Source organism: Aegilops tauschii, chromosome 2 (assembly GCF_002575655.3).
Source record: "Aegilops tauschii subsp. strangulata cultivar AL8/78 chromosome 2, Aet v6.0, whole genome shotgun sequence".
In the NCBI taxonomy this organism is placed as follows: Eukaryota; Viridiplantae; Streptophyta; class Magnoliopsida; order Poales; family Poaceae; genus Aegilops; species Aegilops tauschii.
The window spans coordinates 592,008,204-592,080,292 of NC_053036.3; the positions used below are offsets into that span (position 1 = coordinate 592,008,204).

Sequence of the window (72,089 nt, forward strand, 5' to 3'; positions counted from 1 at the left end):
GTTGCTACGTGTCAAAACTAATCGTTTAGATATTGTGTCCGGAGGCTAAGCTCGAAATGCGATACAGCGAGAAGTGTATCTAGACAAGTGACACTCTGTCCTGACTCCTAAAGCAGGAACTTTGAGTTCCCGTGTATGCACGAGTACGCACTAGAATAAGATTAGTTAGTGCAGTGTCAAAAATGTTCGCTGAATCATTGGCCTGGTTAGAGAAAAAGATCCTTTAGTCTAAAAGCAAAAAATGACGAACTGGACGTGACAAGTCAGGTACTGTCTGCAAGGTGGCACACACGTCAAATTTTGATTCCTCCTGTTTTGGACATCTCTTGCAGTAGGTCAGGTGACATATATAAATCAGACAAAACACCAGAAGTTGTTGCACAGAAGTAGTTATTTTCCTTTTTTGAATCGCAAAAAAATCGGTTCTTTTCTATTTACTCTAAAGAATGAAAAAAAGAACCTTATTGTAGTGTGGCTGCTGGGATTCGAGCCCAGGTCTCCACGGCCACAACGTGGAATTCTCACCACTAAACTACAGCCACCTTTTTGTCTATTTAGATTTCATCCCTAAGTCCTAGTAGTAATCAATAAGGCATTTGATGTCACTCCAGTTCATCCTACTGGGCTTTTACCAAACTGTACAGGAGTGTTTTTCTATGCCACCAGGGAAAAGAAGAAGGGAATTTACAGGTGAAAATCATTTTAAGAAAACGGCTGCACACCTACCAACCACGCTAATCACCCAAGAGCGAGCATTCTGAACACACCCGCATTTATGGATATCGGAGATAAATCCAAAGATATCATGAAGTTTGTACTCCTACTACGGAGCAAAAGGATTTGATCATTTGAAACATGAAGACATGCCCCCTAAAACACCAACCAATCTAGTCTCGGGTAAGTAACTGATTCATATTGTTAGGTACTATGGTCCCTTTGTTTGTGGCATTCACTGGAAAAGCTTGCACAAGCATACAAGTCTCTCGCTCGGTAACATGCACATGATTGAGGAACTTTCTAGCGTAAACCACATGTAATGGGACAATCTAACTAGCTGGTCAAAACCTTTTCCGACCTATCAATATTGGAAAGTCAAGGTGGTGAAAATACACACCTACGTTAGTAGCCAGAGGTTGTTCTCTTCTCACTGCTCCGTAGTAATATCTTTTGCTCCATTACAAGTCATGGCCCTTTGATCGCTAGTTGTCCACCTCTCGTTGTCATCACTTGGTTGACGATACTACATAGCACTTATTCTAGTTAAATGGGTTTAGTGAACCAACCTGTGATTGGATGGTTAGGTGGACAGTGGTATTCCTAACTAACCAGGGTTCAAGTTTTAGACCTGGCATTGGTGCTCGAATTTTGCTGCATTTAGGCTTTCCGACCATGTTCGTTCGGAGGGAGGAGTCATTCCCGTCGACTACGATGCGTCTGGAGTGACTTTGTCAATCTTAAGAAGATGTGTCAGCTCAGTCTCTCGGAGGTTTTCATATGGATAGGATGTGCATACGTACGCCTATAGGGATGAGTGTATGTACGTATACGTGAGCGACTTCGACCGTACTGTGTTTAGAGAAAAAAGTTAAGTGATGTTAAGGACGCTAGGCAGTTATAGTTAGGAAGTGCAAAAGAAAAAGAGCCATCATGTGATCATCACTCCGGGCCTTAACGACCGTGCATGCACGGCAGCAGCCTATCATGGGATTGCTAAACAAGGAGAAAAAAATAGAAAGAAGAAGAAGGAAATATCGACTCGTTCAGTTTGCTTCAGTCAGTCCCTTTCAATCACCATGCAGGCATAAACTAGATATAAATCCAGCCTGGAAAGGCAAAGGTACGTGCAATTTTTCAGGTTCGTACGCCGGGTAGTAGTTGACGACTTGAGCACCATCTATCTATATCTGTAGAACCAAGCAAAGAGGCGTACCCATACGTTTACAGCAAGCACCTCCAAAGAAGAATCGGAAAAACTGACGAAACTGGCGGAGACAACGTCATGGCTCGGCACATGCACATGCAGAGCATCAGTCCTCCTGGAATTATGATTGCACGTTCCAGCTTTGACGGCCGTGCGTTTCGCCGCCGCATGCATGCGTGCACGTGGCTAGCCCGCCGGAACTCCGGGCAGGGGAGACCGGAAAAGATCTCGAAGGGCTCCTGAACCGCGGGCTGAGCTGAGCTGGTCAGTCGCTTCCTTCCGATCGGTGTGCGTCCAGCTGCACCGAAATCAAGGGGAGTCTTCTTCTCCTTCTTCTTCTTCTTCTGGCTCGATCCAAACATAGTTTATAGGCGCACCAACCAACCGGTGGAAATGATCGTCCTGGGCCGGATCAAGAATGGAATGTGGCACGGAGCTCCTCTCGCAGTACCACTGCTGTACTGAAGTGACTCCGCGAGGCACAGCCAAATCGTTCGGTCGCGTTTGGAATGGTGTCCGGCGTCTACCAACACGATCGAGTAGGTTAACACTTCAAAGTTCAAACGCACGTACGTACGTCCGTGGCCGGGAACTTGAGATGTTGTCCCGATCGACGCGTCGCGCAGGCACCAAGCTGTTGAATCAATGATCTCTTGCTGCTATTCGCATATCGTACCAAATACAGTGGCTGCGGGCTCAGTGATGCAAGTGAACTTTTCCTCTGTTGTGGCCTTGTGGTGGTAGTATCGATGACATGGAGGTGGGTACGATCCGGTGCACGATGCGAAAGCGACCGTTGGCTTGCCCCGCCGATCGTTTTCTTCGCTAATCATGTGACTTGACACGCACAAATTGCATCTCTAATCATACTGCCTAGGACAGGTCCGACCCTGACACGACCAACGCCCGTGGCCGGAGGGATCTGCCGCATCGCCCTCCGCCGCCTGAGCCTGAGCCGCTTCCCGTCGCGGCCACGGCCACGGCCCACCACCGCTAGCGGCGGCACATGGGCGGGGCTGGGGCACGACGGCGTCTCCCGCAACGGCGACGGCCTAACCACGCACGGCCGCTCGATTCGTCGACCATGTGCCGGGCACCGGGGCACGGCGTTCCGCTGCGCTTGGGCAGGCGGCCGCGCCGCGTCATACTCGTATCGAATCCTGAGGTGTCTCGCGGAACGTGGAGTGTGCGGGCGCCAGCGACAGTTTTACCGTCAACGGCGCGACTAGCGAGAGCCTCCCGCGGTGCTACCGGCGGCACGCTTGGCCGCGGCCACCGGTGGGGTTTCATGGACAGTTAACCCATATCATGGCGTTTCATGCACGTTTGGCCGGAGCCACCGTTTGTCACTGTAAGCTAGCATCAGTGGATGCGTACGTACGTGGCCACGGAAAGCTACAACTCCGGCAACGATGTACACGTATCTATCGCGCAGCGCAAACAGTGCGGATGGATGATCAGACGAGCGATCGTATTCGTATCAGGCGAGGCCAAAATCCGGGCACATGTAGGCCGAATAGCCCGCTGCCCGCCAGGCTCTGCTGCAGACAGCGCCGTGCCACATGCACCACGAGCACACAGCGCCTCGTCACCGGCCTCACCGGATAGCAAACTGCACAAGACCACTTTGAGGCTGACAACAAAGCATGGATACTACGGAAACGCTTCACACTTCCATTTTTCTCTCAGCACTGTCCCCGAGTGTCGTGGTCCAGTTTAGCTTTAGCTCACAGCTCTCATTGCATGTGAAACAGTCAGCTTGACATGGAAATGGCTTTGCCCTGGCGGCGACCCCCAGCTGTGACGGCACGGCGGTGCCTTGCTTTCCACTTTGGATATACGGACCCAATTGAGCAAGCTCACAAGGACTTTTGGGCAGCTCATTTCCCGTGAACGTGTTTGTCTTTTGATAAAACTGAACATTCTTAAGAAAAGCTTACGGTCCCTTTGCCTCCCGTCAGCGCCGTCGTCCGTCCCCATCGTCTTCGGTGGCCTTACGACCATGGCGGCGCGGTGGTTCCCGGCCCTTGCCGGCGGGAGGCCTCCGTTTTTAGATGTTTTTTCAACTTTTGTTAGGGTTTGTGTCTTGCTCAGGAAGACGACGGCGGCGGCTCCCTGAAGATGGAATAATTTTCTCCCCGCCTAGCCCCCGTTTCGGTGGTGTGCCTAGCATCGTCAGTGGGCGTGTGGAGGTGTGTCTCCGACGGAACTATCATTGCTGGATTTACTCGGATCTGATCGTACTTCGTCTACATTTATGTTTCTTCAGGTTGGATCCTTCTGATCTACTCTACTCTTCATCGGCGGCGGTTGTTGTTATGCTGCTCTGGTCCTATTGGACCTTGGCACGCCGACTTTTCGACTGTCTACTACAAGAAGTTTTGCCCGGCTCCGGCGAAGGAGGTGCGATGACGGCGACGCGCCTTCAGCTCGCTTCAGTGCTTGTAGTCATCGCTAAGTTGTCTACAGACCTGAATGTAATTTTTATTATTTCGGATGTTCGTTGTATTGACATTATTGAAGATGAATAGATTGGAAGTATTAAAAAAAAAGAGATTAGCTTCTGGGTTTGCAGAATCGGTACCTAAAAAGAACACACATGTAGTGTAGTTTCCACCATCTGTGCACGAGATTAGTCTCATTTTGCAACAGCAAACCCTACCACCTATAGCCCGAGTGAACCGTCCGCTCTTCTCCTCTCTACTCAACTCATACAACAATTTCAGACTGCAACAACCGAAAAGAACTGGATTCCAACTTGTTTTTTGGGGTATTCCTCTCGGCAGTTTCTTATAATCTGCATATGAAAAGGACTAGCGCTTTACCGGGGTTGTGGCTCGTCTCTTCATCTATATAGCGGATTTTGAGAGCTTGACTACGGCTTTTTGAACCTAACAAAATTGTTACTACTTCAAAGCTTTGGAAAATAATGCAAAATCCGTATACATGGAGAATAAATTACAACTTGTAAATGCTATACTTTTTTTTTTGAGAAAAGGAGGATGACCCCGGCCTCTGCATCTGGGAGATGCATGCTGCCATTTTATTTATTATTCTTGAGGACCTTACAAAGTAGTACAATAATATGCCTGAATCCGCCATCTTGGCAACATATGCCGCTACTCCTATCCATATGATGAAGGGGTGCAAGCTGGGCCACATACCCAGGCCTCTCACCTAAGCCTAACATCTAAAGCTGGAAGCCCCGACCGTGCCACATACCGGGACCGGGGCACAATCCAGTCCGACGCACTCACATGTGTCGTCGCCACCATCTTCCACTTGTCCATCTTCAGAGCAGATTGAGGTACCAATCTTGGCAGGTTCCTCCGCCATCGACGCCACCATGACGCCAAATGACGACCACCACCTATGCCAGTCCATCTCCAAGCCGAAGGAGCGCTACCACAAGATGAAGACCGGCGGTAGAATAGATGAAACGTTGCACACATTGCCGCCGCCAAACACCTCACACGCACCGCAAAGCGCCCACCGTGATTCCGGGAACCCGAGGCAACGCCTTCAAGAAGGAGCACGACGAGGGTACGACGCCGTCGCCCACAAGGGGAACTAGAGCTTTCACCCAAAAGAAGAGCACAATGAAAGATGGGAGCAGACCTCGACAAGGCCTCCAAGAAGGGAACCGACGCCCAGCAAAGGCGCCGCCATTGTCGTGGCCTCCGCCGACGGCCAAGGGTTTCCCCTGGTCCCGCCCCCATGCCATCCACTCGGCCAAAGCTGGCCAGAGGAGCGCACGCAGCTGAAGAAGGCGTTCGACTTCATCGAAGCAGGCACGCCGGGTGACGGGGCACCCCGACCCACTGTAGTAGACGTCCACCGAGACCTCGCCGCCCGCATGGCCGAAGTCGCAGACCACCAACACCCACGGTCGTCGCCCGCCAAAGAGGCAACGCCGTCCACACCGCCTGAGGCCGCCGCCCCGGCATCCACCCACCGCACACATCCCGTCAAAACATGGAGAACGACCCGCACCGCCGCCATCAGGGAGCACCACACCGCGAACACCCAAGCCGGGCAAGACGAGGCAAGGCCACGCTGGCCAGATCCGGTGGATCCGGCGAACCCCGGCCCACTAGCCGCCAGATCGGAGATGGCCCCGATCCCAGGGCCGAGGCGGCCGGATCTGACTGGCGGAGCCGTCCCCGGCGACCAGGCGCGGGGCGACAACGCCGGCGGCAGCCGCCGCAGAGGGCCGGCCTCGGCGGCCACCAGGGAGCAGGGGAAGCGGGCGGCGGCGCCCGATGCGGGGTGGATGGCCCTCCAGAGGTCGAGGCGGGCGCGCGGGGAAGCCCCGGCCGCCGCCTACCGCCGCGCGGGCAAGCCCGACGACGGCTGCCGGCGGCGGCGGGGGAGGAGGAGAAGGGGGCGGGGGACCGGCGGCGCCTAGGGTTTGGCCCCCGAGTCGCCCGAGAGCGGACGACGCGGGGGGACGGGGCATATGTGTATTGTATCAAAATGCTATACTTTAAAATAAATATGATTATTTGCATCATGTGAAAAAATTACAAATAAATTTTTGGCAAAAAAATCATGAAATTTGTAGCAATTTATTTGTACCCCATTTTTTGATCTTTTAGTATGTTTTTATAGAAATTTACAAGGATTATAAGCAGATTTTATCTTCTAATTAACCGCCCATCCCAAATCAGTTTCATTTCCGTCCCATAAAGGAGTACAAAGTGCGGCTTAATACCGTTTTTGTGTACAAAGTGCGGCTTTGTGCAAAATGGAGTATAATTAAGCAGAACATATATCTAGGGTTTTAAGGACTGCATGTACGTCAGGTGCCTGAAAATTTCGTCGGCATTAGTCACATTTATCTTGCTCCTCCTTAGCTTCTTCCTCCAGCAGCCACGTGCCCACCCCGCCCCAACAACACATTGCACAACGACTCACCCTGAATGTTATACACATGGACAAACAAAATTAGACATACACGAACCAACGTGTGGTTGGATGGTTGGAGCATCTCCATCCGTGCCCCCAGAGCCTTTTTTTAGCACCGGCGATCAAAAAATGTCCCAGCCGCATCCCAAGGGCTCGTTTTGCGCCGGATTTGGCTAAAATTACAACCGGCGCACGCAAGGCAAACCCAGGGAGCCGGGGGGCAGCTGGAGGCGCCGGCGCAATGTTTTAGCTGCAAAAGGCCCACTGCCAGCCTCTCTAATCTCTCTCTCCTTCCTTTTCCTGGCTAGGCCCACCACGTGCATCGATGCATGCAAAAAAGACCAAGCTCTCTCCTCTCTCCTGCACGGAGATTCCCGCATGCCCGCCGCCCCTGCTCCCCGCTCCGACGATCCTGGACGCCCTCCACCGGCGAGCCGCCCTCCACCAAGCCCCTTCCCCACCGGCAAGCCGCCCTCCACCTCCTCGACGCGCCGCTGGCCACCTCACATCCAGCGCGCGTGGCTGCCGTCTACCTCGAGCAGCGGGACCAGCACCACGGGGCGACGTTGCGGCATGAGGCGCCGCCCTCGCTGCCGCGCGCCCGAGCCTCCTCGCCGTGCGCCTCCTCCTCACACGGACTGGGCCACGATCCGCGAGTTCGCCGCAGCAACGTGGCTTTCGGTGGCCGCGACGGATCACAGACAGAACAACCGGCTGTGCGAGTTGGTTCGATCTATCGATGCATCTCGTCCTGTTCGGAGCGATGGCGCCGTGCTCTATGAGCTGCAAGAGGGGAAGACGGGGGCGCCGTGTAGAAGTGGGAGTGGGTGCCGTGCGCGCCCTCAGTGCGCGCCGAGCCACTAGGCCGAGTCATCCTCGCGTGCTCAACGTGGACATCGACGGGTCAAGCACACTGGACGTGGGTGGCGGGGAGGCGAGAGCCCAGTGACGCGGGCTGCAGCTGGACCTCCGGCGCCAGGGCGAAGCTCGCATCCACCGGCTGGCTTCTGCGCGCGGCCACGACCTGCAGAGGATAGTGGTGTATAGTGGAGGTCGAGCTTGGCATCCATGGCGATTCAGAAAGGCTGGGGCAGGAGGGGTGGCCTGGGGTCGTCGCCGGCGAGCTCGAGCTCGTGTGGCCGGCAGCGCCCACAACGTGTTTGTTGTAATGACATGCACAATAAAAGCGAAAAAAGGAAAAAAGACAACCTATTGGGGAGACGCCTTTGAAAATTCTCGTCCCCGTGCCAAATATTTCACCGAGCCAACTCCACGAGGCTGAAAAAATGCCTTCTAGGGGCGTAACGGCTGGAGATGCTCTTAGGAGGACAGTGATATCCCGAACCCACCAGGGCTCAAGTCCCGGTGCTCGCGTTTTCCTGTATTTATTTTAGGATTTCCGGCCATGCGCGTTCAGTGGGAGAAGACGTTCCTCGACTACGAGGCGCATATGGTGACTTCGACAATCTCAAGATGATATGCCGACTCAGTCTCTTGAAGGTTCTCATCGAGGCTACATGTGTATATTCATAGGGATGAGTATATGTGTTTATATACGAGCGTATATGTCTGTACTATGTTCTGAAAATAAATAGGCACATCGAACGATTGAAGCGAGAAGGACAAGATTTCCACGAGGAGGAAATATTGCCAGGCACAGCATTTCTTAGCACATGTTCCTGGTTTAGGTGCTAATCTTTTGCACATGCGTAAACCAAACATAGAAAGACATTTCATAAAGAAAAAAAATTACGAAACAACTTATGGTTGGATTGTTAGAGGAATTGTGGTATCCCAGCCCACCAGGGTTCAAGTCCTGATACTCGTATTTATTTCTGAATTTATTTCAGGATTTCCAGCGATGCGTATTCAGTGGGAGAAGGCGTTCCCATCGATGACAAGGTGCCTACGGTAACTTCATAAATTTCAAGATGATATGCCGGCTTAGTCTTTCGGAGGTGCTCATAGAGATAGGGTGTGCGTGTGTGCGTTCATAAAGATAGTGTATGCGCGTGTATATAAGAGCAACTCCAAAGGGCCGACCCATTTCGTCCGCCTGTCCGTTTGGGTCGGCGCGGACAAAAGTGGCGGCCCAACGCGCCGACCCAAACCCAAATCACGTCCGTGGCGCGTCCGCGCCGACGCATTTGCGGCCCAAATTTGCGCCCCAAATGCGTCTGCGCGGACGCCAAACGGACGCTTCGCGCGCCTTCTCGCTATCCGCCGCGTCCCCACATGGCGGCCGTCCAACTACCCGCTGCCCACGCGGTCAGCTTAATTTATGACGACGGGCCCACACGTCAGCGACGACGCTCGTCCTTTTTTAAGCCGACCGTGCGACGGGGCCGTCCTCATCCAAACTCGCCGTCCACATCTGCCGTCATTTGCTCCCTCGTCGCCGGCAAACCCTAGCCACCACAACCACAGCGAGATGGGCCTCTTCTCCGGCGCCAGCGGCAGCAAGGCCAAGGGCAAGTCCCCCGCCACCCCTTTCCCCTCAGAGTTCCTCCCACCTCCGCCGACGCCGGCGCCTCGCCGGCAGAGGCAGCGCGTGAACGTGCCAGTGCACCAGGCGGAGTGGCACTGGCAGCACCGCCAGCCTCTGCCGTATCCCGACGTGACGCTGCCGCACGACTGGCATCTGGATCCAGATAGGATCCCAGTGTCGGCGGCGCCGCGGACGGCTCGTGCTCACGCGGAGGAGGTGCGGCGCCGGCGGGCGCTGCTGACGCCGGAGCAGCGCCACGACCAGGCCTACGCAACCGACTCGCCCAACTGGGCGAGGTGGTTCGCCTTCGAGCACGAGGAGGCGAGGCGATGGGGCGTGCGCAAGGTCGACCGGAGGTCGCCGCCACTGGCGCTCGTCGTCCGCGAGAAGGACCAGGCGGCGGAGGACGCCTACCAGGCGGCCCTTGCGACCGTCTACCGGGAGAGCGAGGAGGACGAGCGGCGCAGAGCGGAGGCGGAAGAGGAGGCTCGGTACGAGGCGGCAATGGCGCAGGCCCTTGCCCTCTCTGCGGCGGGCGACGGCGTGGTGCCGCCGGTGGCCCCGCCGTCCCCATCAAGCCGGAGCCCGAGCCCGAGCCCAAGCCCATCGCGCGCTTCTCCTGGACGGGAGTGGTGCGCGAGTGGGTGTCCGCGCCGCCGGTTTGGATGGGGGCGACGCCGGCGCAGGAGCAGGCGTACCTCGAGATGTGGCGCCAGCGCCGGCTGGCAGAGGAGCGCCGTCGCGGCGAGTACGAGGAGATGCTTGAGCGCGACCTCGAGGAGGAGCAGCGCGAGGCCGAGGAGGAGGCGCGCCAGGCCGTGGCTGCACAGGCGGCCGCACACCCCCCGCCCCGACACTGCCTGCACCGGCACAGTCCGACATGACGGCGCTTTGGAACACGGCGTTCGCCTGGGCCGGGCCGGCGCCGATGCTCATCGACCTCACGGACCACGAGGACGACGACGATGACGCCTAGGGCAGCGCGCCGCCTCGTAGTTTAGGCTGTTTTTTAGTTTTTTTTAAATGCAAATGTGGACGCGTGGACTCTCGCCGGCCTTCGTGGCAAGCTTTAATGTTTAATTAATGTTCTCTTTTTTTAATATGCATGCGTTCATTTTTTTCGCCGTCAAAATGGGTTCAGGCCAGCGTTGGGCGCACGCGCCGACCCAAATGCCGAAGCGGGCATCCGTGTCCGTCTGGCTGACGCAAACGGATAAAAAGTGGACGAAATCGCCTTCCGTTTGGATCGGCCCGTTGGAGTTGCTCTAAGCGCTTGCGTTTGTACCGTGTTAAAAAATTAAGAAAAGAAATTAAACCCGAGGAACATCGGCCATCTGGACGAAACCAAGCATCGGCCTATATAAACTCCACGCCGCGCTCCCCTGGAAAAGCAGAGCATTCTCACGCCAACTCCGTCCGTCCGCGCCATCATCAACCCACCAAAAGCAGAACACCCCTCAGGCAGCGGAAAGGGAGCGATGGCCAAATGCGGCAAGATCCAGGGCATCGTCCGCCTCCAGCAGACGCTGAGGCGTTGGCGGTCCCGGGCCGCGGCGGCGCCGACGGCTCCGGTGCCGTCGGGGCACGTGGCGGTGTGCGTGGGTGGCGAGTCGCGGCGGTTCTTGGTGCGCGCGGCGCACCTCAACCACCCCGTGTTCCGGGAGCTGCTCCGGCAGTCGGAGGAGGAGTACGGCTTCCCGTCCACCCCCGGCCCCGTCGCGCTCCCCTGCTGCGACGAGGACCGCTTCCTGGACGTCCTCCGCCGCGTGTCCTCCGAGGACCGCCGCGGCCGCTCGGTCTGCTGCCGCGTGCCGGTCGTCACCAGCCGCGACGTCGCGGCGCGACCGCTGCTGCAGGGGATGGCGGTGGACAAGCTCGTGTGGTGACCACTCGAGAACATCTCGCGTGCCTGGCGCGGCCGAGAAGACCGACTGGTCGATCCCGCGTACACAACAAGCAATGACACAATCGGCGCCCCACACCAGTGAACGGGCGAGGGCGCCGCGCGTGTGCAAGTGAGGTTGCGTGGCGTCTGCGCCACCGCCTTGCGGGCGGCCCTGGCAACGGAGCGAGCAGCTGCCGCCGCGGATTCGGCGCCGAAGGGAAGCGTGCGTGCGCGCCGCGCGGCGGAAGATGTCGCAGGCAATGGCTGCATGGTCCTTCCGCCATGCACCGCCCAAGACCCCAAGTGCTATCGTGGAACCCGTGGGACCCATGTCTATTTGCTTTTTGAACAAAACGACCCCGGATCATTAGCACTGCGAGTAATGGCAGTGCGTTGATGTGGCCTGGTCGCTATGGAAGCAAAGAAACGCGAGGGTATTCAACCGGATAAATCAACAAAAATCGGTCGATGAGCGACACAAACACATCATGGACGAGATCAAAGAATGGAAGGAGGCCGGATTAGGTGCTGGATGTTTAGGTAGTTTTCTGAGAGAGTAGGCTTTGCTTCATAGGTGTGTAGGCGGTTTTTTCTTCTTTTGTGTGATGTTCGCATCACTCGCAACTTCTTATAAATATTTCTGCCTTCTATAAAAATATGATACGCCATTGGCGTATTTTTGAAAAAAAATGGCAGTGCGAATATATTTCAGACTTCATCACTCTTCTACTAATTGATCGAAGAAGGCGACAATTTTTTGGGACTCTTTTCTCTGAAAGTAGTTTACTCTTCTGTGCAACTCCTTGCCGAGCCATAACAGTAAATTAATAAAGATTGATTGACTCGTCGTTTGTGATTCATTCCTGCGTTCATCATGTTGATATCTCGCAACTTGTCTTGGCCGTTCACCAATAGCCTTTTTTGCGAGACTTGATCGTTTTTTTTATCAGTGACTTGATCATTTTTTTATATAAGAGAGCTCTCTTCCCGATTTCTATTATTAGAAAACCACCTGCCATCTCCGAAAATTAATCATCAGCTTTAGCTTTGTAAGATAGAGACGTTGGTTTCGTTAATGAAATCAGAAGTCGTGTTCCCGCTTTAAAAAACCTTGCATTATTACTTGCAGTGCCATTCAAAAGCTTGTACCGATATTGTGTAAGGTGAGCAATACATGCAAATACTGAATTCACTACATTATCAAAACCTTGAAGATACGCAAACCAGGTGATTATGTTCCTTGTTGTCCTAAACTTCGCGTGGACGCGTGCATTTTTATAGATTTATTTCAGGATTTAACAACTTTTTTTCATGGGAAGCGCATTGTCTCCTTCGGCCGGCACAATCTCTCGGAGTGGCTCATATTGATAGATTGTGCATCTGAGTCTTTGTGTTGTGTTTTTAAGAAAGAAAAAACATTCAAAAAATACACTAGTGCGGTACACCAATAACTGCATTAAGTATGACAAATCCTTAATTCAAAACACTTGCTATCTGGTAGCTGCTCTTTTGGTGCATTACAGTCGACTTGCTTTTTCAAAACTCTTGACCTCAGCAAAGCGTACGTGTCATGGCGTGGGGCCATCGCACATGCGTGAATCTCCTCGGCGGGGGCGATGATGGTGGCGTCCCTTGGACTCATCGACTGTTCCAACCCAACTTCTACTCGCAGTGCATGTGCGCAAACAATACGTCTGAGAGGGAGAAGGAGAAGCCCGTCTTAATCCTAGATCGCGTACGTATAGTGTAGTACAGTATACCGGTAGTATACTGCATGTACATTCGTATGCACGCATCGGGCATCGGTCCTTCCCGGTGCCTAGTTGTTGTACTAGCCGTGACTGTCAAGGACAAGCACTGCTGTACTGCTCCTTGCTCCTTCTCATGACTGGCGCCGCCCGTGCACGTCACCATGCCCATCTTCTTCCTCAGGATTCAGTGACGGAGCCTCTTGGAGGCCAAAGGGGGTCACGAAACCACACCCCCCCCCCCCTTCCAAAAGTACAACTGTAAAATTACTAGGTATACTAATCATTATGCCTAGCTTGCCAGAACATAACCACCAAAATACAAGAGGAAAAGAGAAGGATATAGGAAGCAACGCTTAGAGCAACTCCAGTCGCGCCTCCAGAAAGGCCTCCCCAGGCGATTTTTTTCGCGCCGGCGCCGAAAAAACGGCCCAGTCGCGCCCCCAGGAGCCCGATTTTCGCCGCCCTGGGCCGAAATCAGCGCCGGTGGACCCAGGCTGAACCCGGCGCGCTGGGGGCGCCGGGGCAAGCGGTTTTGGCGCGAAAGTGCCGCGGGCCAGCCGCGTCAGCGACACCGCGCCTCGTCTTCCCCCAACGCCTCGGTTTCCCGCGGGGAATCAATGGCAAGGCTGCTGTCGGTCAGCCTTGCCATTGATTCCTCACGGGCGGCGCGTCACGGGACGGCGCGCCGACGCCTCCCCTCCCTCGCACGCGTATACACGGGCGCGGCGCGGCTATATAAGCCGGTGGCCTCGCTCGCCTCTGGCCACACCAGCCCCGCCCTAGCCGCCGAGTTCTACCTCTCCCGAGCGCCGCCGCCGAGCCCTCCCTCTCCCGAGCGCCGCCGCCGAGCCCTCCCTCTCCCTCTCCCGTGAGCCGCCGCCGAGCCCTCCCTCTCCCTTCCCCTCTCCCGATGGCCGAGCGTTTCCCCGGAGACGAGGCGGCGGCCAACGGCTTCGGCCGCCGCACGCTCCGCGAACAGGAGTCGTGAGGCGAACATCCCGGCGCCGCCGGACATGCGCGTCGGGCCGACGGGGTGGAGGCTCAGCAACGGGGGAGTGCCCATTCCCCCGTTGCCCGGCGCCGTGGCGCGCCCCTCCTACTTCGCCGACGAGGTGAAGGTCGTGCGCGCCTCCCTCACCGACGCCCAACTGGCCCTCCCCCAGTACGCCATCGACAACCATGCGGCTTGGGCGGCGTACTTCGAACGCCGTCAGCAGCAGCGGCTGTTGTCCACCAACGGTGCGCCGGTGGTCGGCGGCCTGAAGAACAGCGAGGGGCGCCACCGGTGGTGGGGCGTCCCCGGCCGCACACTCGAGGGCGTGCTGACGCACCTCGAGGGCGGCAACAACCCGCCGTTGGCGTATCCCCCGGCGAGGGCGGCCGCCCCGGCGCACCGCCGACGCGACGGGCAATGGGTGCCAAGGAGGTTCGGCTCCTCCTCTTCTTCCTCCTCGCGCTCTTCCTCCCACTCCTCCGGCTCTCCGGCGCTGCTCGGCGTCAAGGCCGAGCCCGCGGCGGAGACGCCGCTCGGCCGGCGCACTCGCAGCGCCGGCATCGTCATCAACGAGGGCGGTTGGCGCGCCTCCTCGTCGGCTCCTCCTCCGCGCTTCGTCAAGCCAAAGACGGAGTCGGGGCTCGCGCCGGTGAAGACGTGGAGCTCGACGACGACGCGGCCCTGGAATGGGCACGCCAGGACTCCCTGAAGATGGCGAGGGAGCGCCAGTGCGCCGCCCTGCAGCGCTTCGCGCAGCACCGCCGGGGCCGCGACGAAGGAGGAGTCGTCGTAATCGACGACGCGCCGCCGCCACCACCAGTCCGCCATGGCGACGCCGGGGAAGGGTCCAGCAGGGGCGCCCGCGTCAAGGAGGAGAAGGCCGACGATGACGACGGCGGTGAGGATGGCGGCGACGACGGCGACTACTTGGCGTTCAGCTAGTTTCTTTTTTAGATTAGTTATATATTTGCTATGTAATGAAAATCCGCAAACATGTCTAATATATGCCCAAGTTTGCCGAAATTTAGTCAAGTTTAGCCGAACTTCGTCAAACTTTGCCGAAATTTGCTATATATTTTTCTTTTTTGAACGCGCCGGTGGTGGCCCTGAGGCCGGCGGCTGGGGACCAACTCGCCTCTAGGCCGATTTTTTGCGCCGGCTCATCCCAGGCGGCGATTTTAGGCGTCGTCTGGGGGGCCAACGGCTGGAGATGCTCTTAGCAGCACGATAGACGGAGATAGGAGCTGTGCATAGCGAGGCAGGAGTTGCGCGCGCCAAGCCGCAGCGGCAGCCACTGACGGCAGCAGCACACATCATCATTACTGCTACTGCGGGAGCCACTAACGGTAGCTCCATTGGTCTAAATAATCAAATCATACTAGTCATACTGTTTTTTTTTTAACAAGAACAGCCAGTTCCTAGTGCTCTAGCGTTGGTGGAATTGGTAGTTTATGTTGTGAATCACATAATTTTTCGTGCATATTTCATTTTTAGTTTGAAATTGGCCCCCTTGGTTGCTTGTCACGCTCCGCCACTCAGGATTAGATTGCCCAAGTTTCTAGCTCGATCGGTACGTCTATGTATGTACGTACACAGGTCATCTGAAAATGAGAGCGCTACAGTATCAACTGCCTTGCTTGTACTAACCGTGAGTCCGTGACAATCAAGTACAAGTACTGCTTTCTGTCTTCTGATGATTGGCGCGTCACTCAACAAACCCATGTTTTTCGGACTACACTGCCCAAGCTCTTAGCTGCTCGAACGTTGCAACGTGCATGCTACCCAGCTCATCTGAAAGTGAAGGTGATACAGTATCATCAAACATCAACTTTTCAAAGTCGTATGCAAATCTTTATCACTATTTTTGCGGTGAAAGTCGTATTCAAATGTAGCTGTACTATATGGTTGTGTTGCAGAGTCAGCCACATGCCACACCACGACAAGCATGGGCATGCGTGTATTGCATGGAGTCATCATTTGCACTTACTCACACGGGCCACCCAATACGTGTCGTAAGCTGATTGTTTAATTATGTAAACAAATGACGATGATCTCAACTGCCTAGTTGCCGTGCCTACTTGACACGTAAAGCATCTAGGGGTAGCACGATAAGCTCCAGTTTTGCTGCCGTATGGAACCTTAGCTTATTATGGGCTTGATTATAAGCCTACATACATGCATCAAATCAAATCAAATTATGTAAATCTCCTTGCCACATTAGCTGTTGCTCCGTTCCCACAGAAACTAATGCTGATGTCGGAGAACAGGACCTCTCTATCGTGTGACGGCTCATTAAAAAGTAACAAAGGGCAGGAGAAAATAAATCAAAAAATTCCAAAAAAAAAGTGATGCAAGATACTCAAATGTGTGATGTCCGTGTAAAATTTCGTGGACTTTGGACATTTGAGGAGCTCGTGGAAAAAAAGTTGGGTACACAAGAAACATTTGAAAATAACATTGTTCACGCATGATGTTTTTGCCAAGCGCTTCTAGAATGTCCAAACTTTATCAAATTTCGCATGCACGTGCACATCTTTCTTGCAAAAGAAATTCGGATTTTTTTGGAAAGAATTTTTTTAGTGCTTTTACTACTCACCGGGTTCAGGTGAGCCCAGGCACCGAAGTGAATACCCGAGGAGAATATGGATATGTGCGCACGCTTAAATCATTATGAAATAGCTGTCAAACAAGAAGCTAGTTAATGACTTTCATCATCCTGAAAAATTGTACCTTCTCGCAAATCATGCATTGTCCAACCATGCCCAACAATGGTTGTTCAGAACAAAATGGTTGAACAACTGAGAACTGAGCAATGGATGCCAACCACTGGTAAAACCATTTGCTGAAATGAGTCGAGTAGTTCATGACCGTCGAGTGGAAAATTAACATGATGGAGATGAATTGTTTCTTTTCCAGCGATTTGAAGGAAGGGTGAAGGCTATGTGCCTGTAGTAGAGTGGAGCGACGCGATGGCGCATTGGACAAGCTGGAGCATAACCCTTTGCTTAGAGGTGGATGCGACCACAATTTGTTACGTAATGGAAGAGAATATCTCCTCCGGCCTTCACAACCAAAGATCATGCACACAACCAATAGGCGACATCAACAAGTAGTATGATGGATTAGGGCTTATGGCCAAAATTTTGAGGTTGAGTCACATAGACCAAGGTGCCATATAATAGTGGTCATCTTGAATATCAACATTGTCTTTGAAATGTAACTTCGACCGGTAATTTACATTGGAATATGTTTATAAAATCTATCTTAGAGGACTTTAGAGCATCTCCAAAGCAGACCCACAAATCGAACGTAAACGTCCGGACAGACGTTGTCTAGACTGAATTTGCTATCCAACGTCGTCCCGCATGAGTCAGCAAACTAGTCTGCTTGTCTGTTTTCCCGCAGATCGGAAGCAACTGGGGAGGGGGGGGGGGGGGTCTTTGTGGGAGTCCGGACCGTCGCCTCGTAACACCCCCGCCCCACCCCCAAAACCTCGCCTGGACCCCGCGTCTCCACCTTTTCCTCTTTCTCTGCATCCTTTTCCTCCCTCGTCGATGCCGCCGCTCTACCATCTCGGCAGCCCGCCAAGCCGTTCCCAAACCTCTCCGCGACCTCCAACATTGCACCCGGTCACCACGCCATTTGTCTGACGCAAGAGGGTGGCCAAGTTTGCTCAGATCTCTTGATTGCATTCACTGGAGATGGAAGAACTGCCCAAAACCTGTACAAGGGCAATATCAGGGCTATGTTAAGAATCCCACTAGTACTATTCTTGAAGCAGTTGCATCACAAGATCTCTGGATTTAGCAGGCTTTCCTTGGCACGCCCGGGTCTCAAAATGATATCTGCTGCAACGGTCTCCATTGTTTGCTAGTTGACTGAAGGAAATACTCCTTGCAACTATAATGTCAATGGGCATCAGTACAACATGAGATACTATCTGGTCGATGGTATCTATCCTACGTGGGCTACCTTCGTCAAAACTATCTCTGAGTCAGCTCATCAGAAAAAAATATCGGTTTGTCAAAAAAGGAGCTAGAAACGACGTGGACAAGGCATTTGGAGTGCTCCATGCCTATTTTGCAGTTGATCATGACCTGCTAAACAATAAAACTTGAAGACCTTGTGGGAGCTGATGACATGTGGTGTGATCATGCACAACATGATAGTAGAGGATGCGGATGGAAATATTGCCGAAGGTCTGAAATTTGAGAAATGGGTGATCCTATCCAACTCCCACATCAGAATCCAGCCATGTTTGATGAGTTTGTTTAAATGCATCAACAAAATAGATATTGAGCAGCTCAAGGAATATTTGATTGAGCATCTGTGCGCGGCTACAAGGGACGACTAGAACATATGTGTGACTTGCATTCAAGTTTGAACTATTTTATTTGAAACTTAGTTGAATTGTAATATTTAAACTAGAACTACTGTTGTATTTGAATATTTTGAATGATCGATGTTTGATATGCTATTATTTTAAACTCGTGGAGTTAAAAAAAGGACGATAGTTTTAAGGGACATGATTGGGTGGACGGCTCCCGCATTACTGTTCGCAGACTGATTCGGACCGGTTCGTGGACAATACTGTGTGTACTTCCGGCGGTCGGCGTTGAAGATGCCCTTAGCACACAAATATATAGTACATTTAAGTATCCAAAAAATTATATTGAACCTTTATCAATGATCTAGCAGTAATGTATACAAATTTTATGCCCAATCTCTTCTTAATTAACAAATCAAATGATACGCTTATGCCTCATCTGCAGACAAAAACTTACAAACAGAAAAACTTACAGAAATTCCTAACATGTTGCTGAAATTTGTATTTTCTTAAGAAAAGACAAATTTTGCTATGATTATCTGACCAGCCACATCGCAACTGAACAAGTTAAAGAGTTAGCAGATTATGTTAGTGGCAAGCTGGCATTACGAAAGGACGGGCTTTCTTTGGCATTGCCCAGGTCTCACAATGATATTTGCTGCAACGGTCTCCATTGTTGTTGTGTTGACTGAAGGAAAAACTCCTCCTTGCAACTATAATGTCAATGGGCATCAGTACAACATGCGATACTATATGGTTGATGGTATATATCCCCCCGTAGGCTACCTTCGTCAAAACTAAACCCAGGCAAACGTCGGGCCGGGCTTGCAAAAGCCTGACCTTCATTTCTCAAGCCCTAAGCCCAAAATACTCTTATTCAAGCCCAAGCCTGGCCCAAAATCAAGCCCAAAGTCCGAAAGCCCGGCCCAAAGCCCGAAAGCCCGACCCGAAATGCAAAAAAGAGAAGCCCGAGCCAGGCCCGAACTATCTTCCGGGCAGCAAAACAGGCCCAAGCCCGACCGAAGTGTCAAGCCTGGCCCGGCCCGACCCGGGTTTTTCAGGCCGGGTTGTCCATGCCTGGGTTTAGTCAAAACTATCTCTGAGTCAACTGGTGAGAAAAAAATCTCGGTTTGTCAAAATGGAGCTAGAAAAGATGTGGAGAGGGCATTTGGAGTGCTTCAGGCCTATTTTGCAGTTGTTCATGACTTGCAAAACAATGAGATCCGGAGACCTTGTGGGAGACGATGACATGTGACGTGATCATGCACAACATGATAGTAGAGGATGAGGGTGAAAATATTGCCGGAGGTCTGAAATTTGAGACATGGGTGATCCTATCCAACTCCCACATCAGAATCCAGCCACGTTTGATGAGTTTGTTTAAATGCATCAACAAAATCGATATTGAGCAACTCATGAGCAGCTCAAAGAAGATTTGATTGAGCATCTATGGGCGGTTAAAAGGGAAAACTAGAACATATGTGCGACTTGAATTCAAATTTGAACTATTTTATTTTAAACTTAATTTAATTGTAATATTTAAATTAGAACTACTGTTGTACTTGAATATTTTGAATGATCGATGATTTGATATCTATTATTTGGAACTCGTGGAGTTGGAAAAAAGATGAAGGAAGTTTTAAGGGACACGGTTGGATGGACGTCTCTTGCACCACTGTTCGCGAATTAATCCGGACCAGTCCGCGGATAATACTGTGTCTGCTTCCGGCGGTCGGCGTTGAAGATGCCCTAGCACACAAATATACACATAGTACATTTAAGTATCAAAACAATTATGCTAAACCTTTATTAATGATTTAGCAGAAATGTATACAAAGTTTTATGCCAGTCTCTTCTTAATTAACAAATCAAATGATACGCTTATGCCTCGTCTGCAGACGAAAACTTACAGTCGGAAAAACTTACAAAAATTTCTAGCATGTTGCTGAAATTTGTATTTTCTTAAGAAAGGATAAATTTTGGTATGATTATCTGACCAGCCCCATCGCAACAGAACAAGTTAATGAGTTAGCAGATGAAACATATATTAGCGGCAATCTGGCATTACGAAAGGACGGGGCTCGTACTACGTTACCACGTGTCAAAACTAATCGATTATTAGATATCGTGGATGCTAATCTTGAAATGTGATAGACCGAGAGGTGCATCAAGACAAATGACACTCTGTCCTAACTCCTAAAGCAGGAACTCTGTCTAGCGCAATGTACGGCGCACAGAAATTCAAAAGTAATGTTCAGATATACCTTTTCAATCGGCGAAGTTGTACTTATTTGTTTCTTTATCTGTTCCTTTATTTATTTTCCCAGCTTCGCTGGCGCAAACAGAGAAAAATGGCATCATACCCACTTTTTGTTGCGCGCACTCCCGATTCTTTCTCCCTTCTTTTTTATTCTTTTGGCGCTTTTGTGTCAGATCCATGGACAATATTATCAGAAAATGGAGTTTGGAAGCACATTCTAACTACAGGTACTGTACTGTATAAACCAGATATGTGTACTAGTAAAAGATTTTGTGCTTGCGCGATATACTATCTCCTTTTGTTTGATCTGTAGCCTGGCATGTTCGCTGAATCACTGGCCTGATCAGAGAGAGAAAAAAGATCCTTGAGACAAGAGGCGAAAAAAGAACCGGACATGACAAGTATACTGATGCGTTGTCTGCTATGTGGATGTGGCACACACATCAAATTTTGATTCTCTCTCTTTTGAACAAATCTCATGCAAACTGGACAATAAAAATAGCAATGTGGCTGCTGGGATTCAAGCCCAGGTCTCCACGGCCACAACGTGGAATTCTCACCACTAAACTACAGCCACTTTCTTGTCCTTTTATAAAATTTTAGTTTAATAATAATAAAGTATTTGATGTCAACTCCCTTCGCCGGTTTTTTTTCCTTATGGACAATAAAACCTCAGTATTTTTTGCTTGGGTGTATCTAGTTCTCAGTCGATTAAGACTTAACCAAGTCTGGGTCAAGTGATATAGGAGTAGTACATAAGAAAAAAAATGAAAAAAATGAAAAAAAATTGTTTGTACGAATCTCCATGTAAGATCAAGGGAATATAGTGTTGACTGACACATAACAAAGTCTGAGTCGACTGCGACTTAGCAAAACTGTTATTGCTTAGCCAATGGTGTTACATCATTTTTTAGAGGAAAGACATACGCCCGACTTTATAAATAAAGCCATAAGGCAGATAGCAACAGCATCACCGAAAAGTATCAAACACACCCAAGCCCCAACGCTGGGCAAGACGACGAAGGATAAAGTCAGGTACATGGCTCCCACGCCAGTACACCACACGCAGGCCGGAAGAGAAAGAACCAACTAAAGCTAAAGCATCAGGCCCAAAAGAAGCAATCAAGCATCCTGCTCTTGTCTGCATAACTGAGACGCCGTCGTCCGGATTTTGTAGATCAGCATAGAGAGCGCCTCTTGGTCGTTGACCTTAGTCAATGATTTCCATTGCTGCAGGAAGGCACACGATTTAAATAAGCAGTCAGCCGGTTAGCCGGAAACACGTGCTCGATAGTAAATTTGTTCCTAGTAGTCCATAGAGACCAACATAAAGCCCCCAAGCCCACCCAAAAGATGCGCCTAGATACACCGGAGAGGTTGGAAGCCAAGCTGCGCAACTCGGCAAAGGAGGCAGGGGCCCAAGACACATGAAGCCAGTCCCGCACACAACTCCAAATAAGCTTAGCCAGGTGACTGTGAAAAAAGATATGATCCGAGTCTTCCACATCACCGCAAAGAGCACAGAACTGGGAGCCCGGCCCATTTCTCTTACGAATCTGATCAGCCGAGGGCAACCGGCCTCGAAAGGCTTGCCACAAGAAAATTTTAATCTTAGGGGGAATACGGGCCTTCCAAACTTGGGAAAAACGATTGGCAGGCGTGCCACCAACGAGCTTAGAATAAAGAGACTTGACAGAAAAACGCCCAGAGGCAGAAAGCGGCCAAAGCACCGAATCCCTGACCGTCGAGAGCGTAGGGAAGAGGGCAGTAAGACGTTGCCAATCTTCAAACTCTACAGGCGTCAGAGAACGGCGAAAGTCCAGGTTCCACCCCTGGGATGCAAGCTTCGCAATAGAAATATTAGGGTCAGAGCAATAAGAGAAAAGGGTAGGGAAGGTCACCGAGAGAGGTGAATCTCCACACCACCAATCAAGCCAAAACCGAATCGAGGAACCGTCCCCAACAACAAACTTAACGAAAGATTGAAAAACAGGTCTAACTTTGACCAGAGACTTCCAAAACTGAGAGCCACCACGTGGCAGAGCAAACATCGGGCTCGAGGACGGGAAATATTTAGCCTTAAGGATCGACAGCCAAAGGGGTTGATCCTCAGCGCTCATAATCTTCCACCACCATTTAATCATCAAGCATTGATTCATGATGTTATTAAGAATTCCTAACCCCCCAAGGTTTTTGGGCCTGCACATCAATTTCCATTTGACGAAGCGATATTTGCGACGATTGTCCGCAGCATTCCAGTAAAACGCCCCACGGTGTTTGTCAAAACCAGCATGAATCCCAGCCGACAAGAGAAAGAAGCCCATAAGGAACATGGGGAGGGAGGAGAGGCAAGCATTAATTAGAGCCACTTTACCAGCATTCGTATTATATCTACCCCGCCAGGGAAGGACCCTGTTTCCCACCTTTGTGACTACCGGGGCAAAATCTTTGGCATGGAGCACATCCGGGGAAATAGGCAAACCCAAGTACTTGAACGGATAGGAGCCCAGCTTACAGTTAAGAAGGTGGGTCACTCGCGCGACTTCTGATTCGTCCACACCAGTCACAACTACTTCGCTCTTGGCAAAGTTAATCTTAAGCCCCGACATAGCCTCGGAGCATAGTAAAATAAATTTGAGGTGGGCAAGGTAGGCCTCATTCAACTCGACCAGAATAATAGTGTCGTCCGCATATTGGAGATGGGTGAGACCATGGGGAATGAGATTAGAACACACCGGAGTAATGTGCCCACTAGTGGCTGCCCTAGAGAGTAGGCGAGATAAAGCATCTGCAACAAAATTGAATAAAATGGGAGAGGCAGGATCGCCTTGCCTCAGGCCCCTACCGTTGGCAAAGAATTTGCTAACCTGACCATTAACATTGATGGCAGTGTGGCCTCCCGAGACCAACTGCAGAATCCTATGGACGAGGGGCTCCTCGAACCCTTTGGCCAATAAAACTCTACGGAGAAAATGCCAACTCACCGAGTCATAGGCCTTCTCAAAGTCTAATTTTAGAATCACCGCTTTCGACTTGCGAATCTTAAGGTCATGAACGATTTCATGCAAACAGAGAACCCCGTCCTGAATGAAACGACCCTTAATGAAAGCCGGCTGAAAAGGGCTAATGGTACGGTGGGCAATGGGGGAGAGACGAGTGGCTAACTCTTTAGCCGGAAACTTGGCGAAGTTATTAATAAGGGCAATCGGCCTAAATTGCGAGATCAAATCCGCGTCCTTGACTTTAGGAATAAGGGTAATGACAACGTAATTAAGGCGAGAGATGTCCACTGTACCCAACCAGAACCCTTGGATGATCGTACAAATGAGAGGCCGCAACTGCGGCCAGAATTTTTTGAAGAAGGGGATCGAAAAACCATCAGGGCTGGAAGCAGCATTCGGGTTAGCCGAGCTAATCGCCTGCCAAATCTCTTCATCAGATAAGGGGACCATCAGGCCCAAATTTTCGCCCGGAGAGATCTTAGACCCCTCATCCCAGAAGTCAGGGCAAAGGCCAAGCCCAGGGTCCGGCTTAGAGCCGAGTAGATTGGAATATAAGCTAACAATGTGATTCATAATGAGGGATTGGTCAGAAATTCTAACGCCGTCAATCAACATAGTGTCAATGAAACATCTGCGGCGTCTGCCATTCGCGATCGCAAAGAAGTAAGCTGTCATAGCATCCCCTTTCAAGGTCCAGTTAAGGGCACCTCGTTGGCGCCAGTAAATTTCTGACTGTTGGTGTAGCAACACCAAAGCGTCTTCCAGGGAGTAGCGAGTAGCCCACTGAGAGGCGGAGAGCCCAGATGTGTCAGCAGATTGGTCCAAATCCCGGATTTGAGATTCGAGGGATTCCTTGTCTCTACGCAACTCGGCCGCCCTATTCCAAGACCACCCCCTTAAGAATTTACGCAACTCATAAGACACCTTGTGCCAATCATCCATGGGACCAAAGGAGCGATGAGGATAAGAAAGAAGATTAGTAATCTTAGAAACCATCATGTCACAAAAGCCCTCAACAACAAGCCAAGAAGCATCAAACTGGAAACGGGAGGGAGAAACAAGAGAAAGGATACCAGCATCCAGGATCAAGGGAACATGATCAGAGCCCACCGCAGGCCTAGCCTTAAGCAGCGCGCGGGGAAACAGCGAGTCCCACTGAACAGAAACAAAAACCCTGTCCAGCACCGACCGGACAGGCGAGGATTGATGGTTAGACCAGGTGAAACGCAACCCCAACCCTAGGGAGCTCACGCAGCGCGCAGTTACTAATGAAACCATTAAAAGCATTGGCAAGAGGCCAGGAGAAATTAGGATTATTCTTGTCGGCCGGAGAACGTAACAAATTGAAATCACCCCCAATTAGAAGAGGAATATTACATGCTTCAATCTTAATCGATAGTTCGTCCAAAAAGAGAGGAGCAAGCGTGTGATCCGCAGGGCCATATACCACCATAAATTCCCACAAAGTGTTCAGCTGACGATGATGAACCACACAACTAGCCCAAAAGATGCCATGATCAAAAGCAATGAAATCAAGAACGTCCCGCTTGGACCCAATCAAGATTCCCCCGGAATGACCCGAGGTGGGGAGAAAGTGCCAATCAAACCTATCCATCCCAGCTATCGCAGAGAGTTCAGAAGGGGAAAATGATTCCTTAAACGTTTCGACCAGCCCTAAAATGTCAATATGTTCACCACAAACCAAGTCATGAATCTGGTCACGGCGCCCCCTAGCACCGAAACCACGAATATTCCAGAATAAAGCTCTCATTTGAAGGAAAGGTTTTTAATACGGAGACTCGATCTGCACGGAGCCCCACAAGGCTTAGATCGCTTGGGACGCCCAACCTTAGCAAGGGCCGGGGGGGGCAGACGACTGGCCACAGCCATTTGTCGCCTCCAACCCCCCGGCTTGGCCCTGAGCACCAGCAGGACCAGCACCTTTCGCGGCCTCAACGGCCTTAGCAATGGCAGCCTGGGTTGCCTCATTGGCCCTAATGACAGAAAGAAGGTGAGAGGGGGAGCCCATCCCCGGTATAGCAGCCACCCCAATATCAGACATGATATGCAACAAATGATCATCTGACAGAGCTGGTAAAACAAGGCGAACAGGAGAGGCAGGAAGAGATGGTTGGGCAGACGAACCTGAAGGAGGGAGATCCCTGGCCGCGGCACGCCGTTCCGCCCGCACCGCCACCGAAACGCCAGGATCGCGCACACGCCGGCCCTTCCGCGCCGTGGACGCCGGAGAATGTAGCACAGGGGAGCACCGGATCGGCGACGCCGGCCCTGGGCCAGACCCCGAGGCGGAGCCCAGATCCTTGTCCAGATGACGAGCCAGACCCGCCGCCGAAAGCTTGGAAGTGGAGGAGGCCCGACTCTTAGCCGAGAATTTCCGGACCGAAGACTTCTTCTTCTTTTTAGATGAGGGCTCGGTGGAGCGCAAGGGGGAAGCGGGAAGATCCTCGATCCCAGAGAAGGAAGTAGACTGCGGGCGAGTAGTCACATTGGAGCAAACACCAGAGAAGGGGGTTCCCTTACCAACACCAGCGTCACGAGAAGCCAAGTCCTTCTTCTGAGGATTAGGAGCAGGGGCATTATCCTTGAGCAGCTCGCGTTCATCCGGATCCAACTTATCCCATTCAGATTGTGTAAAACGCGGATCAGTACCTCCACTTGGGTTATGCCCCCCAGCCGAACCATCCCCCTGCGTGTCATCTTGGTCCGAAGGCTTGCAAGGAGGAGGCGGAGGTGGAGGTGGAGCACGGGGTTCAGCACCCTCCACCCGAACCCGAAGTCGCACACCCTCAGGAGAAGGGAAGACATCCACGGAACCATGAACGCAGACGGGGTCGATGCACCAAACATTGAGACGAACCGGGCCAACCTTGCCCAGGGATTCCGAATCCACTTCCACGGGCTTGCCAATGAGCTTACCAAATGCCATCATGAACTCCACAGATCGAAGCCCAACTGGCACGTCGTCAACTAGCACCCAGATCTTGCTAAGCGGGCCCACCGCCTTGGCACCACAAGTAGCCGCTTTGACAGATACCACAAGCTGGTTGAGGGGGAGGGTAAAACTGGTGCACGAGGAGATCATCCGTAGACAGTCCTTGGAGGGGAAAACCACTGCGAATTCATACTCTGAAAGCTGGCGCACCTGCCAATCCCAGCCACCATCGTCCCATATTTTCAAACCATCCAGGAGGGTCTGCGGAGAGATCAGCTGACCGCACACCGTGATGATGGCCGCGTTAGAGAGGGACGACGCAGCCATCACCACAGGAACATCAGCATCCAGAGCGAAGAAAGAACATCCAGGAATACCCACGCCAAACTGAATGAAAGAGGGGTTCTTGGTACGGTTACGGCAGTCGACAGTAAGATGGCCATCAGAGCGACAGATGAGGCAGAAGGGTGGGTTAGTGCATCTAGATTGGAAGTGGTTCGGGCAGTGGCAAGCAAAGCAAGTCAGGGTCGGTGAAGGGCCCGAGGAAGCAGGGTGCTGGCGAGGAGGGGGAGGCGGCGGCAGGATGCCATCGCCACGGACCGCAGAAGGGGCACCCGAAGCAGAGGGAGGGGGCGGCGATCCCCGGCCCGCGAGGAGGAAGAGCCAGGTCCGAAGCGCGGCCCCGAGCGAGAGGCAGCGCCTGCCGCAAACGAGCGAGGAGGAGGCCGGGGCGGAGGGACCGGGCCCCTGGCCGGAGCGGGGCGCGGCGCCGACGAGGAGGAACCACCGCCAGCCGAAGCAGCAGCGGCCTCCCACGGATCCAGCCCAGAACTAGGGACCGCCGCCCCAGATCTGGCCACGGAGCGCTCCGGCCCCGCCTCCCAATCCTCCCGCTCACACGGCAGCACGCGCACCGCCCGCTCAGATTCGAGCTTGGAACGCAGCTCCGCCTCATAGGCCAGATCGACACCATCGCCCGGCGAAGCTTCACGGGCCCGCTTGCTACCCGAAAGGGCCTCGGAGGAGGAACCCCGAGACTTGTCCATGGCGGTCACCTCAGCGAAGGAGAGGAGTAGAGGGGGTGGGGAGGGAGCGGATCTGGAAAACTGGCGGATAGGGCGACGCAACCTGCGGATATTGGCGGCGGAAGCAGGAAACCCTAGGAGGGGGGGGGAAGCGCCGCGACGCACCCATAAATAGCCACAACAGGCCAGGCCAGAGAGGGCCGAATGGGCCGGAACGGGACCGCAGGCCCGGGAAGGGGGCGGACGCAGAGCAGTGGCCACAACCAGCTGCCCCGGGCCCACAGACGATAGGGGGGAAGACTCGAGGGACGACAGAGCCGGGGGCCCGGGCGGCCCAACCCGAATCGAACCAGGCGCCGCCAGGCCCACGAGCTCACCAAGGCCCATCTCGACCACAGAGCAGACCGGATCTAGGGTTTGTCCACCACCCGCCCCCGCACAAACCGGCGCGACCGCCGCCGCCGCCACCGGCCCAGGCCGGAGAGGAGGAGGACGAACAGGACTAGCGACCGGAGATGCCACATCACCCAAATCCACCAACACAGCGGTCGGGGAAGGACCGAGGAGACCACACTCAGGGGAAGGAGCCGGGTCCCGGCCCGCACGCCGCCATTGCCGGCCAACGCACCACCACCACGACGACCCAGAGGGAAACGACACCGGCCGGCCCCGGCCACTCGGAGCAAATTTCCGGGCGCGGCCAGGCGCCGGCACGGGCGGCACCACCGAAACCACCGCCGACGAAGCACACTCCTCCGAATCAGAATCCGACTCCACCGAGTCGCCCAGCGCCCAGAAACGCGAACCGGGGAAGGACGCCGCCGAAGAGGACCAGGGAGAGCCATCCCGACCCACGGAGAACGGGGGGGACGGCGGGAGGGAAGGGGAGGCGGGGGGGGGGGGGGGGGGGGTGGAGCCATGGGCCACGGCGAGGACAGGGGAGGAGGAGGGGAGCGGGGCGCGGGGGGACGAAGGTGGAGAAGGGAGAGGAGCCATCCTAGGCCCGTGTTACATCATTTATAACAAAGGCAAAAGAAAAGAGGGTGGATTACCATCCCAACTAAGATCAGAATGAGCCCGTTGATGAGCGACCCCATTGGCTTCCCTCGGACAGTGTGCAAAAGAAATGCCATCCATCAACTAGGCATTTGCAAAAACTTCCGAAAGAATAGCAGCATGTGGACCATAGATCTCTATCTCACCATTGCATGCATTCACCAATCACCAGCTCCAAAGAGTCCAATTAAAAAAGAATTCAAATGTGTGCATCCAAGCCTGAGCGCCAAATCAACCCCTTGCAATAACGCAAGAGCTTCAGTTGAGTAGACGTTAAGAACAGCCTCATGATAGCTTGCTTTTACCAAACTGTTGTACGTGCAATTTTCTAGGTCGGTACTCTAGTTTGGAACGCCGTATAGTAGTTGAGGACTTGAGCACCATCTATCCAAAACAAGGAGGTGCACCCATACGTTTACAGAAAGTACGTCCAAAGAGAAACCAAAAAATCTGAACACAAACGTCATCGGTCGGCACATGCAGATCAGTACTCCTCCTGGAATTATGATTGCACGTTCCAAGTTTGACCGCCGTGCGCCGCCGCATGCACACCGGCATACGCATGTGCTCGCCCGCCGGAACTCCGGGGAGGAGAGACCGGAAAGAAGTGAAGGACTCCGGAACCGTGGGCTGAGCTGGTCAGTGGTCAGGGAGGGAACAGTCGAGTCCCGTGCATGGGAGAGCCGTTGATTTAATTTGGAGATCCGATGCCATGCAATGCATTGATTGTTTGATACGGCTGGTAGTTGGTTACGTCTTTCTCTAACCACATGAAAGCACACTGTTCTGGTTAGACTCCACCATCCCATGCTTTTGCATTTTATTTTCAAGTTAAAATCTATTTTATCTTTTAAACCAAAGTACAATTTATGACCCGTTTGCATATTTGTGTTTATGACAACGAGAACTTTAATATGAGACCAATTTTTAATATATTCAACAATTTTAAAATTGAAGCTCTGAAACATGGTAAACAGTGTTAAATTAATAAGAATTAGTTTGATACACATTGGTACACAACGTAAAATTATGATACGAAACATGGCGAGCCATAGTGAAACAGTAATACATTTTTAAGAAATAGAATGAAATATTTTTTATTATTTCACATGTAATTAAAAAATTATGAAACAAGTTTGAGGATGGTTATTTAGTTGTTTAAAAGTTAATTTCTAAAAATATATTCAATATTAGTCTTGTTTTAAAAATCTTGTAAGGAAAAAATACAATTGTGCAAACAGAACGTAAATCAAAATTTTACTTCAACATACATAAGGTGTCTATTTATTTGAATGAAACTGAGTGGGTAGACAAAACACTGAGAATGTTAGTAGGCCCACACAGTAATAAAAGAGGAGATGGATGCATGCATGGGAGGTCCCGTGCATGGTAGAAAATCCTCTCACAGGGACAGTCGCTTTCTTCCAATCGGTGTGCTTCTAGCTGCATGCATGCATGCATGCAGGATCCACGTCACTGAAATAAAAGATGAGGGGAACTCGCTGCAACTTGACACGCCTCTCGCCTTCTTCTTCTTCTAGTACGGGGTAGCATTGTTTATCGCCCTACCAGATCATGGAAATGATCTTCCCGGGGCCCTAAAAGGGAATGTGGTAGACGCACAGCCAGATCGTTGGGTCGTTCGAATTTGAAACGGTGCGTGGCGTGTGGCAACTCGAGAGAGCTTAGGCTGTTCGCGCGGTGACACTGGAACCAACGGGAACTTTTGTTCTACGTACGTACTCACAGTGATGTGGACTAGACAAGCACAAGTTGCATCTCTAATGAATCATGAGACTAGCTAGTAATCATGTTACTACTCTATGTTACTACCTCTATAGTGGGGAGTAACATATGTGTGATAACATGCAACACTTCATTTATTAGGTTATAGACTCATATTGCCTTAATTTTTTAGAGAAAATGCCACAGTCCGACTTTATAAATAAAGCCATCAGGCAGAGTCAACACAGACCAAACGGACCAGCACATAGAACAAGCAGAGTATCAACCCAAATAACACAAGAGGATAGTCTAAGTACATGGCTCCCAGGCCAGTACACGGCACGTAGGCCGGAGGTAGAAAAGCTGACGGAGGCGAGGCCACATGCCTCTCTTTCTTCATTGTGTGATGTTACTCATACTATTAGTAACTAGCTATGTTACAACATGCCTCTTTTTTTTCATTTATTGCTTACCACATCGTCTATTTTATTTAGATATGTGTGATATTACTAGCTAGCAAGCCGATCGAGTCTGACCCTGACACGGCCGAAGCCCGTGGCCGTCCGCCTCCCCGAGACGCTTCGCGTCGCGCCCACCACGGCTGGCGGCGGCACATGGGTGGGGCTGGGGCACGACGGCGGCCTCCCGCAACGGCGACGGCTTAACCACGGACGCCCGCTCGATTCGTCGACCATGTGCCGGGCGCCGGGGCACGGCGTTCGGTGGCACCTGGGCAGGCGCCGCGTCATATTCGTATCGAATCTTGTGGTGCCCCGCGGATCGCGGAGTGTGCGGTCGGTCGGTGCGGGCGCCGGCGACCGTTTTACCGGCAACGACGACGCGACGAGGCGAGAGGGCCTTCTTTACGGTCCTCGGTGGTGGTGCTCCCGGCGGCACGTTTGGCCATCGTAAAGACTCCGCTCTTGAGTTTCGTGGGCACACGGCTGTACTGGGTTGGAAAATCAGCCGCAGCTAGCAGTAGGAAGTGTCACTGCAAGCTCGCCCGAGTGGACGCGTACGTACGTGGCCATGATGATGACGGAAAGCTACAACTCCGGCAAGGATATACCGTACACGTATAGCCCCGCCCTGCTGCAGACAGCGCCGGGTCATATGCACGAGCACACAAGGGCCTCGTCACTGGCCTCACCGGATAACAAACTACAAAAAAAGGTTGCTTCCTCCTTCCATTTTCTCAGCACTGTGTCAGCGTGTCGTGGTCAAGTCGACCTTTACCTCGCACCGCTCCTTCCATGTGCAGTTAAACAGTCAGCTTGACATGGAAATGACTTCGCCCCGGCGGCGACCCCAGCTGTGTGGCGGCACGGCGGTGCCTTGCTTTCCACATTGGAAATACCCAATTCAGAAAGCTCGCAAAGGCCTTTGGGCCGCTTATTTTTCTGCTTCCAGGTCAGCTTCTTGGTTTGGAGAAGCAGTAGCTAGAAGAACACAAGTGCGGAGTGTGGCTTGGCTCACAACTTCAACTCAACCTCAGTGTATGTTTTTCGACAGAAGATGAATTTTATTGGCTCCGAAGGAAGCATTACGTGAACACAAACACAACAAGTATACACCGTTTTGTATTTTTTGTGTTTTCCCCTATTTGTGCATGAAATTACTCCCATTTTGCAACTGCAGACCCTACACCCTAGCCCGAGTGAACAGTCCGCCCGTCTCTCTCTAGTCAACTCAAGTCACAGTCTCAGACCGCAATAACGGAAAAGAACTGAATTCCAACTCTTCTTTTTTTGTGGGACTGGATTCCAACTCCATAGAGATTCTGCACATAGTTGATTCTCTAGGCAGTTTCTCATAATCTGCATATGAAAAGAACTGACCTCTACTGCGGTTGTGGCTCATTTCTTCATCCTATAGCGGTTTTTGAGACTTCACTGCACCGTTTTGCATGAATCTAGCAACTCGTTAGTACTTGAAAGCTTTGGAAAACAGCATAAAATCCATAAACACGGACAATAAATACAACTTGCATTGCAATACTTTTAAATAAATATGATTATTTGCATCCTGTGAAAACAATTACAAATAAATTTATGCGAAAAAATCATGTAATTCGTAGAAATTCATTTTGTACCTCATTTCTCTCGAATCTTTAGTATCTCATGGGCTATGAGCGAATTATTATTTTTCTTCTAATTGTCCTCCCATCCCAAATCAATTTCCTCTGTCCCAAAAAAAGGGACTAGTGTCCTTTTTGTGGCGATCATTTTAGTACCGCTCGGTGTGTACAAAATGTGGTTCAATGCAAAGTATAAGCAGACATATATCTAGGGTTTTAAGCATTTGCAGAGCGACTCATGGCACATGTTATACACACGCACAAAATAAAAATAGACATAGTAGGAGTACCTAATAGTAACATTTGTTTTGATTCTAAAAAAAAGGAGTACCTAACAAATGAACCAAAAGGACAATGATCTCCACGAGGAGGAAATGTTACCTGGCACAGCATTACTTAGCACATGTTCTTGGTTTAGATGCTAATCTTTTTTTTGATTAAAGCAAAGCTTTATTACGCAGATACTTTGGGCAAACATAGCAAGAAATTTTCATCACAAAGAAAATAAACGTGCAGCCGAGGAGTAATGTCACATCGGCCAACTGGACGAAGCCAGCACCTACCAACCGCCTATAAAAACTCCACGCCGCGCTCCCCTCGGAAAGCAGAGCATTCCCACGCCATCATCGCACCAAAAGCAGAACATCCTCAGCCGGCGAGAGCGATGGCCAAATGCGGCAAGATCCAGAGCATCGTCCGCCTCCAGCGGACGCTGCGGCGGTGGCGGTCCCGGGCCGCGGCGGCGCCGGTGCCGTCGGGGCACGTGGCGGTGTGCGTGGGCGGCGAGTCGCGGCGGTTCATGGTGCGCGCGGCGCACCTCAACCACCCCGTGTTCCGGGAGCTGCTCCGGCAGTCGGAGGAGGAGTACGGCTTCCCGTCCACCCCCGGCCCCGTGGCGCTCCCCTGCTGCGATGAGGACCGCTTCCTGGACGTCCTCCGCCGCGTGTCCTCCGAGGACCGCCGAGGCCGCTCGGTCTGCTGCCGCGTGCCGGTCGTCACCAGCCGCGACGTCGCGGCCCGGCCGTTGCTGCAGGGGATGGCAGTGGAGAAGCTCGTGTGGTGACCGCTCGATCGAGGCCGCAAAACTAGCCCTGGCGCACTGGCGCTTTTGTTCCGGCGGAGGCGGCTGTTGTGTTGCACGCCGAAAAGATGGGAGCATCTCGCGTGCCTGCCGCTGCCGAGAAGACCGACTGGTCGATCCCGCGTACACAACAAGCGATGGCACATCTGTGCTCCCATGCCCCGGCGTTAGGAAGGGGTTCGGAGCCGCCGCGTACACAAAAAGCAACCGTGGAGGGGCGAGGGCGCCGCCGCGGATTCGGCGCCGAAGGGGTTCAGGAGCGGCCTCCGCAGAGGCGGGCGTGCGCGCCGCGCGGAAGATGTGGCCGCCAGGGACTGCATGTGCTTTTGTGGACCCCGTGGGACCCACCTCTATTTGCTTTTTGAACAAACGATCCCGGGTGCAAGTAACACGAATGGCACTGCGAATATATTTCAGACTTCATCACTCTACTAATTGATCGAACAAAGCGACAATTTTTTGGGATTGTTTTCTCTGTAACTAGCCTACTCGTCTGTGCAACTCCTTGCCGAGGCACACGAGTAAATTAATAAAGATTGATTGATTGTTCTTGTTGTAGTATTTTTTTTCGAGAATACGTGTATCATTGCATTGATAGAAGAAGTTAGAATGAGTACAACAGGTGGTACAACACATGACACGGATGCGAGGGGCGTGAACATGGAGAGGCATAAGATGCTCGACCCAATCAAAGAAGAACACAACTAAACTCACCGACCAGAGAAGCAATCCAACCAACAACTAGATGAACAAAAGCTCCGAATCTAGCACCGAGGACGCCGCGAGCAAGCAAGACAACGCCTTCAAGAAGGAGAACGACACTGAGATGTCATCGTCACGCGATCCTGAAATTCGAACCTAGGGTTTCTCCTGATGCTCGAAGAGCGGCATAGAAAAACGGCCATGGCAGCTGTTGGGGAGCGTAGTAATTTCAAAAAAGAAAATCCTACGCACACGCAAGAACATGGTGATGCATAGCAACGAGAGGGGAGAGTGTGTCCACGTACCCTCGTAGACCGAAAGCGGAAGCGTTAGCACAACGCGGTTGATGTAGTCGTACGTCTTCACGATCCGACCGATCAAGTACCGAACGTTCGGCACCTCCGAGTTCTGCACACGTTCAGCTCGATGACGTCCCTCGAACTCCGATCCAGCCGAGCTTTGAGGGAGAGTTCCGTCAGCACGACGGCGTGGTGACGATGATGATGTTCTACCGACGCAGGGCTTCGCCTAAGCACCGCTACAATATTATCGAGGTGGACTATGGTGGAGGGGGGCACCACACACGGCTAAGAGATCAATGATCAATTGTTGTCTTCAAGGGGTCCCCCCCTCCCCGTATATAAAGGAGTGGAGGAGGGGGAGGGCCGGCCCTCTCTATGCGCGCCCTAGGAGGAGTCCTACTCCCACCGGGAGTAGGATTCCCCCCTTCCAAGTAGTAGGAGTAGGAGTCAAGGAAAGGGGAGAGAGAAGAGAAGGAAGGAGGGGGCGCAGCCCCTCCACCTAGTCCAATTCGGACTAGGCCTTGGGGGGGGGGGGGGCGCAGCCTCTCCTCCTCTCTTTCCCCTAAAGCCCAATAAGGCCCATATACTCCCCGGCGAATTCCCGTAACTCTCCGGTACTCCAAAAATACCCGAATCACTCAGAACCTTTCCGATGTCCGAATATAGTCGTCCAATATATCGATCTTTACGTCTCGACCATTTCGAGACTCCTCGTCATGTCCCCGGTCTCATCCGGGACTCCGAACTACCTTCGGTACATCAAAACACATAAACTCGTAATATAACCGTCATCGAACTTTAAGCGTGCGGACCCTACGGGTTCGAGAACTATGTAGACATGACCGAGACACGTCTCCGGTCAATAACCAATAGCGGAATCTGGATGCTCATATTGGCTCCCACATATTCTACGAAGATCTTTATCGGTCAAACCGTATAACAACATACGTTGTTTCCTTTGTCATCGGTATGTTACTTGCCCGAGATTCGATCGTCGGTATCTCAATACCTAGTCCAATCTCGTTACCGGCAAGTCTCTTTACTCGTTCCGTAATACATCATCCCGCAACTAACTCATTAGTTGCAATGCTTGCAAGGCTTAAGTGATGTGCATTACCGAGTGGGCCTAGAGATACCTCTCCGACAATCGGAGTGACAAATCCTAATCTCGAAATATGCCAACCCAACAAGTACCTTCGGAGACACCTGTAGAGCACCTTTATAATCACCCAGTTACGTTGTGACGTTTGGTAGCACACAAAGTGTTCCTCCGGTAAACGGGAGTTGCATAATCTCATAGTCATTGGAACATGTATAAGTCATGAAGAAAGCAATAGAAACATACTAAACGATCGAGTGCTAAGCTAACGGAATGGGTCAAGTCAATCACATCATTCTCCTAATGATGTGATCCCGTTAATCAAATGACAACTCATGTCTATGGTTAGGAAACATAACCATCTTTAATTAACGAGCTAGTCAAGTAGAGGCATACTAGTGACACTATGTTTGTCTATGTATTCACACATGTATTATGTTTCCAGTTAATACAATTCTAGCATGAATAATAAACATTTATCATGAAATAAGGAAATAAATAATAACTTTATTATTGCCTCTAGGGCATATTTTCTTCAGTCTCCCACTTGCACTAGAGTTAATAATCTAGTTCACAATGCTATGTGATTTAACACCAATAGTTCACAACGCCATGTGATTTAACACCAATAGTTCACATCACCATGTGATTAACACCCATAGTTCACATCGTCATGTGACCAACACCCAAAGGCTTTACTAGAGTCAATAATCTAGTTCACATCGCTATGTGATTAACACCCAAAGAGTACTAAGGTGTGATCATGTTTTGCTTGTGAGAGAAGTTTAGTCTACGGATCTGCCACATTCAGATCCGTATGTATTTTGCAAATTTCTATGTCAACAATGCTCTACACGGAGCTACTCTAGCTAATTGCTCCCACTTTCAATATGTATCCAGATTGAGACTTAGAGTCATCTGGATCAGTGTCAAAATTTGCATCTACGTAATCCTTTACGACGAACCTTTTGTCACCTCCATAATTGAGAAACATATCCTTATTCCACTAAGGATAATTTTGACCGTTGTCCAGTGATCTACTCCTAGATCACTATTGTACTCCCTTGCTAAATTCAGTGTAGGGTATACAATAGATCTGGTACACAGCATGGCATACTTTATAGAAACTATGGCTGAGGCATAGGGAATGACTTTCATTCTCTTTCTATCTGCTGCCGTGGTCGGGCTTTGAGTCTTACCCAATTTCACACCTTGTAACACAAGTAAGAACTCTTTCTTTGACTGTTCCATTTTGAACTACTTTAAAATCTTGTCAAGGTATGTACTCATTGAAAAAACTTATCAAACGTCTTGATCTATCTCTATAGATCTTGATGCTCAATATGTAAGCAGCTTCACCGAGGTCTTTATTTGAAAAACTCCTTTCAAATACTCCTTTATGCTTTCCAGAAAATTCTACATTATTTTCGATCAACAATATGTCATTCATATATACTTATCAGAAATGTTGTAGTGCTCCCACTCACTTTCTTGTAAATACAGGCTTCACCGCAAGTCTGTATAAAACTATATGCTTTGATCAACTCATCAAAGTGTACATTCCAACTCCGAGATGCTTGCACCAGTCCATAGATGGATCGCTGGAGCTTGCACATTTTGTTAACACCTTTAGGATCGACAAAACCTTCTGGTTGCATCATATACAACTCTTCTTTAAGAAATCCATTAAGGAATGTAGTTTTGACATCCATTTGCCAGATTTCATAAAATGTGGCAATTTGCTAACATGATTCGAACAGACTTAAGCATCGCTATGAGTGAGAAAATCTCATCGTAGTCAACACCTTGAACTTTGTCAAAACCTTTTTCGACAAGTCTAGCTTTGTAGATAGTAACACTACTATCGGCGTCCGTCTTCCTCTTGAAGATCCATTTATTTTCTATGGCTTGCCGATCATCGGGCAGGTCAACCAAAGTCCACACTTTGTTCTCATACATGGATCCCATCTCAGATTTCATGGCCTCAAGCCATTTCGTGGAATCTGGGCTCATCATCGCTTCCTCATAGTTCATAGGTTCGTCATGGTCAAGTAACATGACCTCCAGAACAGGATTAACGTACCACTCTGGTGCGGATCTCACTCTGGTAGACCTATGAGGTTTGGTAGTAACTTGATCTGAAGTTACATGATCATCATCATTAGCTTCCTCACTAATTGGTGTAGGAGTCACAAGAACAGATTTCTGTGATGAACTACTTTCCAATAAGGGAGCAGGTACAGTTACCTCATCAAGTTCTACTTTCCTCCCATTCACTTCTTTCGAGAGAAACTCCTTAGCTAGAAAGGATCCATTCTTAGCAATGAATATCTTGCCTTCGGATCTGTGATAGAAGGTGTACCCAACTGTATCCTTTGGGTATCCTATGAAGACACATTTCTCCGATTTGGGTTTGAGCTTATCAGGATGAAACTTTTTCTTATAAGCATCGCAACCCCAAACTTTAAGAAACGACAACTTTGGTTTCTTGCCAAACCACAGTTCATACGGTGTCGTCTCAACGGATTTAGATGGTGCCCTTTTTAACGTGAATGCAGCTGTCTCTAATGCATAACCCCAAAACTATAGTGGTAAATCGGTAAGAAACATCATAGATTGCACTATATCCAATAAAGTACGGTTATGACGTTCGGACATACCATTATGCTGTGGTGTTCCAGGTGGCACAAATTTGTGAAACTATTCCACATTGTTTTAATTGAAGACCAAACTCGTAACTCAAATATTTGTCTCCGCGATCAGATCGTAGAAACTTTATTTTATTGTCACGATGATTTTCCACTTCACTCTGTAATTCTTTGAACTTTTCAAATGTTTCAGACTTATGTTTCATCAAGTAGATATACCCATATCTGCTCAAATCATCTGTGAAGGTCAGAAAATAACGATACCCGCTGCGAGCATCAACATTCATTGGACCACATACATCAGTATGTATGATTTTCAACAAATCTGTTGCTCGCTCCATTGTTCCGGAGAACGGCGTTTTAGTCATCTTGCCCAAGAGGCATGGATCGCAAGCATCAAGTGATTCCAAAATCCCATCAGCATGGAGTTTCTTCATGTGCTTTACACCAATATGACCTAAACAGCAGTGCCACAAATAAGTTGCACTATCATTATTAACTTTGCATCTTTTGGCTTCAATATTATGAATATGTGTATCACTACGATCGAGATTCAACGAACCATTTTCATTGGGTGTGTAACCATATAAGGTTTTATTCTTGTAAACAGAACAACAATTATTCTCTAACTTAAATGAATAACCGTATTGCAATAAACATGATCAAATCATATTCATGCTCAACGCAAACACCAAATAACACTTATTTAGGTTCAACACTAATCCCGGAAGTATAGGGAGTGTATGATGATGATCATATCAATCTTGGAACTACTTCCAACACACATCGTCACCTCGCCCTTAACTAGTTTTTGTTCATTCTGCAATTCCCGTTTCGAGTTACTACTCTTAGCAACTGAACCAGTATCAAATACCGAGGGGTTGCTACGAACACTAGTAAAATACACATCAATAATCTGTATATCAAATATACCTTTGTTCATTTTGCCATCCTTCTTATCCGCCAAAAACTTGGGGCAGTTCCGCTTCCAGTGACCAGTCCCTTTGCAGTAGAAGCACTTAGTCTCAGGCTTAGGTCCAGACTTGGGCTTCTTCACTTGAGCAGCAACTTGCTTGCCGTTCCTTTTTGAAGTTCCCCTTCTTCCCTTTGCCCTTTTCTTGAAACTAGTGGTCTTGTCAACCATCAACACTTGATGCTTTTCTTGATTTCTACCTTCGTCGATTTCAGCATCACGAAGAGCTTGGAATCGTTTCCGTTATCCCTTGCATATTATAGTTCATCACGAAGTTCTAGTAACTTGCTGATAGTGACTAGAGAATTCTGTCAATCACTATCTTATCTGGAAGATTAACTCCCACTTGATTCAAGTGATTGTAGTACCCAGACAATCTGAGCACATGCTCACTGGTTGAGCTATTCTCCTCCATCTTGTAGGCAAAGTACTGTCAGAGGTCTTCATATCTCTCGACACGGGCATGAGTATGAAATACCAATTTCAACTCTTGGAACATCTTATATGCTCTGTGGCGTTCAAAACATTTTTGAAGTCCCGGTTCTAAGCCGTAAAGCATGGTGCACTAAACTATCAAGTAGTCATCATATCGAGCTTGCCAAACGTTCATAACGTCTGCATCTGCTCCTGCAATCGGTCTGTCACCTAGCGGTGCATCAAGGACACAATACTTCTATGCAGCAATGAGGATAATCCTCAGATCACGGATCCAATCCGCATCATTGCTACTAACATCTTTCAACTTAGTTTTCTCTAGGAACATATCAAAAATAAAACAGGGGAGCTAAACGCGAGCTATTGATCCACACATAGATATGCTAATACTACCAGGACTAAGTTCATGATAAATTAAAGTTCAATTAATCATATTACTTAAAAACTCCCACTTAGATAGACATCCCTCTAATCATCTAAGTGATCACGTGATCCAAATCAACTAAACCATGTCCGATCATCACGTGAGATGGAGTAGTTTTAATGGTGAACATCACTATGTTTATCATATCTACTATATGATTCACGCTCGACCTTTCGGTCTCAGTGTTCCGAGGCCATATCTGCATATGCTAGGCTCGTCAAGTTTAACTTGAGTATTCCGCGTGTGCAACTGTTTTGCACCCGTTGTATTTGAACGTAGAGCCTATCACACCCTATCATCACGTGGTGTCTCAGCACGAAGAACTTTCGCAACGGTGCATACTCAGGGAGAACACTTATACCTTGATAATTTAGTGAGAGATCATCTTATAATGCTACCGTCAATCAAAGCAAGATAAGATGCATAAAAGATAAACATCACATGCAATCAATAAAAGTGATATGATATGGCCATCATCATCTTGTGCTTGTGATCTCCATCTTCGAAGCACCGTCATGATCACCATCGTCACCGGCGCGACACCTTGATCTCCATCGTAGCATCGTTGTCGTCTCGCCAACTTATGCTTCTACGACTATCGCTACCGCTTAGTGATAAAGTAAAGCATTACAGGGCGATTGCATTGCATACAATAAAGCGACAACCATATGGCTCCTGCCAGTTGCCGATAACTCGGTTACAAAACATGATCATCTCATACAATAAAATTTAGCATCATGCCTTGACCATATCACATCATAACATGCCCTGCAAAAACAAGTTAGACGTCCTCTACTTTGTTGTTGCAAGTTTTACGTGGCTGCTACGGGCTGCGCAAGAACCGTTTTTACCTACGCGTCAAAACCACAACGATAGTTTGTCAAGTTAGTGCTGTTTTAACCTTCTCAAGGACCGGGCGTAGCCACACTCAGTTCAACTAAAGTTGGAGAAACTGACACCCGCCAGCCACCTGTGTGCAAAGCACGTCGGTAGAACTAGTCTCGCGTAAGCGTACGCGTAATGTCGGTCCGGGCCGCTTCATCCAACAATACCGCCGAACCAAAGTATGACATGCTGGTAAGCAATATGACTTGTATCGCCCACAACTCACTTGTGTTCTACTCGTGCATATAACATGTACGCATAAAACCAGGCTCGGATGCCACTGTTGGGGAACGTAGTAATTTCAAAAAATTTCCTACGCACACGCAAGATCATGGTGATGCATAGCAATGATAGGGGAGAATGTGCCCACGTACCTCGTAGACCGAAAGCGGAAGTGTTAGCACAACGCGGTTGATGTAGTCGTATATCTTCACGATCCAACCGATCAAGTACTGAACGTACGACACCTCCGAGTTCTGCACACGTTCAGCTCGATGACGTCCCTCGAACTCCGATCCAGCCGAGCTTTGAAGGAGAGTTCCGTCAGCACGACGGCGTGGTGACGATGATGATGTTCTACCGACGCAGGGCTTCACCTAAGCACCGCTACGATATTATCGAGGTGGACTATGGTGGAGGGGGGCACCGCACATGGCTAAGAGTTCAATGATCAATTGTTGTCTTCAAGGGGTGCCCCCCTCCCCGTATATAAACGAGTGGAGGAGGGGGAGGGCCGACCCTCTCTATGGCGCGCCCTAGGAGGAGTCCTACTCCCACCGGGAGTAGGATTCCCCCCTTCCAAATAGTAGGAGTAGGAGTCAAGGAAAGGGGAGAGAAAACAGAAGGAACGAGGGGGCGCAACCCCTCCCCCTAGTCCAATTCGGACTAGGCCTTGGGGGCGCGCGTAGCCTCTCCTCTCTCTTTCCCCTAAAGCCCAATAAGGCCCATATACTCCCCGGCGAATTCCCGTAACTCTCCGGTACTCCGAAAAATACCCGAATCACTCGGAACCTTTCCGATGTCCGAATATAGTCGTCCAATATATCGATCTTTACGTCTCGACCATTTCGAGACTCCTTGTCATGTCCCCGATCTCATCCAGGACTCCGAACTACCTTTGGTACATCAAAACACATAAACTCATAATATAACCGTCATCGAACTTTAAGCGTGCGGACCCTACGGGTTCGAGAACTATGTAGACATGACCGAGACACGTCTCCGGTCAATAACCAATAGCGGAACCTGGATGCTCATATTGGCTCCCACATATTCTACGAAGATCTTTATCGGTCAAACCGCATAACAACATACGTTGTTCCCTTTGTCATCGGTATGTTACTTGCCCGAGATTCGATCGTCGGTATCTCAATACCTAGTTCAATCTCGTTACCGGCAAGTCTCTTTACTCGTTCCGTAATACATCATCCCGCAACTAACTCATTAGTTGCAATGCTTGCAAGGCTTAAGTGATGTGCATTACCGAGTGGGCCTAGAGATACCTCTCCGACAATCGAAGTGACAAATTCTAATCTCGAAATATGCCAAGCCAACAAGTACCTTCGGAGACACCTGTAGAGCACCTTTATAATCACCCAGTTACGTTGTGACGTTTGGTAGCACACAAAGTGTTCCTCCGGTAAACGGGAGTTGCATAATCTCATAGTCATAGGAACATGTATAAGTCATGAAGAAAGCAATAGCAACATACTAAACGATCGAGTGCTAAGCTAACGGAATGGGTCAAGTCAATCACATCATTCGCCGGGTGTGAGGCCGCGCGCGGCCGACCATGAGCACAGCAAAGGGACACATGTCCATGGCCGCCGGGCCGAAGCCGCCTCTGTGGGGTGGTGGTGTAGGTGGCGGTGGTGTTGAAGGGGTCTCGCGTGCAGCCACCCTCCTGACCGGCGAGCTGCAAGAAACAGGCACGGCAGGACAAGCCGTCTCTGAAGGGGTCGGCCCAAAGCTCGGGCAGGGGGCAGGGGTGGGTCGGGGAAGGGGTAGCCGCAGCAAGCAAGGCACACCCGGCCGAAGGGCACTGTAACCGGCTGGGAGGAGCACCCAAATTGCGCCCGGGGCGAACGGGGGCCATCACGGGGGGAGGGGCGCAGCCGCGGCAAGCCATCCGCGTTGCCAGCGAATAGGGGAAGCCGGGGGAGGCCACTGCAGTCGTCGGTGGGGGCCGCCGGAGCCGCCGAACCAGATCTGGGGGAGGGGGGAGTCGCTGTTGTAGTACTCCTACATGCAACTTCATCAACACTTTTATAAATGACGTTTTTATTATCTTAAAATATAGGATCAAACAGATACAAGAATAATGAGCAACACCCGACCTCTGCATACTAAGGTGCACACAACCAACTACTAGCAATTTGACAAAAGATAATATAAAAAACCTGGTATACTGGCAACAGTAGAGTCACATGAGACCGGCACTATGCCTATGTTGAATGAGGTGTGGACCGGCCGAAAATTATGTTGCCACCTCTTTCAGACCACCCACTTCAATAGCATACAAACCATCTTAAATAGCGGTTGGTACTTCATTCACTGAAGCGTGGAATGCGCCACGTTGCCTGATAACCCACAAGTATAGGGGATCGCAACAGTTTTCGAGGGTAGAGTATTCAACCCAAATTTATTGATTCGACACAAGGGGAGCCAAAGAATATTCTCAAGTATTAGCAGTTGAGTTGTCAATTCAACCACACCTGGATAATTTAATATCTGCAGCAAAGTGTTTTTAGCAAAGTAATATGATAGTAGTGGTAACGGTAACAAAAGTAACGGTAGCAAAAGTAATATTTTTGGTGTTTTGTAGTGATTGTTACAGTAGCAACGGAAAAGTAAATAAGCGAAGAACAATATAGGAAAAGCTCATAGGCATTGGATCGGTGATGGAGAATTATGCCGGATGCGGTTCATCATGTAACAATCATAACATAGGGTGACACAGAACTAGCTCCAATTCATCAATGTAATGTAGGCATGTATTCCGAATATAGTCATGCGTGCTTATGGAAAAGAACTTGCATGACATCTTTTGTCCTACCCTCCCGTGGCAGCGGGGTCCTAATGGAAACTAAGGGATATTAAGGCCTCCTTTTAATAGAGTACCGGAACAAAGCATTAGCACATAGTGAATACATGAACTCCTCAAACTATGGTCATCACCGAGAGTGGTCCCGATTATTGTCACTTCGGGGTTGCCGGATCATAACACATAGTAGGTGACTATAGATTTGCAAGATAGGATCAAGCACTCACATATATTCATGAAAACATAATAGGTTCAGATCTGAAATCATGGCACTCGGGCCCTAGTGACAAGCATTAAGCATAGCAAAGTCATAGCAACATCAATCTCAGAACATAGTGGATACTAGGGATCAAACCCTAACAAAACTAACTCGATTACATGATAGATCTCATCCAACCCATCACCGTCTAGCAAGCCTACGATGGAATTACTCACGCACGGCGGTGGGCATCATGAAATTGGTGATGGAGGATGGTTGATGATGACGACGACGACGAATCCCCCTCTCCGGAGCCCCGAACGGACTCCAGATCAGCCCTCCCGAGAGGTTTTAGGGCTTGGCGGCGGCTCCGTATCGTAAAACGCGATGAATCCCTCTCTCTTATTTTTTTCTCCCCGAAAGTGAATATATGGAGTTGGAGTTGAGGTCGGTGGAGTGTCAGGGGGCCCACGAGGTAGGGGGCGCGCCCCCCACCCTCGTGAGCAGGGTGTGGGCCCCCTGACGTGGATTTTTCTTCCAGTATTTTTCTTATTTTCCAAATAGATGTTCCGTGGAGTTTCAGGTCATTCCGAGAACTTTTGTTTCTGCACATAAATAACATCATGGAAAGTCTGCTGAAAACATCGTTAGTCCGGGTTAGTTCCGTTCAAATCATGCAAGTTAGAGTCCAAAACAAGGGAAAAAGTGTTTGGAAAAGTAGATACGATGGAGACGTATCAACTCCCCCAAGCTTAAACCTTTGCTTGTCCTCAAGCAATTCAGTTGATAAACTGAAAGTGATAAAGAAAAACTTCTACAAACTCTGTTTGCTCTTGTTGTTGTAAATATGTAAAGCCAGCATTCAAGTTTTCAGCAAAAATTATGACTAACCACATTTGCAATAACTCTTAAGTCTCATGTTTACTCATATCAATAGCATAATCAACTAGCGAGCAATAATAATAAATCTCGGATGACAACACTTTCTCAAAACAATCATGACATAATATAATAAGATGGTATCTCGCTAACCCTTTCTGAGACCGCAAAACATAAATGCAGAGCACCTTTAAAGATCAAGGACTGACTAGACATTGTAATTCATGGTAAAAGAGATCCAGTCATAGTCATACCCAATATAAATTAATAGTAATGGATGCAAATGACAACAGTGCTCTCCAGCTAGTGCTTTTTAATAAGAGGGTGATAACTCAACATAAAAGTAAATAGATAGGCCCTTCGCAGAGGGAAGCAGGGATTTGTAGAGGTGCCAGAGCTCGGTTTTAAAACTGAGATAAATAATATTTTGGGCGGCATACTTTCATTGTCAACATAACAACCAAGAGATGGCGATATCTTCCATGCTACACATATTATAGGCGGTTCCCAAACAGAATGGTAAAGTTTATACTCCCCCTCCACCAACAAGCATCAATCCATTGCTTGCGCGAAACAACGAGTGCCTCCAACAAGCAACAGTCCCAGGGGGAGTTTTGTTTGCAATTATTTTGATTTAGTTTGCATAAAGCATGGGACTGGGCATGCCGGTGACCAGCCATTTTCTCGTGAGTGAGGAGCGGAGTCCACTCCTCTTGAGAATAACCCGCCTAGCATGGAAGATATGGGCAGCCCTAGTTGGTACATGAGCTATTCGAGCATACAAAACAGAATGTTTATTTGAAGGTTTAGAGTTTGGCACATACAAATTTACTCGGAACGGCAGGTAGATACCGCATATAGGAAGGTATAGTGGACTCATATGGAATAACTTTGGGGTTTAAGGGATTGGATGCACAAGCAGTATTCCCGCTTAGTACAAGTGAAGGCTAGCAAAAGACTGGAAAGCGACCAACTAGAGAGCGACAACAGTCATGAACATGCATTAAAATTAATAAACATTGAGTACAAGCATGAGTAGGATATAATCCACCATGAACATAAATATCGTGAAGGCTATGTTGATTTGTTTTCTACTACATGTGTGAACATGTGCCAAGTCGAGTCACTTAAATCATTCAAAGGAGAATACCACCCCACTATACCAGATCACAACCATTTTAATAGCATGTTGGCACGCAAGGTAAACCACTATAACTCATAGCTAATCAAGCATGGCACGAGCAACTATGATCTCTAATTGTCATTGCAAACATGTTTATTCATAATAGGCTGAATCAGGAATGATGAACTAATCATATTTACAAAAACAAGAGAGGTCGAGTTCATACCAGCTTTTCTCATCGCAGCCAGTCCATCATATATCGTCATAATTGCCTTTCACTTACACGACCGAACGAAGTGAAAATAATAAGAGTGCACGTGCATTGGACTAAGCTAGAATCTGCGAGCATTCAATAAATAGGAGAAGACAAGGCAATATGGGCTCTTGGTTAAATCAACAATAATGCATGTAAGAGCCACTTCAACAATTTAATCATGGTCTTCTCCTATCGACCTCCAAAGAAAAGAAAAGAAATAAAATATTCACACGGGAAAGCTCCCAACAAGCAAAAGAAGAACATGAAATCTTTTTGGGTTTTCTTTTTAATTACTACTACAGCAAGAAAAGTAAACTACTAAAAGTTACTACTAATTTTTTTGGTTTTTCTTAAGGTTTATTAAACACACAAGAAGAAAGCAAGAAAAAGAAAAAAACTAGCATGGATATTACAGTGAAAAAGTATGAGCACCGACATCTAGCAATGAGTGTGTGTAAACATAAATGTAATGTCGGTGGGAAATACGTACTCCTCCAAGCTTAGGCTTTTGGCCTAAGTTGGTTCTTTGCCACGGATGTCCTGGCGGATATCCGTATTTGTAGCCGGGGTCGTACTGAGATGCAGCGATTATCGCCTCCTGAGCTGCAGCGTGGCGACGAGCGGACTCCAACCTCATATCGTACTCATCTGCCTCCTCTCTGGTAATAACATATCTTCCTTTTGCCTGATAATCAAAGAAGGCAGGAGCAGGGAGAGTAATATGGACAGTCCTACGTCTGTCAAAGATTAAGCGATACCGGAGAGGTGATTCATTCCTCTCGACAAACTGGTGGTGGACCATAGCATTATAGTCTAAATAAGTAGGAGGCAACGCAATATCATCCTCACGAATGTCCACACCAAGAAAATCAGCTAAGTGGGTTGCATAAATTCCACCAAATAAATCTCCATTAAATCTATTATGATGCAACCTACGTGCAACAATGGCTCCCAAATTATAAGATTTGTCTCCTAACACAACACTCCTGAGAATACTAAGGTCAGGGACACACATATGACATGCTTCATCTTTACCATTTATGCACCTACCTATGAAGAGAGCAAAATAATGTATAGCAGGAAAATGAATGCTCCCTATGGTAGCTTGTGCTATATCTCTAGATTCCCCCACAGTTATACTAGTAAGAAAATTTCTAAATTCAGATTTGCGGGGTTCACTAGCACTACCCCATTGTGGAAGTTTGCAAGCAGTAGTAAAATCCTCTAAGTCCATGGTATAAGATTTTTCATAAAGATCAAACAGGACAGTTGGAGAATTACGTGAAGATGAAAATTCAAACCTCCTCACAAATGAACTAGTGAGATAGTGGTACTGGCGGCATTTGTCTGCCTCGAAGCTCACAAGATCAGCGTTACGCAAATATGCGTTAAATTCTTCCTTGATTCCTGCTCGATCCATAAAGTTTTCTGAAGGCCATTCACAGGGCCGCACTAGAGCGTCCCTTGGTGGCTCATTGTCAGCATCACGCATTGCAAGCCTGGGTCCTTGCTTCCTTGAAGAACCACCTTGGAACATTTTCCTAAGCATATTTCTTCCTCTGAAAAATTTCTGAAATTTTTAGTAACTTCAAATAAAAGTGAACCAAACTCAATAAAATTGATAGCAACTACTCCTACAAGTGCCTAGAGCCTATATCAAGCATTAGAACTACATGGAACCATATAAATTTGACATGCAAGCTCAAGAACATGGTCACCTAGGCAGCACAAATTTGCAATGAATAGAGCACTAGAACAAAAACTAATTGGACCAATGGAGGAGTCACATACCAAGGAACAATCCCCCCAAGCAGTTTTGTGAGAGGTGCTTTGAGCAAGGAGATCGAAAATCGCAGCAAAATGAGCTAGAACTCGTGCTTGAGCTGGATATTGGTGTTTGTGGGTGGAAGAAGGAGTGTGTGGGTGTAGGAATAAGTTGAGGGGGGCCATCATGGGCCCACGAGGCAGGGGGGCGCACCCAGGGGGGTAGGGCACGCCCTCCACCCTCGTGGCCAGGTGCTTGCCCCTCCTTCTGTGTTCTCAGTGCTAGATATTCTCAAATATTCGAGAAAAAATCATATTCCATTTTCAGGGCATTTGGAGAACTTTTATTTTCGGGGTATTTTTATATTGCACGGATAAATCAGAAAACAGACAGAAAAAAAAATACTATTTTTACTTTATTTCAACTAAATAACATAAAGTAGAAAGAGGGTACAGAAGGTTGTGCCTTCTAGTTTCATCCATCTCATGCTCATCAAAAAGAATCCACTAACAAGGTTGATCAAGTCTTGTTAACAAACTCATTCCGAATAACATGAAACCGGAGAAATTTCGAATAACACTATGTTACCTCAACGGGGATATGCACATCCCCTATAATAAGAATATCATATTTCTTCTTGACAGTAGGAAGAGGAAATTCAAAACCTCCAAAAATAATTGATGGATTTTTTCCAATAGAATTGATACTGTGGACTTGAGGTTGTTTCCTCGGAAAGTGTACCGTATGCTCATTACCATTAACATGAAAAGTGACATTGCCTTTGTTGCAATCAATAACAGCCCCTGCAGTATTCAAAAAAGGTCTTCCAAGAATAACAGACATACTATCGTCCTCGGGAATATCAAGAATAACAAAGTCCGTTAAAATAGTAACGTTTGCAACCACAATAGGCACATCTTCACAAATACCAACAGGTATAGCAGTTGATTTATCAGCCATTTGCAAACATATTTCAGTAGGTATCAACTTATTCATGTCAAGTCTACGATATAAAGAGAGAGGCATAACACTAACACCGGCTCCAAGATCACATAAAGCAATTTTAACATAGTTTCTTTTAATGGAGCATGGTATAGTAGGTACTCCTGGATCTCCAAGTTTCTTTGTATTCCACCCTTAAAAGTATAAATAGCAAGCATGGTGGAAATTTCAGCTTCTGGTATCTTTCTTTTATTAGTAACAATATCCTTCATATACTTAGCATAAGGATTCATTTTGAGCATATCAGTCAAACGCATACGCAAAAAGATAGGTCTAATCATTTCAGCAAAGCGCTCAAAATCCTCATCATCCTTTTTCTGGATGGTTTCGGAGGAAAAGGCATGGGTTTCTGAACCCAAGGTTCCCTTTCTTTACCATGTTTCCTAGCAACAAAGTCTCTCTTATCATAACATTGATTCTTTGATTGTGGTTTATCAAGATCAACAACAGGTTCAATTTCTACATCATTATCATTACTAGGTTGAGCATCATCATGAACATCATCATTAACATTTTCACTAGGTTCATGTTCATTTCCAGATTGTGTTTCAGCATCAGAAATAGAAATATCATTGGGATTCTCAGGCGGTTCAGCAATAGGTTCACTAGAAGCATGCAAAGTCCTATCATTTTTCTTTTTCTTCTTTTTAGAAGGACTAGGTGCATCAATATTATTTATCTGAGAATCTTGCCCAATTCTCTTAGGGTGGCCTTCAGGATACAAAGGTTCCTGAGTCATTTTACCAGTTCTAGTAGCCACTCTAACAGCATAATCATTTTTCTTACTATTTAATTCATTGAGCAAATCATTTTGAGCTTTAAGTACTTGTTCTACTTGAGTGGTAACCATAGAAGCATGTTTACTAATGAGTTTAAGTTCACCTTTAACTCTAGCCATATAATCACCCAAGTGTTCAATCATATAAGCATTTTGTTTTAATTGTCTACCAAAATAAGAATTGAAATCTTCTTGCTTAACCATAAAGTTATCAAACTCATCCAAGCATTGGCTAGCAATTTTAGTAGGAGGGATTTAAGCTTTATCATATCTATAGAGAGAATTTACCTTTACTACCTGTGTCGGGTTATCAAGACCATGAGTTTCTTCAATAGGTAAAGGATTAAGATCATATGTTTCTTCAATAGGCGGTAAATTAATACCATGTATTTCTTCAATAGGAGGTAGATTCTTAACATCTTCAGCTTTAATACCCTTTTCTTTCATAGATTTCTTTGCCTCTTGCATATCTTCAGGACTGAGAAATAGAACACCTCTCTTCTTCGGAGTTGGTTTAGGAATAGGCTCAGGAGCTGGCTCAGGAAGTGTCCAATTATTTACATTTTTCAATATATTATTCAATAGAATTTCAGCTTCATCCGGTGTTCTTTCCCTGAAAACAGAACCAGCACAACTATCCAGGTAATCTCTGGAAGCATCGGTTAGTCCATTATAAAAGATATCAAGTATTTCATTTTTCTTGAGAGGATGATCAGGCAAAGCATTAAGTAATTTGAGAAGCCTCCCCCAAGCTTGTGGGAGACTCTCTTCTTCAATTTGCACAAAATTGTATATTTCCCTCAAAGCAGCTTGTTTCTTATGAGCAGGGAAATATTTAGCAGAGAAGTAATAAATCATATCCTGGGGACTACGCACACAACCAGGATCAAGAGAATTAAACCATATCTTAGCATCACCCTTTAATGAGAATGGAAATATTTTAAGGATATAAAGGTAGCGAGATTTCTGATCATTAGTGAACAGGGTGGCTATATCATTTAATTTAGTAAGATGTGCCACAACAGTTTCAGATTCATAGCCATGAAAAGGATCAGATTCAACCAAAGTAATTATATCAGGATCAATAGAGAATTTATAATCCTTATCAGTAACACAGATAGGTGAAGTAGCAAAAGCAGGGTCAGGTTTCATTCTAGCATTAAGAGATTGCTGCCTCCATTTAGCTAATAACCTCTTGAGCTCATATCTATCTTTGCAAGATAAAATAGCTAAAGCAACTTCTTTTTCAAAAACATAACCCTCAGGAATAACAGGTGGGTCTTCATCATCACTTTCATCAATATAATCAGTTTCAAAAATTTCTTTCTCTCTAACCCTAGCAATTTGTTCATCAAGAAATTCACTAAGTGGCACAGTAGTATCAAGCATGGAAGTAGTTTCATCATAAGTATCATGCATAGCAGAAGTGGCATCATCAATAACATGCGCCATATCAGAACGAATGGCAGAAGCAGGTTTAGGCGTCGCAAGCTTACTCAAAACAGAAGGTGAATCAAGTGCAGAGCTAGATGGCAGTTCCTTACCTCCCCTCGTAGTTGAGGGATAAATTGTTGTTTTAGCGTCCTTCAAGTTCTTCATAATGCCCAGCAGATATAAATCCCAAGTGACTCAAAGAATAGAGCTATGCTCCCCAGCAACGGTGCTAGAAAATAGTCTTGATAACCCACAAGTATAGGGGATAGCAACAATTTTTGAGGGTAGAGTATTCAACCCAAATTTATTGATTCGACACAAGGGGAGCCAAAGAATATTCTCAAGTACTAGCAGTTGAGTTGTCAATTCAACCACACCTGGATAACTTAATATCTGCAGCAAAGTGTTTAGTAGCAAAATAATATGATAGTAGTGGTAACGGTAACAAAAGTAATGGTAGCAAAAGTAATATTTTTGGTGTTTTGTTGTGATTGTAACAGTAGCAACGGAAAAGTAAATAAGCGAAGAACAATATTGGAAAAGCTCGTAGGCATTGGATCGGTGATGGAGAATTATGCCGGATGCGGTTCATCATGTAACAATCATAACATAGGGTGACACAGAACTAGCTCCAATTCATCAATGTAATGTAGGCATGTATTCCGAATATAGTCATACGTGCTTATGGAAAAGAACTTGCATGACATCTTTTGTCCTACCCTGCCGTGGCAGCGGGGTCCTAATGGAAACTAAGGGATATTAAGGCCTCCTTTTAATAGAGTACCAGAACAAAGCATTAGCACATAGTGAATACATGAACTCCTCAAACTATGGTCATCACCGGGAGTGGTCCCGATTATTGTCACTTCGGGGTTGCCGGATCATAACACATAGTAGGTGACTAGAGACTTGCAAGATAGGATCAAGAACTCACATATATTCATGAAAACACAATACGTTCAGATCTGAAACCATGGCACTCGGGCCCTAGTGACAAGCATTAAGCATAGCAAAGTCATAGCAACATCAATCTCAGAACATAGTGGATACTAGGGATCAAACCCTAACAAAACTAACTCGATTACATGATAGGTCTCATCCAACCCATCACCGTCCAGCAAGCCTACAATGGAATTACTCACGCACGGCGGTGAGCATCATGAAATTGGTGATGGAGGATGGTTGATGATGACGACAGCGACAAATCCCCCTCTCCGGAGCCCCGAACGGACTCCAGATCAGCCCTCCCGAGAGGTTTTAGGGCTTGGCGGCGGCTCCGTATCGTAAAACGTGATGAATCCTTCTCTCTGATTTTTTTCTCCCGGAAAGTGAATATATGGAGTTGGAGTTGAGGTCGGTGGAGTGGCAGGGGGCCCACGAGGTAGGGGGCGCGCCCCCACCCTCGTGGGCAGGGTGTGGGCCCCCTGATGTGGATTTTTCTTCTAGTATTTTTATTATTTTCCAAATAGATGTTCCATGGAGTTTCAGGTCATTCTGTGAACTTTTGTTTCTGCACATAAATAACATCATGGAAAGTCTGCTGAAAACAGCGTCAGTCCGGGTTAGTTCCATTCAAATCATGCAAGTTAGAGTCCAAAACAAGAGCAAAAGTGTTTGGAAAAGTAGATATGGCGGAGACGTATCATTGCCGGCGGCGAGCAGCGGACAGGTCGGGTGGACTAGTGTTTGTCGATAGTTTCATGCATGCAATTCAAATGAAACCACACATTAGCTGTTGATTAGGAACTCCTGCACATGCTCATGGCAAGTAAAACAGATCATGCAACAGCCAGCATGTACCACGCCAGATCCTGAACCTCTCTTCTCCTGTAGGGCGACCATGTGACTTTTTTTGCGAGGGTAAAGGGAGTTTTATTGCAAATTCATAGAGTTACAGTCGAGAGGCCACAAGTCCTTGATACAAGGTGGAACTGAGCGAAGCCAAACAGCAGTGGCTCGCTCCATTCGGCTGTAACATGCCAAACGATCAGCAACTCTATTCTGAGAACGACTAATTTCCTGAGGTACAAACTCCCTACTACCAGCTAAATGATTAATCTCCAAGACTAACTGGCCATAAGCTGACCGCCGCATTGCGGTTGTTGACAGGCAAGATAATGCTTCCAAGGAATCCGATTGCAACAACACCGGTGAGTTTGAATGCTGGATGGCCACAACCATATCTTGCATCATCGCATGTAATTCTGCTTCTAGTGGCTCATTGCAATGGAAAATGTATCTGTATGCCGCAAATAAGATCGTACCCTCACTGTTTCTGAGAACACACCCGGCCGCCGTGGAGCCATCCTCTGGATGGAATGAACCATCAATGGACAGGGCCACCGTACCCGTTGCCGAAGCCGGCAAGGGCAAGGCGGGCACAACCACCTTTTGGTGCAACACCTCCTGGGGCACCGAGGGCATTTTCCCTTTGATAATGTCCTCAACTAGAAACTTGCCCGCAAGGTTGATAGATTTATAGTAACTATCCAAAAACTCAACCGATGTAGGTACGGGTGGGACTTCCTTGCCATGATAGGAGTCATTGCGTATCTGCCATATCCGCCAAATCAGCATGATGATCATATCTCCGACCATTTCTGAACATGAGTTAAGAAGGAGCATTAGCCACTCCTTCCTAGTGTCAATGAGGAGATCGTCATTTGGAAGAGGCCATCTCCTACGCATATTGATCCATAAGATCCTTGCCTGGGTGCAAGCGATCATGGCATGAAAAGTAGTCTCCTCCTCCACCCATCAACTAGGGCATAGCGAACGGGTGGCCAGATGCCTGTAGTTCTTGCAATATTGAGTAGCTAGGGTACCGGTAACTACTCGCCATGCTGTAATATTCATTTTCTAAGGCACGTTGGCCGACCAAATCCGGTTCCAGAGTGTACGATGCCCATCCGGACATGAGCTGGACGAACCACTTGCAAAGGCCGTGTTATGATCACATGTGGCTAGTTTATATGCACTCTTCACTGTAAATATCCCGCTCTTCTCCGAGAACCAGGACAAGAAGTCATCCCGCTGACGGGGCGAAGCTCTGATTTTTATTATGTACTGCACGTCCATGGGCCAAAAAACTCCCGAAGGCGGTCCATACGCCAAGCCCCGTTTTCATCCAGAAAATTAGCTACCTTGTTCAGGTGACAATTGCCCTTCGGAGAGATTGGGCGAAACGACGATGGCCGGGGAATCCAGGGATCCCTCCAGGTGCGGATGTCAGTGCTGTTCCCCACTCTCCATATAACACCTCTCTTAAGCAATTCAACGCCATGCAAGATACCTTTCCAAAATGAGGAACCATTGCCCGAGAATACCGTATCCAACAGCTGTCCAGAAGGATAATATTTTGCCTTTAGAAGGCGAGCGCAAAGGCTCTCCGACGTCTCCAACAAATGCCACACTTGTTTAGCTAGCAAAGCCTGGTTGAAGGACCTCATGTCTCTAAACCCCATACCACCCATGGATTTAGGTAGCCTCAGTTTGTCCCAGCTCATCCAGGCCATCTTTTTCTTCCCGTTCTCCACTCCCCACCAGTATTGACGTATCATACAAGTTAATTCGTCACAGACCGATGCAGGGAGCTTGAAGACACTCATAACATAAGCAGGTAGGGCTTGAGCCACAGCTTTGATAAGAATCTCCTTATTACCTGCGGACACATATTGCTCACTCCAATCTATAAGCTTCTTTCGTAAACGCTCTTGGATATTTTCAAAATTACCTTTGTGGATTCTTCCTTCAGGGACAGGAAGACCCAGGTACTTGGGCTCAAAGACTTCTTGAGTCATCTCCAGAACAGTTTTAACCTCCTGAACCACACTTGGCAAACAATTATCTGAGAAAAGGATGGAGCACTTCGACGGGTTTATGAATTGTCAAGTCGCTGCCATATACGTGTTCAACACACCTTTACCCAAGAGAGAATGCTGCTCTGAAGCATGGAAAAACAGAAGGGAATCATCCGCGAATAGGAGATGTGAGATGACATGGGCACCTCTACAGATCTTGACCCCTTGTAGGCCCTCCTCGCTCATAGACTTGTTCAGAAGGATAGACAGAGTGTCAGCTACAAACAAGAAGAGGAAGGGGGATAATAGATCACCTTGGTGTAGACCTCTTGAAGGAGAGAAGGTCTCCAATAACTTGCCATTAAATTTAACAGAGTACTTCACTAAGGAGACACACGCCATAACATGAGAAATCCACTGTTCAGAGAAGCCCCATTTAGGGAGCGCCCTTTCCAAGAAAATCCAATCAACACGGTCATAGGCCTTCGACAAATCAAGTTTATAGGCACATAAAGCTGGTGAGTTATCCTTGGCTGACTGAATATGATGAATGCACTCAAAAGCAATGATGGAATTATCATGGATTAGCCTCCTGGGATGAATGCACTCTGGTTTTCAGAGATAAGCTCAGATAGGAGTGACCGTAGCCTATTCACCATGCATTTAGACACGATCTTGTACACCACATTACACAGACTGATGGGGCAGAAATCCTTCAGTTCTTTAGGGTGGGGGACTTTGGGAATTAACACAATTGTCGTGTCATTAACACCATCTGGTATGATACTAGTGACAAAAAACTCATGCACTGCTGCTACTATCTCCTCCTTTAAAACAGCACAATTCCGTTGATAAAACCTGTCCGGGAAACCATCACAACCTGGAGCTTTCAAAGGCCCGATCTGAAACAGGGCATTTGATATCTCCTCCTCCGTATAGGGTTTACACAAGGCGTTGTTCATCTCCGATGACACCTTGGGAACGATATTGTCCAGCACCACTGTAGGATCAAAAGTATGTCTAGAGGGGGGTGATTAGACTACTTGACCAAATAAAAATCTAGCCTTTTCCCAATTTTAAGTCTTGGCAGATTTTAGCAACTTTGCACAAGTCAAGCAATCAACCTACACATGCAATTCTAAGAGTATAGCAGCGGAATGTGAAACAATTGCACATGAAGGTAAAGGGAGGAGTTTGAGGGAGCAATCGCAATGTAGACACAGAGATTTTTTATCCGTGGTTACGATAGGTGGTGCTATCGTACATCCACGTTGATGGAGACTTCAACCACCTAAGGGTAACGGTTGCGCAAGTCCACGGAGGGCTCCACCCACAAAGGGTCCACGAAGAAGCAACCTTGTCTATCCCACCATGGCCATCGCCCACGAAGGACTTGCCTCACTAGGGTAGATCTTCACGAAGTAGGCGATCTCCTTGCCCGTATAAACTCCTTGGTTCAACTCCACAATCTTGACGGAGGATCCCAAGTGACACCTAACCAATCTAGGAGACACCACTCTCCAAAAGGTAATAGATGGTGTGTTGATGATGAACTCCTTGCACTTGTGCTTCAAATGATAGTCTCCCCAACACTCAACTCTCTCTCATAGTATTGGATTTGGTGGAAAGATGATTTGAGTGGAAAGCAACTTGGGGAAGGCTAGAGATCAAGATTTATGTGGATGGAATGGAATATCTTGACCTCAACACAAGTGTAGGTGGTTCTCTCTCAGAAAATGTATGCTGGAAGTGTAGGCATGTTCTGATGGCTCTCTCCACGAATGAAGAGTGGGTGGAGGGGTATATATAGCCTCCACACAAAATCTAACTGTTACACACAATTTACCAAACTCGGTGGGACCGAATCATGAAACTCGGTCAGATCGATTTAGTTCATAATGTGACCGTTAGGCATTTCGGTGGGACCGACTCGTCAACTCGATGGGACCGATTTCATTAGGGTTAGGGCATAACGTAATCTCGGTGCGACCGATTACACAAACTCGGTGGGACCGATTTTGGTAATAAGCTAACCAGAGAGTTGGCCAGGCAAACTCGGTGGGACCGAATCGCTCATTTCGGTGAGACCGAAACATTATGAAAGGGAAATAGAGAGTTTGCATTGCGAACTCGGTGGGACCGATCGCTCATCTCGGTTGGACCGAAACATTACAAAGGGAAACGGAGAGTTTGCAATCCCATCTCGGTGATACCGAGATCCCTATCGGTGAGACCGAAGTGACTAGGGTTTGTGGCAGTGGCTATGTCAGGTGAACTCGGTGGCGCCGGATAGAAAGTTTCGGTGGGGCCGAGTTTGACTTTTGGTTTGGGACATCTGTGGATATGAGAAAGTGGTTGAGGGTTTTTGGAGCATATCACTAAGCATTTTGAGCAAGAAACCCATTAAGCAACACCTCATCCCCTTTTAATAGTATTGGCTTTTCCTATGGACTCAATGTGATCTTGGATCACTAAAATGAAAAAGTAGAGTCTTGAGCTTTAGAGCTTAAGCCAATCCTTTGTCCTTAGCACTTTGAGGGATCCACATTTCTAATCCATGCCGTGCCAATCATTGGACTTTCCTGAAATATTCATCTTGAAATAGCATTAGTTCAATGAGCTATATGTTGTTAATAATTACCAAAACCACCGAGGGATAGTTGCACTTTCAATCTCACCCTTTTTGGCAAATTATGACAACATATAGATCAAAGCTTCGACAAATGATAATAAGATTGAAATACATCGTCGCTTTGAGAAGTATGTGATAAACAAGAGCTCCCCCTAAATTTGTGCATTATTTGAGATTTGCTTTTGAATGCAAATGCACAATCGATTAGGATCATGGGTTACTCTTCCATGTCACATACAACTTGGTGCAGCGCTCAAAATTATAAATTAAAAGCATGCACTCATCACCAAGCAAAGTGAATGATCATATAGAGATATAAGAGATATCATCATCCAAGCAAGCATTAAGGTAGCATATGATCAAACACATGATCAAACAAGTATCTCACAACAGGACATAGAGTGCACACAATAAAGTTTCAACCAAAAGCAAGAGAGACAAAGAAGCAAAACACTCTGTCTCGAAGCCTATGATCTATACATATTTCTCCCCCTTTGGCAACAAGTTACCAAAAATTCCAAATATGAATAGTGTTATGCGTCTCTTAGGCTTGGTCTTCGGGAGGTGGTGTAGAGAGAACTCCAAGGATGAACGCATCAGTTGATGTAGCTGGAGCTAGTGGAGTGGCTGCTGGAGGTGGCACTGAAGCTGTGGCTGCTGGTGCTGATGTGGTGGCTCTAGTCTCAGCCATGGGTACTGCAGCAGACCTCTGACCTCTAGGCACTCGCTGAAAAGCATCTGTGGTAGCCTTCCCCTTCTTTTCTTCTGCTTCCTCTTGAAGCTGCTCAACTGATGTCTGCATCTCAGTTACTTTCAGACCAAGATCATAGAATTTTTTTTCAATGATCCTCTCCAAGCTCTCCTGATTCTGAGTCAGGGTGGCCAATCCCTTCTCAATCCTCAAAGTAGATTGGATCGGATATGCAAGTTGATCTTGTTTGCTCTTCAAGAACACTTGAGATGCCTCTTCAGCACTTGGCATCTTTGCAGCTTTCTCTGCCTTTGCGTTAGTTTTCTTTTCTTGTGCTTCCACTGATGAAGGTTCATTCTCATTCATCACAACTTTGTTGTCTTCAAATTCAGGATATAGAGGTAGATGCTCCTTGTCCAACAAGTAAGTGCATGTGCCCATCTTGGAGTTGATGAGCACGTGAATATGTGGATCATACCCACAAGATCTCTTCTGGTCAGCAGCTGTCCTCTTGATTGTCTCTACCATCAGACTCATGACCTTGAACTTTTGAGGGACATAAAAAATGTGCAGCAAGTTGATTGAATGTCCTCTAATCATCTTGTGATCTCCAGACTTGGGCAACAGAGTATGCCTTAGGATGGTGTTGATTGTGGGTAGACCAGACAAGTAGTGTACAGATCCATGCTTGTGTGATTCCAAAGCTTTATCAGGGATCTCTTTGTACATGTTTGCCATAGAGTTGTGGTCTTTCTTCTTCTTGGCATATACATCCAAGTCATCCTCATGAGCTTCTGGGGCATTGATCAACTTGGCCCATTCATAAACAGTTGATTGGTACCTAGTACCTTCAGACATCCAAACTATCCTCCCATCTAGATAGAAATGAGCAGTGGAGTAGAATTGCAGTATGAGCTCATCATTCCATTTGGTAAGTTTCTATCCAACAAACTTATCAACTCCACAAGCTTTGAAGCTGTCATGTACACCTGGGAAGTGATCTTCATTCTCCTTGATGTATTCCCAATTAACCCATCTCATGTCACATACCATTGGCTTCTTGTCAAGAAGAATGGTCTCATAGAAATCTTGTTGTTCTTTGGTGTGGAACCTGTAGTCAACTGCAGTCCTCCTCCTTACAGCATAGGGATCAGACTGTCTCCACAAACTCAGTCCTGCATCCTTTCTGATGTTCATGTCCTCAGCTACTGGATGAGCATCATTGTGGTCTGGAATCTTTGGCTTCAGTTTTCTTAGCACTAGGGCTTCATCATCCTCTTCTTCAACCTGAGGCACTGGGGCCTTGTTCTTCTCTTCAGCAGGAATGTTTCTAGTGCTTCTCTTAGGTGCAGACTTCTAAGCTTGAGCTGTTGCTTTGGGAGCAGGTTTGGGCTTTGATGGAGCAACCCCTGACTTGATTGCATCTCCCATAAGCTTTTATGACTTGGGTGCTGGTGCAGCATCCTCTTCCTCTTCATCTTCATCAGCAGATGGATTTCTCATCATGGAGGGCTTGCCAATGACTCTGGCAATGGTCTTCTTGACCCTCTCCTTCCTCTTCTTGCCTTCTCCAGCCTTTTTGGGTTCAAGAGTGAACTCCATTGTTTCTTCTACAACAGCTTTCCTAGGCTTGGAAGTTGGCACTCTCTTGGCAGGTGCCTTCTTATGCATGCCAGGCTTTGTTGCAGCAGCTGTGCCATACTCTTTCTTCAGCACTTTCTTCCTTGAGGTGGCCTCATCCTGAACAGCCACATAGTCCTCATCCTCTGAATCTAAGGTTCTCTTCTTCCTTGTTCTGGTGGCTGCCTTGGGCAAGTTACTTGGTGTTCTCTTGCTGCCCTCATCATAGATGCTTGAGGGACTAGAGCCCTCACTCATTTGCACTTGCTCTTCTGATCTGTTCTGGCTATCACTTTGGTCAGACATGTTGGCAGGCAAACTGACAACAGATCCTGTGAATAGATATAGATGAGGTAGAGTAGATGAGCATCACAAAGTGCAGAGTTTTTGCAAAACAGATGACTCAAAAACTTAGTTTTAGTTCTCCACAGAAAGCATTTCGGAGCTACCGATTTGTTAAACTCGGTGATACCGAAGCAACTTTTGGAACCTAAACTAGTGAACTCGGTCAGACCGAGTCACAGTTCGGTGGCACCGAAATTGCTAGGGTTTCACAGAGAGTCGAACTCGGTCACACCGATTTGCAGTTTTCGGTCAGACCGAAAAGTGCATGTGCAATGGCCTAAGCCAAATCGGTGAGACCGATTTCTACAACTCGGTCGGTCCGAGATGAGTTCGGCGGAGACCTAACCCTAAATTTTCAAATCAAATCTAATCTAAAGGATGTTTTCTCTGGATAGATTGATTTCATACGTGGTAAAGATCATGGCAAAGCAATGTGCTAAGAATTGGAGTAAGGGATTTAGCACAAAGAGTCGAACCCGTACCCTAGTTTTGTAACATCCCAAAATTCTAAATTTTGGAATGTTATAATAAATAGATAGATTTGATTGATTGTTTGATTGTGGTGTGGTTGCTTTGTGTGAAATTGAGTGAAATTCAAAAACTTTTGAAAGTTAAATGAGAGGGAATAAAAGGACATTCCCAAACTTTCACTTTGCTTTCATGATCCCCATGAATTCAAATTCATTTCATCTCAAAACCCTAGAGAGAAGATGACATGACTTCTTCCATTTAATTAAATGAAAAGGGTTTATGAAAATATTTGAATTCCATTTGGAACTATTTCAAATTCAGAAACTTTAAGCAACTCAGTGATTTTCACGAGAGAAGATAAAATGACTTCTTCAAACATATGAAATATGAGTTGGGAGTTTCGAAGAATCCAATTTAAAATCCCTTTTGAAAATTATTTTCAATTTGGAGTTATTTGGTTTTTATTCAAATTATTTTTCTCCAAAAATAAAATATATGGAAATTAGGGTAAAATGATTCCCTGTAATAGAAAATTGGGGATAAATAAATTTGAAATTATTTTGGTATTTTTAAAATGATTTTTATTGGGTTTTATTGAACAAGTAGGACTCTTTGCTTTATTTGAATTCTTGTGGATTTTATTTGGAGCTAGAATAATGTTCATGTCGTAGAAAATCTTTTTCTGAAAATTTTGATATATTATATGCCTATATAATATTTCTATTTATTTTTGTTTTTATTATTTTTGTTTGTCAGAAAAAAATTGTGTTTAAAAAAAAACTTCTTCCTCTTCGGACAGGGCCAACTGGGCCGAAGCCCAGCCAGCCGGCCCACCCCAGCCGGAACCGACCCCATGCCAGGAATCCTCGTCCCGCACGGCGCCGGCGAAGCCGTGACGCCGCCAGACTTGTCCCGAGCCGCCGCCCCCCCGAGGCTATATATAGCCGGGCCCCGGGCCTCGCGCCGCCGCTCACCTCCACGCCCGCACCGCCGCCTGCTGCCGCACTTGCGCGCCGAGCCGCTCGCCGCCGCTGCCCGCGCGTTGCCTGCCCGCGCCGTCTAGCCGCACCTCGCCGCCGCCCCGCGCCGCAAGCCGCCGCCGCCCGAGCGCCGCCGTTGCTACCGCGATTCGCCGGAGCACCGCCGCCGCTGCCCGATCCACCGCTGCCGTCGACCGCCGCCGGTTTTTGGCGAAAACCGACCGAATCGGTATAAATCGCAAACCACCCCAGTTTTCTTTATTTAGTTCAGTTTTATTTTTTTAGATCTGTTTTCTTTTTAGTTAGATCTAAATAGCTAACGTTCATTGGTTAGGCTTCTGTAGTGAAAGGTTTCATCGCATATGCTTCTGTAGCGAACGTTCGTTCGATAGGATTTTCTCTTTTAGTTTTCGGCCAGGGACCCATCCGTGAATATTTTATTTACAGATTAGCCCCTGTTTTCCAAACGGTCACAACTTTTTACTCCTCTGTCCAAATCCAACGAAACCACACCCACTTCTTCATCTTGATCCCCTCTATCCAGATAAACAAGTTAAACATATTTTTGAAAGTTTAAAATTTGAATTCAAACATATTTTTATTTGAACTTCGTTTGATCGTAACTTGAGTTTTATAACTCCGTTTGAGTTGATTCTTTTTGCAAATCGAAGCTCTTGACCTAAACTTTCTGATAAGGCCAAATCTACCCAATTTTGGTACTATTAGAAATTGTTTTAAGTTGCAAGAGTTATTTGCCTGTTTTCGAAGTTTTCCGAGATCTTTTCTTTGATTTCTTTTGCATGATTGCTTATGTGTGGTTACTATTGATTGCTTACGATGGATTGACCGGAGTGTGACGACTAGAACTATCAGGAGTTATGAGTGCGAATCATCTTCATCAACAGTACAAGCAAGTTCACACTTTGATCGTATCCCTTTCATACCCAGATTTTATGCATTAGTTTCAACCCTCAAACATTGCATGAATAGGATCTGATTAACATGTGGGTATTGGGGAGTAGTTGATGAGGTAGGAACCTATTGCCCTGCATTCAAACCTGGGAGTTACTTTTCCATTATGCTTATATTGCCATGCTATGCTCGTAGACGTGGATTAGGTTTGAGTGTATTCCATGACAGATGTTAGATTGTTTACTTAATGGTTCAACTTAAGGTGGCAACTTTAATACACATCTGGGTGGATTGGTAGGGGCACCCTGGGGATATACCAGTGGACTTGCCCGGACACCTGGGGATATACCAGTGTTGTCCTAGGAGATCCCGGGGATATACCGTGTGATCATCCTATGGTTCGCCACCCAGGCTCAAAGGGATCATAAGATTATTCATGCTAGAAACTTCTGTGTGCAGCCACACGCTATTATGGGCTCTAGCATAGTTGAGTATGTTGCATGACCTCTTCCAGTGGTAGGCTAGCAGATGTAGGGGATGTAGGTTGGTACTGTCTACCCGGGGTTAGAGTTAATGCTTCTGAAAGACTGTGTCTCGGTCATCCGTTTCTCAAACACCATGTAGTGCGAGAAATCCAACGGAGGAGATCGAGTCTTGTGGGGAAAAGTGCGCAAACCTCTGCAGAGTGTACAAACTAATCATGATTAGCCGTGTCCCCGGTTATGTACATCTTGAGTATCTGGTTCTTGGATTATCATATGGATCTCATCACTTTACTTAATTAATTTGTTGGGTTGTTAACTTTTAATTGGGATTGAGATGGGGGTACCTTTCTCAATGTTTCAACTACCATGATAGTTAAATAAAATATATTCCTTTGATGTAGGGAAAATCGGCTTTTCGCAAAAACATTATAACCATAGAGCCTCCACCAGCCATATATGCATGTAGTGATAGCCTTTATTTTGCCAGTACATTCAATGTACTGACCCTTTGTGGCTGCAACGTCTCATGTTGCAGGATTCTTACGACGAGTAAGTGATATGTTAGGGTTACGATTTGTACACTCAACTTTGTCATTGGTGTTGATGGGAATCCACAACCTTGTTGTTACTTCCGCTATTTGGATTGAGGTAATAGTATTTACATTACTTTATACATGTGATTTACCTCTGTTATAAATCCTCGAGTACTGTGTGTGTCAGCATACCGATCCAGGGATGACACTTAAGCACAAAGACTTGACCGCCTGAGGTCGGGTCGCTACAAGTTCGGAGGGGGTTCGCTACAACGGAGCAGAATTCCGTTGACGGCGACGGAAACCAGCGGCAGGAGGTCGCTGGCGGCGAGGAGACGATCTGGAGACCTGAGGAGGCAGAGCAGGACACACGCACGGGCTGAGGAGTATGAAGAAATTTCCAAAATCTCACCTGTGGGTATATATATCCCGACCCTGTCGGTGTGACCGAGTGGAACAAGTCGGTGGCACCAAGATGCAGAATCGCAAGCGGTTCCTGCAACTCGGTGTGACCGAAAAGTTCAAATCGGTTGCACCGAGATGGAAAACCTAGATCAACTTAGTGAACTCGGTGTGACCGAAATGGATGACTCGGTCATACCGAATTGCACAAAGAGGTTTTGGAAGTTTAAGTCTATGACGAATCGGGGACTCCGAGTGCTCCTCACACAGAGTGGTTCGAATCTGACTTGATCAAACTTTGTGATGTAGCATGAATAGAGTTTGAGACGAGGAAAGCACAGATAGCTAGAGGGTATTCTTAGGCATTCTTGTCCATCCACTTGGCAAAAGAGAAAAAGCCAAACAATCAAAACAACAAGTGTATGTCCTCGAATGATTAAACTATGCATCCAACATGCTCACATAATAAGATGGCAAATGAAATATGTGGCAAAGCATGCACGAACACTCTAGCACCTATCAAGCAATTGGCGATGACTATGTCATCTATATATGAGTATATTGACTTAGGAGTCAAATGGGAACAAGTGGGGTTACCACTTTTACATAAAGCATTGTTGTGTTCACATCATTAGAGTTGCTCTAGCTCAATTGATTAGAGTAAATCTCCCCCTAGATGTGATATCCCCCCTAACAGGGATGAACTAACCTTTGGTTTTATCGATGATGACTTCATGTAGGTGTTGAAGATGTGGATGCTCAATGTTGATGTAGATCACTCGGAGCAATCCATTGGAGTAAGTTGCACTTTCAATACCTACACGGGTTAGTCCCACAAGGAACAAACAAGGATATCCATAGACATAGAGTGATGTTCACTTAAGATGATGTCCATGAAAGCATTAGGTTACCTTGTCCCTTTTCTTACCAACAAGAGGGTTTGTGACTCCTTGAACTAGTGCAAGATATGGAAGTTGTGTGCACTTGTCCTCGCCAAAATGATATGAGTGAAGTTTGTTGGCGGAGTCAGCCTCAAGAACTCTCTAGTTCTTCTTCTTTGGGATCCACATCATCTTGATGGGAATCCTTAGAGTTGTAGTCGTACTTGATGAGGTAGAACTTGATGTAGTCTTGGGAACCCACTTGACCAAGGCCTTGGGAGCTTCTTCAAATGCATCAATCTCCTCTGGAAGCTTGTCCTTGCCTTTTTGCTTGTGGTCTTGTGGTGGAAGATCATCTTGAGCTTGTGTCCCTTGGAAGGAAGTAGGATCATACTTCTCTTGTTGAGTAACAAACTTCGTCTTGGGGTATTGATCTTCTTCCCACTCAACTCCATTAGCATTGAACTTTCTTTCAAAACCAACACCTTGATTCTTCCGGTGCCTTCCTTGCTTGCGTACAATTTCCTCAAATTGCTTACTTCCGGCAAGGCTCTTGTAAACACCTTTCTCTATAATTCCCTTCAATAAGCTATTTTCTTGCTCAAGTGTAACTTGGCTAAGAGAATCATTAGTGGAATCAAGAGAAATACTAGAAGCAACAACATTGGATTTAGCATGATTATTGTTACTACTAGATGAAGAATCTTTCTTACTCTTGTTGCTAGATTTAACTTGTGGCATGTAAGTAGACAAGACTAAAAGCTTGGCAATATAAGAAGAACTTTTCTTGCGAAGATCAACATTGATTGCTTTTAAGAACTCATGCCCTTGCTCAAGGTTGAGCTTTTCAAAGCGTAACTTCTCATGAGTCTTTTAAAGTTCTTGATGATCTTCCAAGGTAGTTTCATGAGCTAACTTAAGAGTGTTTAGTTCTTTAGTTAGACTCTCAATCTCCTTCTTATCATCGTCATTCATTTTATCTTGATTACCATGATTAATAGAAAGTTCATCATAGTTTTCATCATTAGAGTTGTCAACAAGTAAATCATCTTCTCCTAGCAAATCATCTTCATCACTATTGAAATCAACATACTCGGGGTGTGATACCTTTGGGCTTTTAGCCATGAAGCATCTTCCAATTCCTTCATTTGGTGAGTCAAATATGTGTAGGAGTTGGTAGACACAAGTGCTAGACCGGCAACACCTTCATCTTGAGTATATTCGGAGTCAGAGTGATAACTTCTTTCGGAGTGATGGTTGGAGTCGGAGCCGGATACCCATTCACCAACATGAGCTTGATGTCTTCGTTTTGTGTAGCTCCTTGATGATTTGTCCTTCCTTTCCGAATCCTTGCTTCTCCGAGAGGTTCTTCGTTCATAACATTCATCTCTACTCCTTCTCTCTCTTGGTGGTGATTCTTCTCTTTTACTTCTTATTTTGGGAGAATCTTCTCTTCTTTTGTAGGGAGCCGTACACTCATTGGAGTAGTGTCTGGGTCTTCCACTATTGTAGCAATTATGCTCATGGCTAGAAGATCTTTTGTCATTGTAGGACCTTGACTTGGAACTTCTTTCCTTGCTTCTACTCTTGTAGGACTTGTTGAAGTTCTTCACCATTAGGCTCAATTCTTCATTGAAGGTTTGTTTCTCACTTGATGATGTGGGAGCATCACATGAGGCTTTGTAAGCACCACTTGACTTTTTGTGGAGCTCTTCCTTATCCTTAAGTGACATCTCATGAGCAACAGTTCTTCCAATGACTTCCGTAGGCTTGAGATCTTTGTAATTTGGCATCATTTGGATCAATGTGCACACGGTATCATATTTTCCATCCAAGGCTCTTAGGATCTTCTTGATGATGAATCTATCAGTCATCTCTTCACTTCCTAAGCCGGCAATCTCATTTGTGATGAGATCAAGCCTAGAGTACATTTCAGCGACACCTTCACCATCCTTCATTTTGAACTTGTTAAGCTGACTTTGAAGCACATCCAACTTGGATTCCTTGACGGAGTCGGTACCCTCGTGCATATCAATCAAAGTATCCCAAATTTCCTTTGCATTCTCAAGACGGCTGGTTTTGTTGAATTCTTCGGGGCACAATCCGTTGAAGAGGATATCGCTAGCTTGAGCATTGTATTGCAGCATCTTCAACTCTTCCGCGGTAGCTTCACGGTTCGGTTCTCTCCCATCAAAGAATTCACCTTGCAAGCCAATACACACAATAGCCCAAACGGCGGGGTTATGTCCAAGAATATGCATTTTCATCTTATGCTTCCAACTAGCAAAATTAGTACCATCAAAGTAAGGACCTCTACGGTGGTAATTTCCCTCACTAGACGCCATACTTTCCTAGGTTGTGAAACCAAGGCTATGATCACCAAAAGCTATGGAAATCAAGGCAAATGGATACCGTAGCTCTGATACCACTTGTAGGATCGAAAGTATGTCTAGAGGGGGGTGATTAGACTACTTGACCAAATAAAAATCTAGCCTTTTCCCAATTTTAAGTCTTGGCAGATTTTAGCAACTTTGCACAAGTCAAGCAATCAACCTACACATGCAATTCTAAGAGTATAGCAGCGAAATGTAAAACAATTTCACATGAAGGTAAAGGGAGGAGTTTGAGGTAGCAAACGCAATGTAGACACAGAGATTTTTTATCCGTGGTTCCGATAGGTGGTGCTATCGTACAACCACGTTGATGGAGACTTCAACCCACGAAGGGTAATGGTTGCGCGAGTCCACGGAGGTGTCCACCCACGAAGGGTCCACGAAGAAGCAACCTTGTCTATCCCACCATGGCCATCGCCCACGAAGGACTTGCCTCACTATGGTAGATCTTCACGAAGTAGACGATCTCCTTGCCCGTACAAACTCCTTGGTTCAACTCCACAATCTTGACGGAGGCTCCCAAGTGACACCAAACCAATCTAGGAGACACCACTCTCCAAAAGGTAATAGATGGTGTGTTGATGATGAACTCCTTGCTCTTGTGCTTCAAATGATAGTCTCCCCAACACTCAACTCTCTCTCATAGGATTGGATTTGGTGGAAAGATGATTTGAGTGGAAAGCAACTTGGGGATGGCTAGAGATCAAGATTTATGTGGATGGAATGGAATATCTTGACCTCAACACAAGTGTAGGTGGGACCGATCGATCATCTTGGTTGGACCGAAACGTTATGAAGGGAAACAGAGAGTTTGCAATCCCATCTCGGTGATACCGAGATCCCTATCGGTGAGACCGAAGTGACTAGGGTTTGTGGCAGTGGCTATGTCAAGTGAACTCGGTGGCGTCGGATAGAAAGTTTCGGTGGGGCCGAGTTTGACTTTTGGTTTGGGACATCTGTGGATATGAGAAAGTGGTTGAGGGTTTTTGGAGCATATCACTAAGCATTTTGAGCAAGAAACCCATTAAGCAACACCTCATCCCCTTTTAATAGTATTGGCTTTTCTTATGGACTCAATGTGATATTGGATCACTAAAATGAAAAAGTAGAGTCTTGAGCTTTAGAGCTTAAGCCAATCCTTTGTCCTTAGCATTTTGAGGGGTCCACATTTCTAATCCATGCCATGCCAATCATTGAAATTTCCTGAAATATTCATCTTGAAATAGCATTAGTTCAATGAGCTATATGTTGTTAATAATTACCAAATCCACCCAGGGATAGTTGCACTTTCAACCACATGTGGATCCAGGGTAGGATCTCCAGTAAATATCTCCTTAAAGTTGGAGTTGGCCATCCTTTCCATATCGGATGGCACGGTGCACCAAGACCCATCAGCCTTCATTAGTCCCTAAATTTGGTTGAGTCGAGCCCACCAAACAGCTCGGTGGTGTAGGTATTTAGTGTTGCATTCTCCCTCTTTCAACCATTCAATTCTAGACCGTTGAAGCCAGAGCATCTCTTCTCTATAAAGAAGCTCATCCAATTGATCCATCTTAGCCCGGATCTGCGTCCGGTCCGCGCCTGACAGTTGAAGGTCAACCAACTGTTTTCGCAGTTTTTCGGTGTCCTTCAAAACATTACCAAAATTCAGTTTGCTCCATTGCCGCAAGTTAGTCATCACCTCCTTCAGCGAGTTGGCCACCGAGCCCAAGTTGCCGGCTGGCCGGTGTTTAGCCCAGGCTTCAGAGACGATCATGGGAAGCTTGAGGTCTCTCTCCCACATGATCTCATAGCGTGGAATTGACATCCTGCGCCTTGGTTCCTGCACTCCTTCCAGATTGATCAAAAGTGGACTATGGTCTGAGCAGGAGGTAGCGAGAGGCAGTACCCGTGCCGCAGGAAAGATGTCTCTTAGCGCCTCATCCACGCAAGCCCGATCGAGGCGGACCTATACATTGCGAAAACCATCCTCACCATTATCGTATGTGTAAGGGAGACCAGAGAACCCGAGATCCTCTAGCTCACATGTTTGTAGACAGTCCCTGAACGCTGACATTTGTGCCTCCCCTCGAGTTGATCTTGACAGATGCTCGTGCTGCCAGAGTGCTTCATTGAAGTCGCCGCATACGACCCATGGTTCTCTCGAAACAGCCCACAGACGGCACCGATGATCCCACATCTGTTGACGATTTTCCACTCTCGGCTCCCCATATACAAAAGTACCCTTCCATGAAATACCAGAGCCTCCTTCAAGTATCCGAACATCAATGAACCTACTACAAGATTCCAGAACTGCAACTGTGAGATTCTCATCCCAGAACAATGCTAGCCCTCCGCTGCTTCCATCACTACTGACTTCGTGGAAGCCTTTTAGGCCCAGCCTCCACCTCATTTTCTCTACCTTAGTTGCATCCTGTCTAGTCTCACAGAGAAAGACAAGCTTGGGGTTATTGGCTTTTGAGAGGGCCAAAACCTCACGAACTGTCTGGTTCCCCCCGGCAGTTCCAAGACAATATATTCATTGCGTCCGGCGGTCCTCCTCATGGGAGGCCGCCGATATCTCATTTTGGTCATTCTCCATTGTTACTTTCAGCCTTTTGCTGCTTGAACTACTGTTTGTGGTCGAGTCACCCTCCTTCAGATCACTGCCGCTGCCATCTGTTATAGCCAGCACCGGCTTCGACGTGCCAGAGGCATCCCGAGGACTAGCCGCAGCCTCGTCCATGTTTAACCTCTTCTTCGGGATCCTATCCACCTCCATTCTCTCCCCATGTATTTTAACCGGGCTAGAAGCGGTATCCGTGACCTCTGGATCAACAGGATCCTGCTCAGTAGTGGTCCTGACAACCTTAGGAGTCTCCACTTTGCTGGTTTCATTGCCTGATGCCTTAGTCGCTCGTTGATCTGGACGTGGCTTGCTCGGGGCATCTGCATAGATCCAATCCCCGAATTTGAGTGACTTCTCATCGTGAACCCCCGGTCCACATTCCTTGTGATCATGACCAATGAGTCCACATAGCTTGCAAAACCTGGCGAGTTTTTCATAACGAACCAAGTATACCTGACGTTCCTTAGCACGAACAATACTGACATATTTTGTAAGGGCTTGACGGATATCATGCTTCAGCCTCACCCTTACATAATCACCTCGTGTATTCCCATTCAGATGCATCTCCATTATCTCTCCTGAGCCTTTCAATAGCTTCTCCACAACATTATGTTTACAGTATGGGTCCGACAACTTGTGGATTTGCAGCCAAATTGGAATATGATGGAACTCTACTTCCTCTGCTTTGCTGAAACCATCATACAGGCACAAGAGCACGGCCATGTTACGGAACAACCAAGGACCCTGCAACATGATGCGTTCCCAATCCCCCAACCAGGATGCTTGGACAACAAAATGATTAGGGCCGATAGGCCGAAATCTAACACTTTGCGCCGGATTCCACGCGGCCCTCATCTCCTTGCAGAAGGCCGAAGGGCTGAAGTTTTTGTTTGTGTGAACCCTAGCTAGGGCAAGCCAACGAACACTTTCCTGAATCTCGGGATCGTCCTCATCGATCTCTACATTAGCAAATTCTTCATCGTTGAGATCCAGTTGATCGAAGAAGTCACCTAGATCCGATCTCGCAGCCGCGGCGGCGGCGGCGCCGATCCTGGTGGAGTTGGCATCGGAAGGAGACGCCATCCCAGAATCCTGGACCAGTCACGCGATCAACAAGGGGAGGGTTTGACGATGGCAGACTTAGCTTGCAGCAATCAAGGGGAGGGTGTAAGCGGGTAGGACTCAGAGGCGATCGGAATCGCCTCAGAGGAGAAAAACCCTAGCCTGTCAGGCGTAGGGGAAAAACTGTTTGTTCTACCAAATAATGTTCAGACCCACACACAAACCGGCCATGTATATTCTTATCGGCCGATCCGGCGTCGGAGGTCTTGCAAACGTGGCGGCGGCACGTAGTGAAGTGAGCACACGAGCTGTTTGCCTGGCAAGAGACGGGTGGAGTAGTTGGGTTGTTTTACATGCCGCTGATCTGCATGACTGTGTGCAGATATTTGCTCATTCTCGGTCCAATCTTTGCGGACCTTGGACATGTTGCTGTCAGACATTTCTGGGTTAAACCACGCAGCCACGCAGGGTGTGACCATTCGTCTAAAACTTAGGTGGCTCCCTGTCTCCCTCCTCCTTTTGTCAGCTCATGATTCCACCATGGGATATATCCGCTTGGATTACAAACACATCATGGCCTCCGGCGACCGGCGGGCAGGTACGTATGTACTCCCTCCGTTCAGAATTAGTCGTAGATACATCCATTTTTGTGACAAGTAATTCCAAACAGAGGGAGTACGTGTCACAACGCGGGGCCGTCGCACATGCGGGAATCTCCTCGGCGGGAGCGATGATGGTGGCGTCCCGTGGACTCATCAACTGTTCCACCCCAACTTCGTGCGCCTCCTCCCCCATTCGTCCCCATCCGGGATAACTTCATCTCATAACCTAATCTACTCGCAGTTCATGTGCGCAAACAATGCGTCGGAGAGGG

General features: G+C 47.7%; 2 protein-coding genes and 2 non-coding genes across 4 annotated transcripts; 2 read left to right on the top strand and 2 right to left on the bottom strand.

Moving 5' to 3' along the window:
- Nucleotides 1-470: 470 nt before the first annotated feature.
- Nucleotides 471-542, bottom strand: TRNAH-GUG (transfer RNA histidin (anticodon GUG)). Its single transcript has one exon. It is a non-coding gene; the product is annotated as a tRNA-His (tRNA).
- Nucleotides 543-10,388: 9,846 nt separating this feature from the next.
- On the top strand, nt 10,389-12,415 carry LOC109757694 (auxin-responsive protein SAUR23-like). The gene has a single exon (XM_020316527.4). It carries the CDS (start codon nt 10,796-10,798, stop codon nt 11,201-11,203), a length of 408 nt encoding a protein of 135 aa, XP_020172116.1. The 5' UTR covers nt 10,389-10,795; the 3' UTR covers nt 11,204-12,415.
- An 8,624-nt stretch (nt 12,416-21,039) lies between these two features.
- TRNAH-GUG (transfer RNA histidin (anticodon GUG)) lies at nt 21,040-21,111 on the bottom strand. Its single transcript has one exon. It is a non-coding gene; the product is annotated as a tRNA-His (tRNA).
- Nucleotides 21,112-32,935: 11,824 nt separating this feature from the next.
- Nucleotides 32,936-34,088, top strand: LOC109757691 (auxin-responsive protein SAUR23). Its single transcript, XM_020316523.4, has one exon. The coding sequence runs from the start codon at nt 33,037-33,039 to the stop codon at nt 33,433-33,435; it is 399 nt and encodes a 132-aa protein (XP_020172112.1). The 5' UTR covers nt 32,936-33,036; the 3' UTR covers nt 33,436-34,088.
- Nucleotides 34,089-72,089: the final 38,001 nt, after the last annotated feature.

Excerpts from the sequence above, each read along its gene's own strand:
- LOC109757694 (XM_020316527.4), top strand. The coding sequence starts at position 10,796 with ATGGCCAAATGCGGCAAGATCCAGGGCATCGTCCGCCTCCAGCAGACG.
- LOC109757691 (XM_020316523.4), top strand. The coding sequence starts at position 33,037 with ATGGCCAAATGCGGCAAGATCCAGAGCATCGTCCGCCTCCAGCGGACG.